Source organism: Taudactylus pleione, unplaced genomic scaffold (assembly GCF_031769625.1).
Source record: "Taudactylus pleione unplaced genomic scaffold, aTauple2 ptg000336l, whole genome shotgun sequence".
NCBI lineage: Eukaryota > Metazoa > Chordata > Amphibia > Anura > Myobatrachidae > Taudactylus > Taudactylus pleione.
In genome coordinates this window covers 8,075,250-8,147,338 of record NW_028284737.1, presented here as the reverse complement: position 1 = coordinate 8,147,338, position 72,089 = coordinate 8,075,250, and the positions used below count along the sequence as shown (strand labels likewise).

General features: G+C 42.7%; 1 protein-coding gene across 3 annotated transcripts; it reads right to left on the bottom strand.

The window, feature by feature from the left end:
• Positions 1-17,453: 17,453 nt before the first annotated feature.
• Positions 17,454-69,231, bottom strand: PIK3R1 (phosphoinositide-3-kinase regulatory subunit 1). 3 transcript variants are annotated; one of them, XM_088443938.1, is made up of 15 exons: positions 68,693-69,231; positions 38,167-38,259; positions 37,380-37,454; positions 34,877-35,008; positions 34,049-34,250; positions 33,323-33,402; positions 24,914-25,016; positions 24,198-24,296; positions 23,903-24,083; positions 23,664-23,789; positions 23,276-23,418; positions 22,365-22,541; positions 22,197-22,262; positions 21,479-21,646; positions 17,454-21,362 (listed from the first exon to the last, which is right to left on the bottom strand). In XM_088443938.1, the coding sequence occupies exons 1-15, from the start codon at positions 69,024-69,026 to the stop codon at positions 21,173-21,175; spliced, it is 2,169 nt and encodes a 722-aa protein (XP_088300064.1). In that variant the 5' UTR covers positions 69,027-69,231; the 3' UTR covers positions 17,454-21,172. The 3 variants fall into 3 exon arrangements, with proteins under 3 accessions (XP_088300064.1, XP_088300065.1, XP_088300066.1); XM_088443939.1 differs by lacking the exon at positions 68,693-69,231 and adding an exon at positions 42,287-42,373; XM_088443940.1 differs by lacking the exons at positions 33,323-33,402; positions 34,049-34,250; positions 34,877-35,008; ... (1 more) ...; positions 38,167-38,259; positions 68,693-69,231 and adding an exon at positions 25,801-26,018.
• Between the last annotated feature and the right edge of the window lie 2,858 nt (positions 69,232-72,089).

Here is a 72,089-nt window from a genome sequence, read left to right as displayed (position 1 = left end):
ATTATCTATTTAATTGCACATTGAAATTAGACTGGAACTGAGCCATCGTCAGGCAATTCAGAAGCATTAGAAATCTCATGATGCCACACCTGATTCACATTCTTCAGAGTCAATTCTGACTAATGACCGTGACCTTTTGAATTCTGATTCAAATCTTCCTTCAGCAATTGCTATCTTCACCTATATATTATGCTCAGCCGTGTGAGGGGATGGCTGTCTCTGCTCATTAGTACTGCAATCAGAACAAGACTTCTCTGAGAAACTGTCATGTAGTTTCTAATCACAAATGGCAAATATTCAGCATTTGAGGGGTCTATTTATTAACGGTAAAATCATTGTGGAAACAACAGTTTCTGCATAGTTAGGTATCCCTGACATTTGCTTGAAGGCTGAATGCAGGAGAGATGGCATATCTCTGGTATTAAGCTAAAGCTGGGTACACACTGGGCGATATATCGGACGTGCAATTCATCGGCCGAGATATCGCAAGCAAGTCGGCGGGTATATATCCCTGATATATCTGTGGATGATGTCGTTCACAGACATATTGCATCGGCCATGCAGCACAGCAGATGCTGTATATCGGTGCATCTGCTGGTGTAATGGACTACCTGCCGATCGCCCATACACATGCTGCAAGGACCTGCCGATGAGTGACAGTTCAACTGGGCGGGCAAATTTAAATGCCCGCCCAGTTGTGACATCAGGCCCGACGATTGGTAAGCGCATATGAATTTACCAATCGTCAGATGGGTCGGCCTAGTGTGTACCCAGCATAACTAAAGCTGCAGACTACAGTCCTCTTTATTTTCCATCGGGAATACAGTTTGGCCCAATTTACCAAGATTGATGGATATACATACATCTACATCAAGATTCCCCATGGGATCTGCCGATCAAAAATGCAGATCAGCAGACATCTATGATCGGCGATCCGTTGGGGAATTGGGGAAATTCTTCATGTTAAAAATCCCGGTGAAGCCCATTTCGTATTGGAATGGGCATATTAACAAATTGTACTGTTTAAATTGTATGTAATATCTATGTATTTTCTATAGGAAAAAAATATTTTCGAACAGTATGATAAATGGCCAGTCTGTAAGTAACTACTTGAGAGTCATGTGGCTGGATTGAACAGCCAATTGCATATGCCAAATTGCGTTTGTTCTGTTAGAGATGCTGGTCAAAGGCAAGGATGTTTCCTGCTGAGGGGCCCAAGTGTAAGCTGTTTAGCATAAGTGTCCTGGAGACAGCCGGTCTGAGTTACATCTTAGAGAAGTCCCAGCAACCCGTGTATACACCCTAGGGGCATCAAGGACATTTAAGGGAAATTCTCCGCACTTTGGTCTATGATATCAAAGTGTGGCAGTAGTCAGGATGCCATGGGTGATGTTCTTATCCTATAAAGGACATCAGGGACCACCACCGACCCACCCCCCCTAAAATGCTATTCTTCACCCCTTCTTCTAAAGCCGCATTTATGCACCTGCCACGGCTATTAAAAACCCTGACTTCCTTCAGCAGGCAAAAACGGGGGTACCAATAGTAATCCCCCATGTCTGGATATCTTTAGGGGGGTGCAGGAACATTTCCTGAAAATTCCCTGGATTTTTCTATACTGACCTTTCCGCCGGGTCCCATTTTCGCTGGATCCTAATTGAATACGGAGATAAAGCGGACACGTGCCCGATACTTTATCCCTGAAAAACCTGCGATGATGGCGAAAAGTCCGACCTCTGACTTTTCACCATCAAGTTGAATACGGAACTAAGTGAAAAAAAATAGAAAAAAGGCTGATTATTCTTTACCAGTTATTCCATTTTGCTGAAGTACTCTGTTAGAATTTACTTCTCGCTAAGCTCCTATACTTAGCCGGTTCTATGCCCACTACATGGGGAATATTAGGTAGCTCCTTCATCTAGTCTATGTCTTTGAGTGTCTCTTCAATTTTACCTTGAAACACATAAAATAGATGGACATTTTGTCGACTGCCATGGATTCATTGAAAAAAGTGGGCATTAAAAACACCCAAAGTGTAACGCCTGCTAGATATATGGATTACCCTCCCATATTTGGGTATATATAGCCATGTTTGGGTATATCCCACGCAAAGGCTGCTATGAAGGCATAAAGCGTTCATTACATTTAGTAAATGAACGATTTTAGTAAATGATTTTTCCCTTGAAAGAATGAACGGAAATCGTTTACTAAAATCGTTAATTTACAAATCGTTGTGTGTGTATGCAGCTTTACAGATAAGTAAAGACTGACACGGAGGACTGAAAAAGGAAAACAATTGCCCTTAATGTTAGTATACAATGCTGAAGCATAAGAGACTTTGAACCTCATGCCCCAGTAATACCACTCGATCCTAGTCAGGGCTGTCTTAACAGCAGTATGGGCCCTGGGCAAAGCAATGCACTGGGGCCCCTACCCACACATGATATGGTATAATTGCAGAAATAAGCCCCGTCATCATAGTGAGATTTTGTCCAGTTATAATTATAGGATTGCGCAGTGATTTGATTCATACTGCGCAGCTCAGCCCTTACCTTTGCTAGGGGCAAGCAGTACTGGGGGTAGGAAGGTAGTAAGGGTAGATGGTAGTACAGTGGGGGCAAGAAGGGAGTACTAGGGGCAGTGCTGGGGGTATGGAGGGGGGTCAGGGTAGCAGCTGGGGCAGTACTGGGGCTTAGGAGGGGGTCAGGATACAGCTGGGGCAGCACTGGGGGTAGGGAAGGGGTTAAGAGATAGCAGTTAGGACTGTTACCTCCTTCCTCTGGATGGCCTCCTGCATGTAGTGAGCTAGGATGGAGCGCAGGCGCCAATTTCGGGAAGGACTGAGTATGTTGGCGGGCAGAGAGGGAAGGAGGTGCTCTGAGGTGGTCTCTGGTCAGTGATTGATGATACATTGGCGGAGGCAATTGACTGAGAGCGCGGGCATGCAGGACGCGCTGTGTCTCCCAAACCAATCGCTGCTGCTGCTGTGGAAACAGAACCAGGGTTGCCATTAGTAATTTTGGGGCCCGGGACTGACAAAATAGGCGGGGCCCCTGGGACCCCCTCTCCCTTTCATGCTACCACTAAGTCTCAGGAGTCATGACTTACCTTATCGCCTTGAAGAATGCTCCTTCTGGCTTCTTCTCCTCCAGGTCTGGCTGGCTCTGCTCCTCGTGCATCATGGGTCCTCTTCCTTCCAGCAGTTTTGTATGAAGTCACGCGTGCCGATAGCAAAGACAAAAAAAAGGATTATTGAACAGGGGCAAACACAGGATTTTCTGGGGGAAGGGGGATTTTCTGTGTTTGTATATATATATATATACACACACACAGTATATACGCACATACATAAACACACACATATATATAGATATAATATATACATATAACATGTATATAATATATATAACACACATATATACACATTAACCCATACATACATACACACACATATATACATGCTAACACATATATACACACTAACATAAATATACAGGCTCGGTATGATAGCCTCAGGTTCAAATACCAATGCCAGAAGCCCAATCGTCTACAATCCTGACAGGGGCGGTAAGTACCCTAAAGGTGCCCACACATATACCGATGTGCTCACTATACGATTTTATGGGCAATTTCCCCATGAACTTTCACGGGAGCTCCCTTGCCGTCGTGATCACGATTTTGGAAAAAAGACACCCAATCTTTCTTACGATCTCACGATCTATCGGATCGTACGTATCGTGATATTTGCCATAACAAATCGTGAGTTGAAAAAAACAATAAAACAGGCTCTTGACTATTGGAGGGAAATTTAAATAGCCATAACAATGGGAGGGGCTAGCTAGGGAGTATAAAAAGCAGGCACCCTTTAAACTCTGTGTACATTCTGCTCTGCTACTAGATGAGGTTAGGTGTATTCCTGCTGAATCCTGTACATTGCTACTGTGCTCTTTGTATTTGGCTTGCCTTATACAAAGTTTATTCTACCTGCAAGTGTGTGCTACCTACCTGCATTCTATCCTGTTCCTGAATTCTGTACTGATGCGTTCCTATCAGTATAGAGTGTTGGTCGCTGAAGCTGTGGTCCGGGAGATTAGGAAGAAGGCCCAGCGAAGAAGGACGAGAGCATGCTGGACCAACGAGTGGCTGCTACAAAGGGATACCCGCTCTCACATGTCCCTGCTGATGGAGATCAAGGAGAACAACCCGGACGACTATCGGAACTACCTGCGCATGGATGACGCCAGCTTCCAAGAATTGCTGCATCTGGTGACCCCCCACATCAAGAGACAGGACACAAGGTGGCGGAGGGCAATCCCTGCTGAAGAGAGACTGGTGGCTACCCTGAGGTACCTGGCTACAGGAAGGTCACTGGAAGACCTGAAGTTTGGGACACTCATCTCACCTCAGTCCTTGGGCGTCATCATTCCGGAGACCTGCAAAGCCATCATAAAAGTGCTACAGTACCACTATTGCAAGGTAAGTTAAAAAAAACACCACACATTGGTTTCTTGTGCAAAGAAAAATTTTTATTTTTATTTTTTATTCAATATAAAGCAAAAAATTGCCTTCTTTTAGTACAATGTGCACTGACCTGCAGGCAACTGAAATTGTGCACTAAACTGTGTACAATATCCTTTTTTTATAACAATTTTACAAAAGAACATTATCACCAAATGTTATGAATCCCAATAGGTAGCCGGCTGTATGTGATAGGGTGGGTCAGACGCCAGTTTGAACAGGCCAATACACACATGGCACAAGTACACATTGTGGCCCCGGCTTCCAGCAATGTGTACTTGTGCCATGTGCGTAGTGACCTTGTCCAAATGGTGTCATCACCACCCTATCCCATGCAGCAAGCACCTATTAGAATTCATAAAATTTGGTGATATTAAAATCAAGAAAAAAATCTCTGTATATTGGGGCGACTCATCTGCTGCATCCAGCAGAGCATTATACAAGGTGGTGCTGGTGCTTTGTAGGGGAGTAATATCTAACTGGGTGGGTGGGGGGGGGGGGGGCGGACATACCTATTTGGGGCAGGGGAAAATAGCATTGGACCTGCAATGTATGTAGAATTTTAGATATTTTTGCTCATACAGCGAATCAAGAGGTCGTAGTTTAACCTTAAAAAGTTTCTTTGGATATCTGCATCCAGATTTCTCAATGTGCTGTTCACATGAGCTGTGAAATCATCTGTTGCATCTGGGGGTTTCTGCAGCAGCCGTTCTGCGTTTTGTAAAAAATGGTCCTCACGTTCTGTAAAATTCTCCTTTCTGCCTTTTTTTTTCTTTTTTTGGGGTTGTTGAGAAGATGAGGGTCCAGGTGGAACTTGAGTTTCCACTTGTGTGCTATTCTCCGGATCACTGTCGCCACCGAGCAGACTGAGGTCCGGTGTGGATGCTAAATCAGGGTCTTGGGTGGGAGTCTATATAGGGAAAAAAGATATAAAAAATATTATAGTCATGTTTTAACATCTTTTTTACTATTTTTACAGTTTCCTAACACCGTGGAGGAGTGGACCAGCATCGCGGAAGATTTTGAACAACAGTGGAATTGCCCCAACTGCGGAGGAGCCATCGATGGGAAACACATCCGCATCAACCCACCTGCCAACACCGGATCATATTACTACAACTACAAAGGATTCTTCAGCATCTTTCTCATGGCAGTGGTGAATGCCAACTACGAATTTCTGTTTGTGGATGTCGGCAAGAATGGGCGTGCTTCGGATGGTGGGTCTTTCAAAAAGACGGCTTTCTACCAGAGACTCGCCAACAAAACCCTCAACCTGCCCTCACTGGACCAGACAAAGCACGGCCTAAATTACGTTTTCGTTGCAGACGAGGCTTTTGCATTACATGAACATGTGATGAAGCCATTTGCACCCAGGGGCCTGACCAGAGAGAAAAGGATCTACAACTACCGTCTATCCCGGGCACGGCGCATTGTGGAAAATGCGTTTGGAATAATGAGCAACCGCTTCCGCATTTTCCACACCACCATCAATCTACATGTGGAGAAGATAGACTGGGTCGTGATGGCGTGCTGTGTGCTGCACAACTTTCTGCGAAGAAAATCTACTCAACGAGGACCAGTCCCAGCTAGACCAGAGGATGTAGGACCCCTGGAGGACATTGAACATTTGCCATCTGTGTCTGCACCACCAACTACAACAACATCCACCGCACGTGCCAAAGAAGTGAGGGAGGAGTACATGACCTATTTCAATGGACCAGGTGCTGTACCATGGCAGGAGGACTGTCTGTGAACTACTGACTAAATTGGACATTTGGGGACCTACTTCAATGGACCAGGTGCTGTACCATGGCAGAAGGACTGTCTGTGAACTACTGACTAAATTGGACATTTGGGATTTAACAACAAAAACATTAAGGATTTTGGTTTAAACTGTGTCACTACTTACCAAGACTTCTGCAACCTCCTCATCTCCCTCACGCTCAGACATCAAGGTGATTGATTCCCTTTGAGGCTCTTGTTCACTGATGAATGACATCATTTGGTAGTACCACAGCGCAGGAGTATATATTTCATCTGTAGCCGCTCCTGATTTTTTGGAGTCATCCACCTTCTTTTTTTCTTTGATGTACACTGTCCTGAGATTTGGAATCTTTTGCCGTACAGTTTTCAGGTCTGCATCAGATATGTATTTTTTCGTATACACCAACAGTTCCTCGAGGGCGGCCAACTTGTGCGACTTATTGTGGTACTTCCGAGAACTGATCTTCCACAGACAGTCTTTCGAGTGCAGGATTTCAATGAATCCTGTAACGAATTCACGTTCTGAATCCATGGACATTATCTATGAATAAGAAAAAAAAAAAGGACATTTAAATATTTGTGTATATAGTTTTGTTAAATGTAATGTTGTTATAGTTCACATTTTTTATGTTTTAATATTTTCTTTTTTACAGGTTTTTAAAGGTTTGTTATGGTATTCTAATCATGTTTTCTTTTACTGGAATGTTATGTGTTTATTGCTTGGTAATATGTTTTTCTTTGTTTGACAGTATGGGTTTTTCCACCTTTGGGCCCGTCGTTGTGGTAGAACTACAGATCCCAGGATGCCCTAAAAACAGTTTCAAAGGTGGGTGGCAGGTTATCCTGGGATCTGTAGTTCCACAACAGCTGGAGACCGAAAGGTAGAAGACCCCCAGCTTTAAATAATGTGTGTTTTAAATGTAATGTATGGTGATTTTTTTGTAAAATACGTGTTTATTTATTTATTTTTTTGATGTATTACACACATTGGTGGGCAGTGGGAGCTTAATGCATGACCCAGCCACCGCCCGTCTCAATACAGCGGGCGGTGGCTGGGTCACGCATTTATTACCTGGGGGCACACATTGGTGGGCAGTGGGAGCTCTTAATGCATGACCCAGCCACCGCCCGCCTCAATACGGCTGGCGGTGGCTGGGTCATGCATTTATTACCTGGGGGCACACATTGGTGGGCAGTGGGGAGCACATATTGGTGGTCAGTGTGGTTATATTTAAACTGTACCAATACTCACCAAAACTTGTCCAAAACAAGAATCCAGTGTGCAGGCTCCTCAATGTGCGACTGTCTTGCTCCATACACGATGCTGCACAAGATGGCAATGGGGCGTGTCCAAGCTTCTGTCAGTCAAATTCTACATTGTGTGATGAATCGTACGATTCATCGTGAGGAAAAAAACCCTCACGATCGGTTTCCATCGTGTTCATGGTTGGCTAATCTGCCCTACAGCACGGCAGATCAGAAGATGCGATATACGACGAGCAGGGACGCACATTGGCATCGTGCTCATGAGTATAAACTCACGATTTGTACTTTTTTTTAACCAATTCGTTACGATTCGTCAAAATCGGCCAAATCGTGTAAAATGTCGCTATGTGTGTGGGCACCTTTACACTCCCCCTCTCCTCCCTAACCCTCCCTTCGTGGTGCCTAACCCTAACCCCCCATTCCCACACCCTAAACCTAACCCCCCCTCCCCGTAGCCCAACCCTCCCCGGGGGGGGGGTGCTTAAACCTAACCCCCCCATCCAGGGCTGAGTATCATACTTACCCGTAAACTTACCTTTGGGATGGCGGGGTCGGGATGCTGACGCCAGTATCCTGATGTCTTCGGGATATCGTCGTTAGCATTATGCCGGGCGTTGGGAGTCCGGCGTCGGTATATCGCCTTCCGGGATCCTGTCCGCCGGCATATTAAATGTATACCACAAACACATATATACACACACTAACATACATACATACATACACGGTAACACATATAGACACACTAATGTACACATACATCCACACTAACTATATATATATATATATATATATATATATAGTTACACACACTAACATTCATACACATTACACTAACACATACATACACACTAACACAAGACACAAACATACACATGTAAAACATATACATATTATTTACACAACAGAAAGATGCACCTCGCATGATTAGGCTCCGCCCCCTCCATAATGCCACAATTCGCGGGTGTATGGGGAGGGGCTTGTCACATTGGCTCCGCCCTCATTGTGGTCAGCATCAGCAATTGAAGAGGAGAATCCTGGGGGGGGTTCCCTGGTTGGAGCAGGCACATTCCTCCTATTAGTGCGGGCCGGCAGGCAGCAGTGGTCGGAGCAGGCCTCCTTCCATTCTGCCAGTGTCCAGGCCCGTGACTCCAGTCCCGGCAGACGGCAGTCCCCCACCCTGATGGCAGCACTGCATAGAACACACACAAGGACCCGCTTTTGTTTTAAAAAACGGCTGCAGGGGGTCGGGTTGGCGGACCCCCAGAAGCATCGGGCCCTTGGGCAGGTGCCCATAAAGCCCAATGGAAGAGACGGCCCTGATCCTAGTGAATTCACAGCACTGAAGTATATTCGTATAGCTCATAAAATGGCTGCCTCCATTCTATGCAGGTGACAGGTTCACTTTAAAGATTGTGCTGCCTATTATAGGCTTCTAGTGTGCAAACAATACAGTTGTAGCTGTACTGCAGCTGACCAGGGTTTCATTACAGAAGGACGACGATTACATTGAACCCAGCACAGATATAAAATAGATGATGTAATATTTGTCTAGAATGAATCATTAGGTTTGTTTGCCTATTTCTCAGACTATAGATCTACTAAGCATGGTTAGTAAAATCTAAGAAGCTGTAAATCAGTGGTTTTTAACCTCCATCTTTTCCAAACAGGCCATGTTTTCAGGATTTGTGTTTGTGGATGAAGGTGGGATAAACACTGACCCAGCAAAATAGATGAACTCACCTGTGCATGGTTAAAGAAATCCACAAAACATGATCTGTGTGTGGTGCTTGAGTACTGGAGTTCAGAACCTCTGCTTTAAATCGTCATGGTAACTGACATATTGGGTTTCAAACTTAAAGCATAATCCCACTACTAGCTTATGCCCCAGAAAACAGGATTTTGGCTCTTACCAATAAATCTTTCTCCGATTCCACAGGGGACACTGGAGGCTTCATGACAGTGGAGTATAGATGTTTGCTAACTGGGAGCTAGTACTTCAAATCTATAAAGTGTGACTAGCTCATCCCCCTCTATACCCCCCCTACAAGCCAGTCTTAGGAAACTGTGCCAGAGGAGAGCTGGAAAGAAACTGCAGAGGAGGAGGTGAAGCAAGTACACATAATGACAAACACATAACGTGTAAAAAAGTTCTAAAAAAAAAACAAAAAACAGTAGAACAAAGAAAAACAACCAGTCATAAAATAGAATGATAACCAACCATGGCAGGAAGGAACAGCACCCTGTGGAATCGGAGAAAGGGATTTATCGGTAAGTACCAAAATCCTGTTTTCTCCTTAATCCACTAAGGGACACTGGAGGCTTCATGACAGTGGGGACGTCTCAGAGCTCCCGTCCCGGGCAAGAGAGCACTGAGAACCCTGCAAAACAGCATGGCCATATTGTGAGGCAGAAGCCGCAAGAACGTATCAAAATGATAAAACCGGATAAAGGTATGCCGGCCCGACCAAGTGGCCGCTTGACAAAGTTGAGTCATGGACACCCTGCAGGCAGCCACCCACAAGGGACCCACCGAGGCGTGGAATGCGATATGATGGAAGCCAAGGTTCCTTGGAGGAGGCCACATAGGCCTGTCTGATGGTCAGACGGATCCAGCATGCAATAGTCTGCTTGGAAGCCGGCCAACCAGGATGAGCGACATCATACCGGACAAACAGGGATTCTGTTTTCCGTAGAGATGCGGTCCTATCCACGTAGATCCTGAGGGCTCTAACGAAGTCCAGGGATCTGGAAGCTGGCAAGTCCTCTGGAAAAACCGGCACCACAATAGGCTGGTTTATGTGGAATGCAGAGACCACTTTAGGAAGTAATGCCATCTGCGTACAGAGTTCAGCCCTATCCGCATGGAATATCAAGTACAGAGGACGATAGGAAAGAGCCCCGAGCTCCTACACTCACCTGGCCGAAGCCAGGGCTAGGAGACTTACCAACTTCCATGAGAGGTACTTACACTCAACCATCTGTGATGGTTCAAACACTGAAGACTGCAAGAAAGAAAGGATGAGATCCAAATCCCACGGAGCCGCGGAAGGGACAAAGGGAGGTTGCAAACGTATAAGCACCTGCAAAAGGATCTGAACATCCGGGAGTAAGGCCAGTTTCTTCGGGAAGAAAGTGGACAGTGCTGACACCTGAACCTTCAGGGATCCAAGACATAGGCCCACTGAGAATCCTGCCTGCAGGAAAAGGAGGAGCCTGGACACCTTGAACGTTGTAAGGGGCGATCCCTGATGTTCACACCAGATCACATAAGCCTTCCAGATACAATAGTGTCTGGAAGTACCTTCCTTCCGGGCCCAGAGCATGGTAGGGATTACAGAAGACTGGATCCCCTTTCGCCTTAAAATTGCCCTTTCAACAGCCACGGAGTCAAACGTAGCCGCCTTAAGTCTGGATAGACAAAAGTACCTTGGTGCAGGAGATCCTCTCGCAGCGGTAGAGGCCACAGATCAGCAGTAGACGCAGGTTGGAATACCAAGCTCTGCGGGGCCAATCTGGAGCCACTAACAGAACCGTGGCCCTTTCCCTCTTGATGCGTTGCAGAAGCCGAGGCAGAAGAGGAATTGGCAGAAACAGATAGACTAATCGGAACAACCAGGGTGTTGTGAGTGCGTCCACTGCCACGGCCTCTGGGTCTTTTATCCAAGAGCAGTTGATCATTGGGTCTGGACGCCATAGGTCGACTTGCGGAAGACTCCACCTCTGAACAAGCTGTTGAAACACTTGGGGATGGAGTGCCCACTCCCAGGGATGTACGTCCTGATGACTGATGAGGTAGTCGGCCTCCCAATAGTCCATGCCACGGCGAATTTCTCCGCTTAGAGAAGAATGCGGCTTACCTCCCTCATTGCTACCCGACTTCTGGTGCAGTCTTATCGGTTTATGTACGCCACCACCGTGGAGATGTCCAACTGGACTCTGATGGCTTGACCCCGCAACAGGTGATGCGCTAGTTGAAGAGCATAAAACACTGCCCGTAATTCCAAGATGTTTATGGGCAGTCTCGCTTCCTGTGGAGTCCAGCGGTCCTGGAAATGGTTCTCCAGAGTCACTGCCCCCCTCTCCCTCAGACTCGAGTCTGTGATGAGGAGAATCCAATTCCACACTCTGAAGCTCTTGCTCTCCAACAGGTGAGATGAATTCAGCCACCAGAGCAGAGATATCCGAGTTCTGGGGGCCAGCTTTACTCGTCGGTGAAGGAATAGATGGGATCCCGACCACTGGGAGAGGCGGTCCAGTTGAAAAAGCCTGGAGTGGAAACAGCTGTATGGGATAGCTTCGATGGTCGCAACCATCTTCCCGAGGAGTTGTTTGCACAGGTGCACCGATACTAGTCGATGTTGTAAAATCAGCTGCCCCATCTCCTGAATGAAAGTTGCTTTTTCCTTAGGAAGGAAGACCTTCTGCCTTACCGTGTCCAGAATCATCCCCAGAAATTGTAGCCTCTGTGTTGGCTGCAGATTGGACTTTGGAAAGTTCAGGATCCACCCGTGTCGTATGAGGAGCCTGTAAGTCACCAGTATGTTTTGTAATAAATAGTTCCTGGAAGGAGCTTGCAGGAAGAGGTCGTCCAAGTAAGGGCTCTCCTTCGGACTCAGGGAGTCACGATTGTCCATCATTACTGCCAGTACCTTGGTGAATACCCTGGGAGCCAAAGACAGGCCTGGAATTGAAAATGTGAGTCCCGAATTGCAAATCATAGGAACGCTTGGTAAAGCGGCTAGATGGGAACATGTAGGTAGGCATCTTTTATGTTCAAAGACACCAGAAACTCATTTTCCTCGAGCCCCGCAATGACAGATTAAAGGGACTCATCTTAAACACTCTCAGATAGGGATTGAGATCCTTCAGGTTTAGAATAGGTCTGACCGAGCCGTCCGGCTTTGGAACCACTAACAAGCTGGAGTAGAACCCTTGTTTTAAATTGATGTTTGGGGACCTGTACCAACACTCGAGCATTCAGAAGTTTGTCTACAGTTTCCTGTATGATGACCAGTCTGTCGCTGGAAACTTGTGGTAAAAAACAGAGGAGGTGGTTGGAACTGAAAATTGAGTTTGTACCCCTGGGTGATGAGGTCCCGAACCCAGGCGTCCGGACAAGATTGTGCCCACACTGCCCTGAAATCTCAAAGACGAGCTCCCACCCTGGGGTCCCCCAGATGAGAGGGAAACCTGTCATGCACTGGGTTTGGTGGAGGGCTCACTGTCCTGGTATGTAGAGGCAGGCCTGGGTAACAGGGGGCGTGGCCTAATCGTGGGTGGCGTAGCCATGTCCCCTTCCCGAAAAAAAAAGTTTTGCAGCGCCGCTAAGCGGTGCTGCGTGCTGGGGAGGGGGGGCGCTCTGAGCCCCCTCAGCCCTGCTCAAAGCCAGGCGGGGCATGATCAGTGTGATCGCTCCCCCTACAGGCATAGGAAACTGCTGTGGCTGCTACTCAGCAGCCATGAGCAGTCTCCCACTGCAGCTCAGCACACGCTGTGTGCTGGGCTGCTGTGAGGGAGGGGGGGAACGCGCCGGGTCCCTGCGTAGAGGTTGCTGCGGCTCTACCCCTACCTCTGGAACCACGAGAAGTGGCAGGTCCTCCTCTGGAACGGCCTCTAAACCTTCCTGGGGCACGAAAGGACGGTCCTGAATAAGGCTTACGGGAAGCCGGAGCAGTTTAGGGGAGATAAGTAGATTTACCCCTCCGTAGCCTGGGAGATGTAAATGGATTTTAGGGTAAACTCCAAATTCCTGTCGGAAGTCTCTTTTAAGGAAATGGCCCCTGATACTGGCAGAACTGTCTATTTGGACAGACGAGACACTGAGGGATCTACAGAGGGAGGAGCCTCACATAGCTTCCTGCTTTCTGTAGGGAAAGGGTAGGACGACCAAAGTCGATGGGATACCTGGAATTTTTTATCCGGATGTTTCCAGGCAGTGATCAGGATAGAATTCAGCTCTTCAGATGCTGGAAAGGAGGCATGTGTTTGCATTTTACTAAATATAGATGGCAGAGCAGAACCCTGGTCCTCTTCCTCCACGTTTAATACCAGCTGTATGGCTAAAATCAGAGCTTCTATCCCCTGGCACAAAGGTTCCGGATTGTCCGGAACCTGTTCGTCCCCAAAATCGTGAAACTCGCCCTCCTCTAGTGGGGGCATATCCTCATCCTCAGTGTCATCTGACTTTAGGACTGAGGGTAACAGCCTCTTTTTGGGAACCTGTGGTGAAGTCCCCGCGGAAGGGGCAAGGGACGTGGTCATGGCTTTTGTGAGCCCCTCAACAGACTTAGCTAGGGAATGAGCTAAGGCTGGTTCAGGGGGTGAGAGCATAGAACTCTGAGATCTGGAACCTCTCTATCCTTACGAGAGGCCTCTAGCTCTGCAGACAGGTGTGACAGAACAGAAGTGAACTGCGCTGCCCAAGACGGCGGTTCCTGTGTCTGGGGTGATCCGTGAGCCTGGTGCGAATCACAATTGTCACACAACAGGGAGCTAGATGATTGTCCCTGTGTAAACATTTCTGCGCACTTTGTGAAAGAAAAAGTTTTCTGTGAAATTTTAGATCCTCTTCCAGCCATGGTACACAACACTGACATAGAAACAATACAGTAGTGTAGCGGACAGTGTAAGAGTAGAGACTCAGAATAGTAGGAGATAAGGGCAGAGAGGGAGGAGAGCCACACTCGCCCAAACAGCACTGTTAGCAATGCCAAAAGCGCTATGTATAAATCACAGCAATAATATAACACTATGCTCCTATAAAGCCTAACCCCACTGATCACTCACGAATCCTGGGGAGGCTGTCTCCGGAAGTGCCAGGGCAACTGGGAGCAAGGAGCAGACCTCAGCGTTAGGCTCCGGCCCCCATTTATATACTATATCTGGTGCCCGGGGACTGCCGCTGCTAGCACACACCACCTTTTTTGTGCCCGACAACCCCGCTAAGCGGGGAGCCAGGATAATACTCACAGTAACTGCCGAGGCTGCCAGTGAGGCTAATGGGGAACCGCAACGTGCGCTGCGTGCAGCGCATCCTGAGACTACCGCAGAGACAGTGGTCTCTGTAGCAGAGGACCCATGCACGAGCCGCAAGCACCTGCGATAGAGTCCCCCTGGCAGCTCCATCGTTGCAGACTGGCAGGGGCAGCCAGCTGCCTGTCATGTCCTGAATGCTTGTTTCAGCATCTTTTTTTTCCTATATATTAAACTATGCCCTGAGTAGAAGCCCAAAGTATGACCAGCTCCCTTGGGCACAATACTAAGACTGGGTTGTAGGGTGGTATAGAGGGGGAGGAGCTAGTCACACAAGTGCCAACTCCAGGTTAGCACACATCTATACCCCACTGTCATGAAGCCTCCAGTGTCCCCTAGTGGATGAAGGAGAAATTATAAAGGCCCTCTAGCTAGCTCTACTCCATGACCAATAAGGTATTCCATTGTCTCCAGGGATATTTCTTACATTAATAATAATGGAAATATGTTTCTAGAAAACCTCTCGCGCCAACTGTACCCACCAAAGGGGAGATATCTTAGACCAGAGGTTCCCAAACTCGGTCCTCAAGGCTCCCCAACAGTACAGGTTTTAGAGATATCCATGGTTGAGCACAAGTGATTAAATCAAATTGGCTGAGGTACTAATTAAGTCACCTGTGCTCACTCTAAAACCTGAACTGTTGGGGTGCCTTGAGGATCACGTTTGGGAACCTGTGTCTTAAACCTTCCATAGAGGACAAGTAACCAGTCAGATATTTCCCATTATTTTATAGAATGAACTAGACAAAGGAGCGTTAAAATACGATTGGTTGATAATTGAGAAGCTTTATATCTAGTAGCTATGCATGCACAGACCACAACGCAACATTATCCTCTATGACCCCACCGTAATCCAGAACGGTGTCCTCAAACTATAAAATAAAAAAAAAAGTTATGGTACACACTATGGGGTATATTTACTAAAGTGCGGGTTTTTAGAAGAGACGTTGCCCATAGCAACCAATCAGATTCTAGCTATCTTCTAGAAGGTATTAGATAAGTGATAAGTAGAATCTGATTGTTTGCTATGGGCAACTTCTCCACTTCTAAAAACCTGCACTTTAGTAAATTTGCCCCCATGTACATTACAATCCATGATTTTACCAGAAATTGTGGCAGACCTCCAGGCGACAGTGCTCCCTTCCATAGAGGGTGGCATAGGATTAGTTGCAAGCCAATCTCAAGCATTATATACAAATAAGATCGTCCTATCCTATAGCTTAGCTGCTGATTGCTGTGAAATGCAGGGAACGACATGAAGAGGTCTATTCAATTAGGTGCGCAATGTATTCCTGAACGAGATTCCACATCGCCGATTCTCTTTTGCTCTCCTAATGGTGTGCCCAAAAATCTGTGAATTTGCCGCAATATGAGAGAACCCTATATAGCAAATTTATTCACTTCCTTGCCATTACGCCACATAATTGAATCAACCCCCTTTGAGTGCTATATTAGCCCTTTAAGAATCTCTAATACAGATCCCTACTTTTCATATTACTATACATCCTTAATATTTGCATTTGAGCTAGTAATCCTGTTTTTTGTTGTATTTTATTTAAATTGTGGCTAAAATTTAACAGGTTGCAGGAACCTGAGTGACAAATGCAGTAATTAAAAATGCAAAATGAGCAATATAACCGCTTCCAACGTAGTGTATACTGTGTAAAGGCATTGCAAACTAGATCACAGAGACCAGCCTACCAATTGAGCACATTTTTGGAATGTCAGAACTTTTCCAAAAAGTTTTTTATTCAGACAGGAATCCTCCAAGGCAATCCCTTTTAATGACAAGAACAGTATGGGGTAATGATGGCCAGTATTGACAACCATGTAAATTTTCCAGCAGCTCTGGTATTAAAATATAGCAGACAGACCACCTTCAGATGACCCCTGCTGGGTGGAGGTGAGGGAGGGGATAGCTATGAGTTCTCTCTCCACACAAATTAAGGAAACTGTATTATAGGTTATTACACACCAGACAAAACGTTCCAAAATGTTCTCAGTCTCTGCTCCGGGCTGTTGGCAGAACTATGGCCACAGAGTTCTTCACCTCCACACTTGGTGGACATGCCCTTGTGCTGTTCCATTTTGGAATAAGGGTCTATCCCTTTCTGGCCTCTTGCTCGCCTTGGACCAATGGGTGTTCCTGCTCGCACGACCATTTCCAGATATAGACTCTCCACTGAACAAATTGTTCTCCCATAATTTAGCAACGGCTTCCGTTTTAATAGCTAGAAATAGGACATTCCCTGACCCTCCCGTTATTTCTGCTCTTATGAGTTACGTTTAATATATGGTATGGTTAGCATGGAAAAGATTACCTAACACCTACATGATTGCACTCACAAATTTGAACTGTATAGGGTCCCTGGTACTTGAGAGAGCAGTCGGTCCTCTCCCTCCTCTGGATTAGTGTGGCCTTTGTGCCTAGATAGTCTGCATGCCTTTCCGTCCTCGGGTCCTCCTCATCGGATTTTACACCTTGTGGCTTAGTAAAGCTGGGTACACATTTAACAATGTGTACCCAGCCGACCTGTCGCGCAACGGGACCCGGCATCGGCAAGTGCATACACACACCGATGTCAGCCATGCTGCATTCACCGACGATACCAGCGACATGTTATATTGTCTAGTGTGTACCGGCCTTAAGACTTGCACCATTGCTTATTTACTTTTTTGATGTGTATTGTTTGATATGTACCGGTTTTATCTCCCTTTCCTCACCTCCCGCTCCATGTTTTGGTCTTTATGTTTGCATAACTAGTTTAAAAAAAAAAAAAAAAACAGAAAAACCAAACTTTGTATCCTTAGTGATGTGGATTTCCGTTTCCTTGAATAAAGAGTTTTAAAAAAATATATATAGCAGACAGCAGTTCATTTTCAAAACAATCTTTATTCTGTTTGAAGGTCTAATACAATGTTTTAAAGCAACTTAAAAACGAGACACAGAGCTTTATCAAAGCTATAGCTCAAAAGTTTCAGAGGCACAACTTTATTAATTGCCTTGTAAAGGCAAATTACTACTAACCATCCTTTTCTCCCCCAACAAAAGACCAAAGTATTAATGGTGTTTAACAAGTCATTTTTTTTTTAAATGTTGTATAAACATTGAAGATAAATTTTGTTTTGATATTGGAAAAAAAAAAAAAAAACAAGACAAAATAGCAGCACATCGGGCAGCTAATGCAGTCGTATGGTGACGAATCATGTGTATTTACGGACATAGCATTAGCTGTAAGTGTATAAAATTTGGCATATTTCGCCTCTGCCAGGCAACGAGCACAAAGCTGCCCATTTTTTAGAGCTCCTGAACTTCACATGAAGAGATGTTTAGTCAGAATGGAATACCATGTATAACCAGGTCTATGTTACAGAACTGCAGACAATTGCCTAAATTCGAAGAGTAGATTGCGAACTGCGTGATGCAAACTAAACCTAAAATATAAGTGCCTTTATCTGTACGAGGGAGCGACAAGGAACATTCACGAACATATGCAAATGTTTGCAAAGCTGAAGATATCGGATACGTATTGAGTTCCACCAGAAAAAACTTTTTTTCTAAGCTCACCAAGTTCTCTGTGCCAGAGGCCATTGAGGGGAAAGTACAAGCACAAAAATGTAGCCCCTTGGAAACGTATGGCCGATAACAGGACAACAGCGCTTGCTCTACATTGCACACAATACTGATACCTTCAGTTCTTACTGAATTTTAATGTAACTTGTCTCTCCACCTAGGGGGGTAACTTGTGTTCTGCGTAAAGTGTATTTTAATTACCACTTACAGTAGGGAATAGGAAGCTTTGGCACTCCAATTGCTTATAACATGGTCAGTAGCTTTTCGTTCAGCACCTATGTAGGAAATGTAGTACAGCCGAAGGCTGACCTTAAATGTTTACAATTATTTGACAGGTTATAGGAGCACTACAAGATTTACAATACAAAATCTTGTATTTTAGGCTAAGTGGCCCTTTAACAACTTCCCTACTGCAATAAGGATGTTTGCACTGCCCAACACAAGTTAGCCCAATTATTACCTACGCTTTGCCAAATATCATATACCTTTAAGCTACAAAAACTCATTGTTGAACCCAGGATTAACATTGTTGTGCTTCAGAAATCTGCAGGGTGTACCTTAGATTGGATGAATAGTGCATGTGCATTTCATAAACATGTTTTTTTCTTAAAATTAAATCCTCTTACGTTCACCTATTAATGCAATATTAATGGTATGATATTAAAATAAACTACAACCAAGTTAAAGAAAAAAAAAAAATGGCTTAGATCGGGAAATTAATTATGCTTTTCCCGGAGTCTTGAGGAGGAAAACAAATGCATATGAAAAAATAATTGTCTTTAAACCTTAAATTACATTAATATAAAGTACCAAACAGCTGTGGAACGATGGGATAGAACAACATTTATCAGGGCGCATGATTTACAGTAAGTGTTTAGCACTTAAGATTTCTGACGCAATAAAAATTAGATGTTCAAAGTTTAACATGACGACATTGACACTACATTGATTACAGCCTGCAGAAGCAACAACGTTCGCTAGATTAGTACGAAAAGTCTGGAAACTCACAGGTCCAAAATGAAGTTTGGTTCTTAGAATATGCCTTGTACAGTATTAATAAAAAGCTGATCTCACAAGCATGACAATTTCAAGATATCTGTAGGCCAGAGAGACAGCTGACAATTCAACAAACCTGGATGAAGAACACAGACGACAATTCACCCTGCTCTAGGTGGTAAAGCAATGTACAGTGACTAATGTATGGTAATCATATAGTCAAAATGGATTATGTCTGCAAATATTACAAGGCAGGCAGTTGCAAATATTATAGAATACATAACTGCTGGCCAGGGCCAGTTACCAGCTTATAGTGATTGGCTTGTGTAAGAGCTGTGTAAAAAGTGCTAAAATAATAAAAACTATAAAAGGTACATACATGACAGCCGATAACACACAGTATCCAACTGTATTTCTAACTCCTCTACAGATTATTCCATAAACTCTTTTGGAAACAAGGTTGGATGCCAACATTTTGGATACTGGCTTTATAGTATGCAAAAACCAAATACGTACAATTTTTCATTTTGCCCCCTTGCCCCTCCCCCCCACGTGAACTTTAGTTTTCTTTGATTCTTAACACGTTTTAAAGTTTCTTTAAAAGCCATTGCAGCAATGTAATGGTGTTGTCATCATAAGTGGAGGCTAGGAAGTTTAGGCAAACTTTCTACCCAGTCAGAAGCAGTAAAAGGACAGAGGACGAGAATGCCCTAAGCACGTTACAAAGTACCGTAATTAGGAAAAAAAACAAACCAACAAACAAAACATAAAAAACACTGTCAAACTCTGATTCATTAGGTTTTATATATTTATAGATCTTAAAAGGTTTTTTTCCTTAAAAAAAAATAAAAAGCAGCTTTGCAGATCATTAGGCACTGCCCAACAATGCAATAATCAAATGTTTGTAATGAATTTCTCGTCTTCTTTAGTCTTGGGCTTAAAGCCAAGTACTCTCTATACAAGATTTATGGTAAAATAGCTCTAGTTTAGATTTCCATGTTACTCTGCGCCTCAGCTACCCCCCAGACATACTGCACATTGCATAAAACACAAAAACTATAACGAAAAAGTAACATTTCATGGATAGAAAGGTATGTTATTGGTACGTATAAAATGACAAAACAAAAACAGCTTAAAGAAAATGGATGTTGCATAGCATTAAGGATTCAGCAGTCAGCAAAATAAAAAGTAGACAGTTCGGTATTGGTAGGTTCCATTTTGATAGCTAGTCCCACATTGCTATGTACACATATATATTTATATATATATATACTGTTTATCGTTTTCCATCCTGTCATAGTCCACATTAAATAGGTTCTTATAACAGAATTAATTTTGTCCCATGGTTAGTCTTAGTAAAACACTTCCTGGCACTTTGCTGCATACACTTTGTGTGGCTGATACGACTCGCAAGATTCCTTTTTCCAAAAATCTTTTTTTTTTTTTTTTTTTTAGACATGATAAAAAAGTGCCATTCTGCTACATTTTATTTTCTTCTTTTACATTTTTGGGGAAAATGGTACAATCCGCAAGGCTGTGTGGGTAGTTCCTCTGAGCAATGTGCCACAAGTCCTCAAAGGGCCTTGTCAGATGGTCCACCCATCCCACCCCCAAAAAAAACTCAACACAGTACTGTACTAACAAAAAGACACCTTGGCTTCTTGGATCTGCGGTGACCAACATTCAAGCTGGTAAAGCTTCAATAGAACGTAAACAAGCACCATGGTGAAGGCCTCAGGGTACCGTAGGCCGGAGATAGGCTTATAATAGCATATCTTTCTGTTGCTGTGCTTCTCGTTCTTACAAAGCGAGCACGATAGCTTAGAAACATACATTCACAGCTTAACACTCATCTCCTGCTTCCATGGCGAAAGATAGCTCTTATCTCATCTGAAGGTAGCTTTGATACTGCAGCTCAATCTTGTGAAGTAGGCGGACGAGGGAGCTTTAGGATTTATTCCTTTGCCGAAACCGGCATCAACCGTGTCGATGTAGGAATAGACGCCAGAGTTTATCAGGTGTTCATCGCCTCTGCTGTGCATATATTGGGTATGCTAGTGTGACATTGAGAGAGTCATTGTGCTGTACGAGAGACGTGTGTTGGTAATGTAGCACCAGTTCTTTCAGAGAGTTATACAAGTTGTAGGGTTCTGCAAAGCCGTAGCCGGTAAGGGTTTTGTTTATGACGCAATGCTTGACCTCCCCATCCGCTCTGCAACACACACACAAAAAGGAAAAAAAAAAGTGTCATTATGAAATAATGAAGATGTAGGAGACATGAAAGGCATACTTCATTAGTGGGCTTGTGCGATAAATAATAATACGTACAACACAGAGCAGGCGTAGCACCCTTGCTTGCTGCTCTCCCGCACAAGGAATGTTCCGTCTCGTTTTCCACGTAACAGGTTCTCTGCTTGGATTCTGTTAATATTTCCTACATTCCATGATCTTTCATCGTGATGAGGCAAATCCTCATCTTCCACCGTGGAGTACTGACTAGAAAAGACAAAAATAAAACATTTAATTATGCAGCACATGAAAAAGGTATTTCTTTTCTTTCTGATAGGGCTGTTGCTATATGAGTCTCTCTGGATAATTAAAGACACTAAACCACAGCTGTAACAAGCCATTGTTGAAGACTGAGTTTCATTTCTATGTCAAGCTGAGACTTTTAGTTCCCCCAGAATAGCCCCAAATTGCCTATCCACTAAACTGGGGGATTATATGAACTGCTGCCCCCCACCGAGACCTTTGCAACGTAATCAGACAGGTGCAAGGTTATGAACCCCAGAGTAATTTAAAAGCCAGGTTAAATGCATTTCAACCTCATTCAGACTAGGCAGGGGATTTCAGTCCATCCCTTGTTAACATAGCCCTGATATGGCTGTAATCTAAATACCCAGGGCATCTGTTTGGTAATCACGAAGCACATTTAAAAGAGATCATAGGGAGGTAACAATACGAGAAGCCAGCTGATAATGTGCTTTGGAGATGGACATTGCAGCTGTAACTAGCAGCCTAGTAACTGTGACTAAAGTAGACTTACTCTTCTTTCTCACTGCCCAGCCATTCGTTTAACTTCTTTTGTCGTACTCCTTTTTGCGTCAACCACCTAATGACCAAATAAAAAGATGATAAATAAAAGATAATCGTGCTCACTTTCATATCAAACAACATTTTAAAACTACTGAGCATAGGATGGCGTGAGCCTTACATCAAGTACTGGTCTCTGGTCTTCCTCAGCTGTATCAGGTCTGGTTTAATACTATTCATACGCTTGTCAATCTCACGGTATTCAGTGGCCTGCTTCTTTAGGTCTTCCTCCAGTCTACGCTTACTGTCCACAATTTCACTGATTCGGGACTTCAGCTTTTCATAATTGTGTAAGATCCTAAGATAGAGGAAAATATATTTAATCACCAAGCGCGCATCACAGAGGCATTGTTTCCTACAAAATGAATTGACAGGCAGCCCTTATAAGCAATACAGAAACATATATACCATAAGCAGATGACAGAGGATTTCAATAACTCTACCAAGACAGGACTATACGTCCAAGAACAAAAAGGTGGCTTTAGTTAAGAAAAAAAACAAAAACTTATTTTAAACTGACCGTTTGATAGCTATAAAGTCAAGTCGTTTGGCCTACATCAAACTCAGAAAGCGATTGGATCACCTCTTTTTGGAATGCAATAGAAAACCAATTCTTATTGAATGGAAAGTCTGGTTCAATAGCAAGTGTGGAGTTGCTGAGCGTTAAACTTGTTGCTAATTAATGGACTACAGTGGGGGTGTTTTTTGTGGTAGAAAACAAACTGTAAGCTTTATAGGATTAGGGACCAATATGGACTACTTATCCTCTGCAAAGCGCTGTGTAATATGGTGGTGCTATCTAAATGGCAATAAATATAGTGCCCAAACAGCAAACAAACTGCTCTGCTGGGATAGGCTAACTTGTACTGGATGCGGTCCTCAATGAGTCATTATAATACTTATACTTTGCTATAACAAGAGTGTTAGAATGAGACCTTCTGCCACATAACACCATTGAAAAAAACCATGCAGCATTTACATACATGACCTTATGCAGAGTGTTATTGTGGTGGGTGTTGGTGCCATGCTTACCTCTGAATTTCCTTCTCATTCCCCTCACGCCTAAACTTCTCTATGTACTCCTTGCTGTACTTCTCCTGTGTCTGACACTGTTCTTCAAATATTTTAATGGTTTCATTAAATGCTTCAATGGCTGTTCTTTTCATTTGAATTTCCTGCAAAGATTAAATAAATGAAAAAAGGTTAAATTTCCAATCGAAATGTCACTTTATTGGTATAAACACCTAAAAATTATTAAACAAACAATCAGGTGACTGGATAGAGGACACGTAGCTACTACACATCAGATAACATTGGCTTTCCCATAGACAGAAGCCAAGGTAAAGAGGGTCTATGTGTCAAAACTACTGACAATGCTACACCTAAATGAGCTCCTGCAGATGGCCTCCTGAGGCAGTACCTGAGAGGTCCTAGTGTAGTCTTCATACAGTCTATCGTACTCCATATTTTTTTCCTGGAACTGGAGATTATACTCGTGCAACTTCTTCCCGACAGCTTCGATGCTGTCTTCTTTCACTACTTGATCCTTAAGTGGAACAAAAAAGGCAATTAAAACTACAGATACAACAACTTGTTATTTTACATAACCAGAATAGAATCGGAAAAGGCCATCAATTAATAACTGCAAGTTGAATTTACCTGTTGTAACTTAGACACCGGGTACAGGAGCTTAACGTCTAGTTTTGAGTTGTACTGGGCCAGGGACTCATTTCGGTAGTGGATGATAAGTTCGACCACTGAGTTGAAAGTCAAAGGATCAGAAAAGCCATATTTTCCATCTCGGTGAAAGATTTTTATTAGTTTGTTATTTCCCCCTTTCCTGCGATAGAAAAAAAACACAAGACATCAGGGTTAGCAATATACAAGTGGAGACCTATGCAGGAACCAAAAGCCTGTACTGATGATGACGTCTCACACGCAACAAACTCCTCACCTTAGTGTAAGCGTATAGTCCCCATGCATTTTAGTAGATGCATCTCGTACCAAAAAGGTACCATCAGTGGTATCACGAAGTTTCTCATTTACCTCCTCCCTGTAGGGAAAGAACATTTAGCAAATCAGAAATGTGGATAAACAATTAACAGGTGAGCAATTCAATGGAAATCGAAAATAAACTGTAATCGCAATATTGCGTCCTGAACTAGGTATATAAATACTGCAGAAGGTGTAGAACTTAAACACACAAGGCTCGACAGTGGCTGGCATGTTGCAATAGGATATAGCCTTTTGCTGGCTAATCTGCCTCACACTCAACTATTTCTGACTAATCATTTGATCTCCATGTATGTAGAGCTTGAGACAGTCAAGTGCGCTCACACTTAGCTCACAAGTTGTGTTAGGTGGAATCTTCAGAGCAGTAACAGTAAGCTGCTAGATGCAATTTTCTAACATGACATCATTTGTTGCAAACTCTGGCCGTTTGTGTCCAGACTAGCCAAACAACGTGTGCACATGTCCATTGCCATACACTAAATATAGTTACTCCGAAAGATGGTATTTAACGGTGCTCAAAATACAAGCATCTAAAAACCATCACCTTACTATATAGCTACACTGTGCAGCATTTCCTTCCAAAGGAGCCCTTACTCTGTCGCGAATGCTACGTACAGTACTGCACACTCAGTCTGCAAACAATGGGATTAGCATTACCTTGATATATCGCCCCAGTACCATTCGGCATCTTGCAGAGACATATTGTGATTAGTACCGTTGTTGGTTACAGCAGTGGATTTGGGAGGCTTCGGTGGCAGTGCTGAAACGATAAAAAAATAATAATAATGATGAAACGTGTTCATACTAAAACATCAAACTATGTTACAAGCTGTCAGGAGGAAGGAAAAAAAAACCTGCAGAGACTAAATGAATGAAGCATCGATACAATGCACCATGTTGCTAGGCAGAGAGAGTCAACCTTCATTAAATTGCAAAAATAGGTGACAGAACAACGCTCCAAGAGTACTTTGTGGACAAAATAAAACGAATACATGTGCTCATACATCAGTGCATGAAACCTGCTAAAAGCATCAATCTGTGACCCAGATAGGTCTGCCACTAATCTCCCCGGAAGAGATGACATTTTAATCTGGCTCAATATTATCACAGCAGCTGCCTTAGTGCCAATGAATCACCAACCAGGGAAAAACAATAAGCACTAACCCCAAAAATCACGTTAGTTATTTTTTTATCCTCCGCTTAATGCAGAGAAGCGTCTGCTGAACAATAGGCTCCCACAGAGATCAGTGAATTGCTGACATGCTGAAAGCAATAAAAGTATCTTGAACGCTAACAAAAGAACCTTGGTGCAGAGAAAAATGTGCACGGCTATTCAGGCATAAACCTATACAGCATGCATAAAATAAGCCAAAAATGCAAAAACTGCAAGCAAAGAACGTAGAATGGTAATACTGTACAAAAAAAAAATAAACTGCTCATCAAATGATCTTACAATAAAAAAAATAAAGCATAAAACATATATATGTAAGCATATGACATGATCAAATTTCAGAATCCTGATTTAATTCAGCAAAAATTGTTACCTGGTGCATCCAGCTCTATATAAAACATCAAATCTCCCCCATAGTGTAGATCAGGCTTGTCATGTTCTGGCACCCCTTCATCTACACTCCACATAATGTTGCACATAGTCCAGCTATAAAGAAGTAATACAACCAAGACCTTCTTTGAAAATGATGTCTTGGAATCATTTGAAAACCTTTAAGGGGCTGCACGGTAACCTATTACATCATCCCAGCTATCCAATCGTATGCACTACCGACGGGCTACTCCTGTCTCTTCATCTCTTTTCCACACGAACCTTAAATTCACATTTGCACTGGAGGCAGATGATTTGCATTTGACAGAACCATAAAAACACCATGCATCATAAAAAGGCTTTTCATTTGGCTGCTCTGCAGCTGATAAACGTTACTTGCACAGTGCAATTCCCCTTTTTATGACTGTGCAGGATGGTACGTTCCTCTGCTGGCAGCCTGATGAGCTGAGCAGCAACAGCACGTACCATTGACACTGTCCTTTCTTCCCTACAGGGCAGGCAGGGCTGCATCTAGCAATCTGGGGACTGCTGCTCACTAACTCCATTCACAAGAAATGCCTACACTGCTGATCTCACGAGACGGGCATAGTGCAAGGAAAGACACAAATCACTTAGCCTAAAAGTCATTCATATTTACAGATAACAAGGAGCGAGTCCGCCCGCACAAGTCACCACTTTCTGAATGGACCCCAACCACTGACTAATAAAAATTCCCACGCTAATTGACTGCATGGGCCTCGGTCTGTGGGTATACATTTCAGTGACACAAGCTATATTAAAAAGACTGCAATCCTGTTGGGTTACAAAACTTGCAGTTGCCTCTTGGCCTTTCTACATGAATTTTGGGAATATTACTCGCTTTTCCCCATAACATTACTGTGTACGGTAACAGTTATATAGTATTATTACGGATATATAAACGGTGCTTACAAAGCGAGTCCAATATATAAATTGCTCTTTACGCTTTCCATAAAAAGGAGACAGTTTTCCTTAAAGAAAAGCGTGATGAGAATCGCATTGTCCAAAACGGCTAAAAAAAAACGTAGCTCAAAAACTTCACATTACACACGAGGCCATGACAAAAATATAAGAGAGGCATAAACCAAACGAAAAGGGGATTAAGAGAGTATTTGGACAAAAAAAAATGGGTGGGAAGGTGCAGGTTATAGGAATAGAGGCGATGTGCACTCTACAGTCACTGCTAGGTGAAGTGTGTATAGTGCTTCAACTCTGTCATTATTACAGGAGCAGGGGAGCATGCAAGCCAAACCAGTCTAGCCTGCTAAGTGCCTACTTTAAGCAGCATGAGTTGGGGCAGCGACGGGTTTATTTCCACGGTCTCTGTATACTCCTCTCACCGTAGTGGGATACAAGACTACAATTTAATTCCTCTTTTTATACTACTCAGGATCCGAAGCAGAGAGAGAACAAGCTGCTGAGTACCGGCACCAACAAAAGCATTAACTAGCCAGGTGTGCCAGCCATAAGCCCATAGATACAAGAGACAAGTAAAATGAATCACTCAAAATTAGCCTAAAAATTACTTACTTAGAATATCGTGCATTGCCTTCAGTTTTAAATGTAAAAAATCCAGAACAAAAAAAAAAAAAAAAATACTTAAAAAAATAAATTAAAAAATTAAAAAAAGAGAAACAATCTGGTATGTCCACAATCAAATCCCCCTATATTAGTTGCCAGGATAGCCAAAACTCAAGCAAGTAAGATCCCGTAAGCGAAATTTTGACACCAGCAACCGAAGCCACTACTTTGTTCAAGTAATCAAGCCACAGAGGTAGTGCGGTGGAATCTAGTCTTTCATTTCAGGTTAATGATTAAAAAGTGAAGGCGATTTCAGTACTGTACTGAGAGCAGGGGAGGAGAGAGAGACTCAGGCTTGCACGTCGCTCTGAGATAAAGATCTCAGTTTCATGATTAACTCAAGCAGGTTCAAATATTTGCTGAGCTAGGGATTTTGTGTGTGGGGGGGGGGGAGGGTATGGAAGAGGCTGTCAATCAAGGTGGAAGCTGTCATCAGCTAACAAGTGGCTGCTGCGGGGAGCGTACTGGTTTTAGCTCAGTAACTGAGACGACCATTGTGCGGGGGGACTTAAAATAGCCTCTGTAACTGGCTGCTGGGAGCAGTGTTCAAGTGGAAGGTAGACAGGCCGAGTTCTGACAGCAACTAAATTCAGGAAGTGGCTCATCTAACGTGCAGAAAATAGAAGCAGCAAAGAACTGGCGTGCAGAAAAGGTTTGTACCTCCAAGAAAAAGACTGACGTGTCTGCACACGTCCTTCCCCCACCAACCCTGTCTGCCACATAGCTGCTCTTAACCCCCAGACAATGGCGGGGCAGAATGTGGCTGTTTAACCTCTGCACTGCCGAGCCTGTAAATCTCTCGTCTACAGCCAGTGACGATTTCCACGTTACAGCGGCTCCATGACTAATCGTTTTACTGCAGGAGGGGAGAAGTGCATTGTTCTGCACGTATTCCCATATCACACGGCAGCCAAGCTGAGAACATGCTGCAGATCTGAGATCATTAGGACTCCTGGCTGCAAGACAATGCTGCTCCCAACCATCTCCTACCGCACATCTGTGGACAGGACATGGGCAGCCGCTAGCTATATGAAGGCAGTGATATTGTATCTGTGTAATGTGACAGTCTCTGTGGTGAGATTATTGGTAGCTCTTGCCTGCAGGTATTTAAGGGCATATGTATCAAAGCTTGATGTGAGATAAAATTGTGATTATATATATATATATATATATATAGATAGATAGATATCACATCACCAACCAATCAGCTTCTAACTTACATTTTTGCAGACTGTGTTTAAGAAATGATAGTTTGGACTCGCTCATTGGTTGGTGATATATTTTTCACAATTATATCTCACATCAAGCTTTGATACATATGCCCCTTAATGTTCCATAAGTACATACACTAATATGTTAAATGGTGCGCACACATTATTCCATTCGCTTTTTTTTCTAAATTGTGACAAAAAAAAAAAAAACACACCACTATAGGGTCATATTCAATTGAGGATATCTAAAGTGGTCGGGAGCTAGTCCAACTCTTTGCGCAAACCAGCCCTGTGCTGGCCGCGATGGCAGCATTCTCGCACCCAAGGGGACGGGATGAGCAGCGTTAAGCGGCTTCTTAGGTGCCAAGTGCCGGACAGTTGCCGCCAGCCCCAAAACACCTTCATGTGAATTTCTAGTTGCACTACAGGAGGAAATCGGTGATAAGTGCAGCCTCGGGTCTGATCGCCCAACACAACTCAATTAATTCCCAACCACTTTAGATAGGAGTAAATTCACTCAAACAATTGAATATGCTCGTGACTGAAACAAGGAGAAGATGCACACAGAGAAGTGTCCTGCAATACTGCAGGAACGTTTGCCAGCAGATGGCATAATTACAATTCTATGGACACACTGTGCCCATTCTTATTCATGACAAACGTTTCCTCCAAGACTGGTTGCACGAAAGCAGAGTTCTGCGGGGGCATAACCCATCTATTCTAATAGCAGGCTCTCCATTTTGTTCAAATCACCTACTCAATGGTGTTAGACGGCATACACTAGAGTCATCAACACAAATCAGGAGGGACAACCCTCTCTGTGCCCATTTACACATTGGCCACAAAATCACACTTATTGCCAACAGACCTAGATCATCACCGCTCTCCATTTTGTGAGACTTAACCACCAATACAAAATGACAGCATGACACACATCAAGAGCACAGATGACAGATTATGGGGCAGATACAACAACAATCACCCAAATCCATTCACTGAACATTTGTAACAGGAAAAAAATATAAAAATTCTCAAGGGTGAAGGATTACACACAGTAGGTGGTTATTATTTCCAATTCTAATTTAGACATTGGCAGCCAAGTCACAGAATGCCACTAGAACTATAGGGGGGGAGGTGATCCAGTTCTTAGCGATGTCCGAAAAGAGCAGTCGGGACTTCCGGAATGCCGGCACCCAACACAATCGTCCAGATGCTGTGCTACCTCATTTCTCAGGGATATGCGCAGCCAACTTTTGCGGTGGAATATCGCCAAGAACTGGATTCCTCCAATAGAATCAACCCATCCCCTACGAGCAACTTTACAACCAATAGAATATCTAGCAAGACATACAATATAGCATTGAGATTGCACTGTGTCGACGCTATACATTTTAAGAAATCGCAACACAATGGGAGACATTTATGACAGAATAATAATAATACTAATAATAATAACTTGCATTTGAGAATTTTATTTATGAACTCAAATAAGAAACATATGCATGACCCCTAAATGGAGAGAACTATAAATTGTATCACAAAAAGTGTAAGAAACACAAAGTGAAAACGTGTAAGTAACACAAGTTAATTCGGAGTTGGAGATTTTGCAGAAGGAAAGCCATATTCAGTTTTTGTGTGGCCAAAGTAAGAAAAACATGCTAAAGAGGGACCTCTGGTGGCGAAAGCAAGTATGAGCAAAAAACATTCTAGTCTAACGTATTTAAGGTGCCCATAAGTCCCTGGGATTTGGCAGTCTCCTGACTGAAAACCGAATAATGCAGAGGTTCCTAAACTACGCCATTACAGTCCACGCTTTAAGGATATCCATGTTAGGAGGCAGGTGACTTAGAATTAGTACCGCAGACAATTTGCGTTAACTATCCGGACTCAAGCATGAAGATCCTTAAAACCTGGACTGTAACGTTGGAGTTTGGGAACCTGGAATAATGACTACTAAAGATCTGAAATGTATCATTCTTATCAGTTGTCCTGGAAATTCCCGAGTTACCCCAGCACAGCTCAAAAATAAAACAGGAATAAAAACATCATATCTAAAAAGGATCTCTAAAATTCAGTTCTAAAACAAAACAAAAAAAAAACCAACATAATTACAGACTACAGAGAGTGATGACTGTGGCCATTTCTGTTCAGCGAGTGCACACAAGGACAGACGTATAGATAGTATGCACAGCCGTACAGCTCGTCTCTGGGTCACCCGGATAAAATATGTACAGACAGTTCTCAGTTTACAGCTCAATTATACATGTAAATGATATGGAAGAATATATAATAGCAACTGTTGGCTAGGCTTGACGTAGGAAGGCCTGTGTTATCAAACAGTAAAACAAAAACAGACACACCCCACAGTAAACTTTCCGACGACCAATAATTCATGTCGTCCGAAGGTCTCTAAACAGTGAGAAGATAGATCTAAAGCAGCAGAGCTTTTACGGGGCCAATACCATAGCAGCAAAGACGTCTTACGTTTACTAGGGAAGACATTCCATGTTCTCATGTATTGCCTTCCGGACATATGGTCCTATGGAATCTGCGTTACGGTTTATGGACAATTACTTAGTTTACCTCAAAGCATGCAGGAATTCTTACGTCTGGTACACACTGGAACGATGGCCAAACCGGAATGACAAATCGTGCATATTGTGCAGTATGTATGAACGATACATCGCACGCGGCGCCATGCATGTTAACGGAGGATGGAATGAGTAATCGCTCCAGTATGTACCGGCAACCAAGCGATGTCCTGGGAGACCCTGGACATCGGCATAATTGCCTGTCGCCCAAGTACGTATCCAGCCTTAAGTTCCACAACAGCTGGTGAGCCACAGGTTGCTTAAGCCAACAGGCAGCCTACTCTATATAACAGGTCCATGTCTAGTAGTACATTGGCTGGAGGATATGCAGCAGACACTTGCTTTGGTAAGCGTTAATCAATAATGCTGCATCTGAATCAAATTAGTATAAGGCTCTATAGAAATGTGGGATATGTACTGCAAGTTTTTCTAGCCATTCACGGTCTTCTTTTGGTCATTGGAGAATATTAATGAGCCACAAGTTTGCAGTACATTTTGTTTCTTTTGCAAGTTATTTCACCTAGATCTAATACAGTGGCGGGAGAGTAGGAGTTTAAAGCAACATCTCCTTGTCTGAATGGCCCTATCGTGCATCAGTGAGATGGTGATTTCTCCACCCGGCTTCCTCCATCTGACAAGCTAACTCCAGTATCCTCTCCTACACTCACTAATCTGTTGGAGCGCACTTCAATGTTACTGGTCCAGACTATGGTAAGGGACTGTGTGATCAGATATTGGACAGGATCACAAAACACATTATACAATAAGGAGACCGTCACAACACTAGTAGTACACTTTATGTTGACATATTAATAGATAATGCACAAAAGAAAACACAAAAGGGAAAAAAAAACAAAACAAAAGTAGATTGGGGCAAGTTCTCAATCTCTGCAAAAGGCCCATAAAAGACTCTACAAATGTGTCCTTACACATCTTTGCTGCAGTCGCACTAAAAAGCCCTTCTCGGCGCACCAGGTCCCGTGAGACTCTGCTAGCGCTGGGTGTCTTTTGCGTCTAGGACTAGTGTTCATGCTAGGGCCAGAAAGGGGCAGGGCACCCTGTGTGAAAATGGACACTATTACATGCACCGGAAATAGGGGCGTAGATACTTGGAAAGGAGGCATCCCTTAAGGTCATTGCTGTAGGAGGCGTGCCTAGCACTCACTGAGATGTTAGGCAGCCCCAAAGCTCTCCCTGTAGAGTGCAACTATTCAGTGGGCAGGTGCACAAAATCTATTCACTCAAAGGCAACTTTTGCCGTAACTTTTCGCACCCGCGGGACACTGCACCTGGCAGGCTGTCTCAGCAGGGTGCCACCATAAAAGCAGAGTGCATTTTACACAGTTTGAAGTTAGGCTGTTTTAGATGGGCACCGTGCCCTGCCTAACAGGAACACTATGGGACTCATCAGGAGACAGTGCGAATTCAATATGCAACACTTGTATGTGTGTATGTGACAGAGTCTCTGAATCTGTATACGAAGTGCTACAATGTAGCGGCTGCAGTTTTTGTCATTCCAAGTTAAGTTGTGCTTCATATATAGACTCCGGTGCACAGAAACCCGCATCCTAGTCACATCATATTGCGACTTCGATGCATTTTCAACAAGAAAAAGAAAAAAAAAAAAAAAAAGACACCCAACGCTAGCACAGGACCTGACGGGTCACTCACGCCAGGCAAGTCGCGCTGCGTGGCGTACTGAGGCTACATGTATGAGGACACATCTGTATAACAGATACTAAAACAGCAAGCATGTGCTTCCAACAGCTATACCAACGCATTTTACATTGCTTCCAGGATTACCCTCTACCCAACTGGTACATTTACATCTGTTTTAATCTGAGGTGGAAATATAAAAGTAATTTTAGATTTTTCCATTTCCATTCAATTTTCCAAGGCTATATATCCGAGGTTTCTGCTCAATAAATAGCAATATCTGAACAAACTTTTGGCTCTAGGTTTTGGTTAATTGAACTTTTAAGTTATGCAAACTACACAAGTAGATAATAATGCTGTGGCTGCAGTCAAGGGATTTGGAGCTATCTTCAAGTACACTAATAAAGATAACAATGCAATAATGTAGAAGATAAAAGAGTGCTTGTACCTGGTGCTGCTTGCTGCTCATTCCATTCACTGGCGATTAGGATCTCCAGAATCTGGGTGCTGTACTCTGGGCTGTCCGAGCTGTGAACATAAAGAACAAAATGTTGCATTAGCAAGTAGAGGGAATACAATATAAAACAGAAAAGTGAGGTCTAGAAAAATAAGTGAGGAGGGCGCATTCCCATATTCATTATGTAAAGTTACAAAATAAAAAATGAATAAATTATACAGGTTGAGTCTCCCATATCCAAAATGCTTGGGACCAGAGGTATTTTGGAATAATTGCATATCATAATGAAATATCTTGGGAATGGGACCCAAATATACACGCAGAATGCATTTATGTGTTATATACACCTTATACACACAGCCTGCAGGTCATATTATACAATATTTTCAATAATTTTGTGGGCTCAAGCAAAGTTTGTGTACAGAAATGAAATTCATTTATGTTTCATATACACCTTATACACACAGCCTGAAGGCGATTTTATACAATATTTTTAATAATTTGTGCCTTAGACAAAGTTAGTGTACATTGAACCATCAAAAATCAAAGGTTTCATTATCTCGGTCATGCCAAAATAATTCCGTGTTTCGGAATATTTGGATATGGGAGACTCAACATATACACATTATTTTTATATAGATTTGTATTTTTTTTTCATAATAGATATAAAATATGTAGATTCAGTATGACACAGGATTTCTGTGCTTGAGTACATACCTTAATAGCTGGGTTCTGAAGAGAAGTGGGCTAAAGATTTCTGCCAGTAACTTTGCAGTCAGTAAGTTTTTGTTGGAACTCTGACAAAGTTGAAAGAAATGTTTCAGCAGGTACTGGAGTGTGAGCCAGTACTGGTGAGGCACATTTGCAGATTGGATTATTTTCCTCAGCAGTTGTGCATGGTCGTTAGAGTTTAAGGGTTCTGCAGACAGAGGAAGACAAAATGTTTTTCTTTTTTAAACAGTCATAAAAACTCCCGACTGTGCTTTCATAAAGTGAGAAATTGCACAATTGTGTAGCGTAACCCCCGTATGATGAAGTAGCAGACAATGTTGAGCTGAAGCTGTATTGTGGTATAGACCACACGATTTAGCAGGTGTGATTAGCATTATAGTCACAGGCCATTGGTTATGAAACACCCACAGGTCTTGTGTGAAGGTTATCAGATCAATATCCTGTTTCTGCGGCATGTGACACAGCGTCAGGTTTGTGGGTTAACACCAAGACGTCCTACTCTCGTTCTGGGTGGACTTTGTGAAAAGATAAGCCTCATATACAGAGCAGCAGGTGCTGGAGTCTGCTGAACCTAGGAACACCATGTCCTCCCTAAATACTCTGCTCTTGCCAGCACTGATAAAAAGGTTAACAATTACCTCTTCTATGCACACAGATGCAGAGTCCTTCATATTGCTAAACATTACACATCTAATTCTACTAAAAAAGTTAAATTAAAGGGGATATGTGCTAACATCATTCACCCGATATAAAATGATACACAAATATAAATCTGCAAAATACCACGTCAGCATAATACACTTCCGTCCATACCTCTTACAGCACAGAGCATCTCATTGTATGTGACTGCTGGAATGACGGGGTTTGGGAGATCCGAAAGGTATCTCTGTAGTGCATCATTTAAAGTTGGTAAGTCCAGATGCTCTAGATCGGCTGCAGCAGAATCTAATAAAAAAAAAACAACCAAATAGAAGGCGGCTTAATCAGCAGCTGACTTCCACTGAGTACACCCCATACAGCCGATCAAATGTGCTGAAGGATTCAGTTTGAAAACATTCCTTAGTAAAGCATAATGTATAAAATGAAACATACACCACTATTTTCTCACATCGAAGCATTTTCAAATGTGAAACAGTAACAGGTTATACAAAATGTAAAACTAACTGCAGAAGACTGACCAACAAGGTTATAAAAGCCGATTTTAACAAGTCTGTGTTTTGCCTGTAAATATTATGTATAAACAGACGTAATGAGGATCTTTTTCAAGGGTGGGGAAAGCCGGGTGTTCAGCAATGCCTAACCCATGACACAAACAAACGGTGATTTGAAGGCTGCAAAAACGTTAGTGGAACATAGCAGGAATATAATAAAATTCAGAGATTAAGTTTTGTGCCTTATAGTGTAATTGCAATTTAAGCAACATTTCAGTGGCTTTTGACACGGACTTTAAAAGGAAAGGTATACAAATAATTTGCTGAATTAGTTACTATTTTTACAATGTTACACAAAACAGTTCTGACATATTAGCAATTTTCTCATTATGAACTCCTAGAAATCCTCAAATTTTATAACATATGACACTTTGTAAAGGTTGTGTGGAAGGTTTTGTTCACTACTCATTCGAGTGAATATTCATTCATGGTGTATGCTGACATCTACTGGGTGGAATGTCAACTGCAAACTCCAACTATATTGCATTTTAAAATCATGGAATGTATAATACTAGATACTTGGGGGGCAGCATCGTGTAGGTTGAGCCCAGTGGATCGAAGCAGTACTATTATTGGTACACGAGAGGGGGAAAGGTGCCTCATACTTCAGTGATATCAATAGTATTTTTGGGATTTGATGAATTGCATTCCCATCGATATTGGTTCAGATTACAAATGTCTGTCTCTAGTTACACATTTAATTTATCTACTGTATTAAGTATACACTCTTAAGCCCATATTCAATTGCGCTTGCCGGACTTTCTGCCTATATCGCGTGTTTTTGGAGAAAACACTTTGCATTTGCGGGTCCGCTTTTCGCCCTATTCAATTCCAAAGGACGCGAAAACGCATCCTTGACAAAACTCAAACAGGTGAAAAATGCTGTCAGATTTGGGGAAATCAGCCTGTCACCCCCCGAATGATGCACTGACATGGGGTACCCCCGGATAGCCCTACTGAAGCTATTTGGGGTGCTTAAATGCTCTCAATTGCTGCTAATTAGCGTCTTTGCACAAGTGGTGAAGAATAACATTTAGCAGGTTTTTTTTGCGGAAAAAAGTAGTCCCAGCTAATTTGGGGTACTTGAAAATGGGTGCAAGCATGGTTTAAAATTGCTAAAGTGAGGTTTAAAAAAAAAAAAAAAAAAAAACAACAAACAAAACAAAACCGCAAGCACCTGCAATCAAAAAAACACCTGGGGCATACTTGGGGGACCCCCTGTAGTCTATTTCACTAGTTTTTAAGTTTGTCCCCCAACTTTGTGTTTTTTCGCCCCCAAAACAAAAGTACTTTTTTGGGTGATCTAAAGTATTTTTTTTTTACGTTTTTTTTACGCAGTTTACCTTTGGGGGACTGTCCCAAGGCTGCAGGTGTGTTCCTGCAACTTTGCACCCCAAACCCCCAACACTGCATTTTTTTTTGCCTCCACCATGAGGCGAATCTTTTCCGCTGGTTACAAGGCGCAGACTTTTCACACCAACGAAAAAAAGACTTTGCAATTGAATATGACGGAAAGTTTCCGACAGGCGAAAACTTTTCGCCGAGTATGGCTTTTCGCCTGCAAATAAATACGGCCCTTAGTCTGACCGTCCACCTACCCTCTCTCCCAGGGCTCTCCCTCCTGTTTCCTTCTCCCTTAAAGACTGTAAGGCCTCAAAGGCCGAGCCCACTTCCCTCATCTGCTCCTCCCTGCACTAACCCTGTCAACAGTGTGCATCTGTTAAGGTCTCTATTCTTCTGCCCGATGACTCAATTGCCGGTGAAGGGTGCAAATTGCTGCTGCCGCGGCGTTTAAATGCCGGCAATGGTAGCCCATGTCACATCCTTCTCCTGGCCAAATGCCCGATTTGCACAAAAGTGCTAGCTACTCAACAGGATAGCAAACACTTCTGACTGAGATACCGCTACCGTACAGATTCGGCTGGGCAAATTGCTTCGCCCTTAATTGAATACCCCCTTAGTCTCTAACCTACCACCAGTGTCGTGGGTGTATTTGTACTATGGTTTGTATTTTTTAAATATTTATGTAATTTTGACTCAACTGCACGGCGCAGCAGACACTTTGTGACTCCCTATAAATAAAAGTGATTACTACTAACACATACCATATTCAAGGATTTGCCGAAGGTCAGGCACGCTGCTGGTACCCTGGGATCTGTACAAGATTGGGGAATCCAAGCCTGAAAGAGAAATCTTGCTGAGTATCCGAAAGGAAATCTGGGCGGAAGTGAAATTGTTTCGATAAGATATGTATAAGCCGGAACGCAGCAGTGCTTCGCTTCACAATGTCAACAACGCCCTTGCTTCAAATGCACTCTTAGGGGGCAATTCAATTAGCATTGCGGGGATGTAGTTCTCTGCTTAAGTGCCCGGAGCTATTCAATTGACTGCATTGTGCCTGGTACTTAACCCAGGAGGAAGCTAAGCAGTTACCGCACGCAGATTCTTGCAACTATCCCTGAGAAACCAGTTAAGGTGGATTCCTGCTCGCACCCTCAGGTCTAGTCCTGGGCTTCATGCAGGAGTAACTGAAAGTCTCCAGGCGCTAAATCCGGGAGCTACATGCAATAATTAGATCTGCAGCTGCACGGTGGTGGGAAACCTACGGAATTGATGAGATATTAACCCTTCGTTGGAGCGTGAAAATATCCAAGCAGCAGCAACGTCAAAATGGGCATTGCTATTTTTAGTTGTCAAGAGAAGCTGATCGGACAATGGCTTATTCACCGTTAAAAATGACCCCATAGCTTGCCCTTTTCCTTTTAACTTCAAAAGGACTTATTGCAATGAAACGGGTCACAAAAAGATTTTTATTTTTGAAAGCCGTATATGCCAGGGTAGAGAAACGTTGCTATCTAGTTGAGGTGGTAGCGGTATATTAAAAGTTTGTACCTTTTCTTTCAATAGTCTCTACCAGCTTGACAAGGACTGGTGGGGCCGTCTCTGGCGGTGAGAACTGCTCAGTAAGATCGGGAAGCGTGAAAGCTACAAGAGAAGAGAGAAAGAAAAAAAATTATTAGTTTCCAGCTTAAAAAGAAAACCTTGTTACAAAGCTCACAGTGTGGAAGTTAAAGTTTAAACTCAAAACAAACACTTTATATTTGACAAGTCTGCGTAAATGTTGAATTCATCACTGTATACAGAAGAGACTTCCATCCTTCGTGTGGTCAAAAAGCAAAAAAAAAAAATATACAACTATTTGAACTGAAACAGGCCAGAAATAAATATCTAGCTATATGGAACAGCACATACAACCATCTACAGGTAGAGGGAGCCAGAGACAAGGCGATGGTGCCGGCTTGGGGCGGTAAATCCTTCATACGTCTACGCTTCAGCACTTTAATAATCTTCAACTCAACCGTAGCAAGCTTACATGGAGCGATGAACAAAAAGCAGAGCCAATTAGCCAAATCCAGAAGCGAGCTGAACCTTTAAAAAGGAGGAACTTCAAAATTTAAATCCCAGTCATTCATGATTTAAAAGCCATGACTGCCTGACTCAGGAGTTACTCTGCTCTGGCCTATGGGAACACAATGCACTATGGAAAATCTGTAAATATGCACCGTTCATCAAGAATCGGACGCTTTTCTTGTTGGTTTCACAGATTGCATTTATTTTTGTTTCAAAAAATGGAGAGGAAGACAAAAAATAAATAAATAAACCTACATAGGGCTTCTATTCGGTTTAAAAACAAACACTGTTGTGAGGGGGGAAATTCAATTGTTATTTGCATGCCAGTTAGTGGTAGGTGCCCGACTGAGCAACTCAATTGTCGATTCGATCGGGCATGAGTGCCCAGATTTCTGCTCGCACCATCCTGATGTGGCAAACAGAAATCCACGAACAGTCGGGCTTTTGGGCCCCTATACTGCCGTTTTATGCGGCTAAACCAGGTGCATTTGGGCGCGATAAGTAACATAGTCTTGAATTGCTGCATCAGGTGCCCTAAAAACTATTGAATTCCCTCCTACTGATTTCTGCTGACTAAATTCAGGTAATAAGAGTTCTACCTCCGCTTTGTAAGCCTTTCCAGAAAGACTGGACAGTAAGCCTTCCCAGAGAGCCACACATTTCAAATATTTACATTAAAAGCAGACTGGGTAGGAGATTTACCATTTTCTTTATGGGTATACAAATCGTGAGCAGTTACACGACAGAAGAGGATGTTTAGAAGAACCGGTGACTGTTCAGCGGCTACCAGACATCTGCTTCCTTACAGCTCCCACATTCACTGCAACATTGTAACAAACTGCCCAGATTACTAATGTCCTAGCAGTCGCTACATTCTGCCGAAAATTACATTTGCCGATTTTACAAGCGTTCACTAACTGGAACCAACTTAAAAACATAATGTAAAAAGGTGCGTACACACTGGGCGATTAAAGTGGACGACTGAACGATAACGTTCACTTTATCATCCATTTTTTTACCTAAATGATGAACGATAACCGACAAACGATGTGTTCTCGCAGGTTGTTCGTCTTTATCGTTCATCGGGCAAACATGCAGGCCAACCTGGCAATATTGTCAGGTGGCTGCAGGTTGGGGGATGGGGGAGATATCCCGGCGCTGAACGATATTGTTAATGATATCGTTCAGCGGGTGTGCTCAATGTCATGAACGACATTGAGCACACCCTGCCAGGGACACACTAGACGATATCACTCAGGGAGCATACAGTCTAGTGTATATGCTCCTTAAGCTGGAAAAAGCAGATACACAAGCAGTTTTTTTAGGTTGAAAAAGGTGCATTATATCCAATGCACAGCTGTAGCAACAAGAACTGGGGAGGTAGATCCTAGGATTACCCGGCAAGTATTGCGAAACCCTCAGCAGTGCTATGCTGAATATATACACAACTTGTGCTACTCAGGGCATTCTGGAAATCACTGCAGCTGGGGAGTACCACAGTTTGTCTGCTACAGAATGCGATATGTCTGCACCTCTTCGTTTCACTGTGTGGTGTCTGTGTAACTGAAACGTACAACACTACAAAAATAGATCTTTCAAATGTGCAGTGGAGGGTAATGAGGAATCTGTGCTCTCTGGTTCAGGAGACAAAATAAGGAACCTCAAATGCAAACATACATTTTGGAACAACCGAAAGAGCTCAGATCGGAAAGGTTACTACGCTACAAAGACGCACACAAAACAAAAAAACACAAGACATATAAAGCTCAGACTGTGCAAGGCCCCCTAACAAGTCTGCATTATTAAGACTTCCAAGTTTGCAGTCATTTGAAGACATTTTTAAAAGGACTCTCCTTTTGTGCTGTAACCCATATAATAACTGGGGCATCCAAATGAAACACAACTACAGCCCCATAAAAGCATTCATTAAACTGACAAGAGAACAATTAATCCGCTTCTCACAGGAATTAAACTATAATCCCAATTAATCCTCTGCAATTTACAGCCAAGCAGCTACCTCGGACCGTATTGCAAAGTTTAGGGCCCACTCAAATCTATAGTCTGCTTAATGCGCCAGAAAAGTACATTCTAAAGTTTTAAAGCAGTGTTATAAACTGGTGCCAGTTCGTTCTCATATGCTTTTACCCACTTCCCAGCTCACTTGTGTGAACAAGCCCTTAAAACTTTCTGCTCCTGAAGGATTGCTAGCCTTGCATAATCAGCACTGGAGTGAAGGTCAAAGTGCACAGAGAACTCTGCTAGATGGATTCCTTGAGAAGAGGGCGCATGCAGAGATATTAAGTACTCCCCTGTGATTGAACGATAATCCTAGAGGTGGGTATTTAATGACTTTCCAGGAGACTGCAAAATGAAAAGTATTCAGCTTTGAAGTTTGCCAAGAGTAAAAGCCACATTGTATGTTCAAACTTTATATATCCAGACTTCTGAAGTGCTATGGGACACTAGAAGCAGCTCTGTGACTGCCTATCCCCTGCCACAAGACATTACAGGCTTTAATGAGAGCATACTGTACTAACATTTCTATAAAAATCGATTTGTCAGCATTAGCTGGCTCATGGCACAAAGAAGCACTGATCCCCACAATACATTTTTCACTCTGAATTAATCTGACAGCAGTTTAAGTCGCCAAATTACGACTATGCGCGCCTCAAAATACTATAAACCTTGAAGTTAGGATTCAACAGAAATAGGATGTCTGTACCCAGTAAAGACGCATCAAGAAACCACCAGACGGATGAGCAGATAAGATACAGCTGCTGATTAGGGAGAATACATTTACTATAAATGTATATATTGTTACAGCTAGCAGACTCAAGGGAATCACTGCTGGAGTGAACGAGACTTCCCTGCTACATGTAAACTAAATGCGATCATACAACCGATGGAACAGAAATACAAATATTGGACTTCCTAAAAAGATTTTAAAATCGAGAGAAAGGCACAAAGCTAATGTCGCCGGTTACCCTCACAAAAATATAAAAGGTACAATATACATACAAGGGCCGTAAATCTAATTAAAACAAAAAAAAACTTCATGCTTCCCCTTCAGGAATAACATGGGAGTTTTCATGAAACAGCCCATTTAAAAAAAAAAAAAAAAAAAAAAAAAAAAGCAGCTTACTGAAGGAATGCAAGCTGTTAAAATAACCCCTCTGCTTCATTCTTTGCTGTAAATGCTAGTGCTGGACTCTGGAAAGGGAATGTGAATAGCGCCTTTTCATTTTAGGAAAGCAGACAGGAAATGATAGTCGCTGAATTGTGGGGTGTGGGAAATGGGGGGGAGAGATAGAAAAAAAAAAAAATACATACATTTTGGCTAGTCAAAGGCTGAATGAAGTTTAAAAGCTTGGGGAGAGGGGGAGAGGAAGGACATTAAAATGCAGAATATGTCCACAGAGCAGGAACAGGAAGCCAGAACAGTGTCTACTTGTATTTTTTTTAAGCCATTCTGTAGATTCCTTAAACATGAAGGCAGGCCAGTGAGCGTCAGCTCTCGGGGAGCACTCCATAATCAGCACGGTGCACCCTGGGCTGGAAGACAAGCCTGAAATAAAAACTAAGTAGTCCATGCCTTTTATACCTGCCAGCAAAATTCTCGCTTGCTTGGAGCTGTTCTGGAAGACGGACTGAAGCTTGGGGACACCGAATCCCCCCTTCAGGAACTTTGCAACCTTGTTAATCCCTTTGCTACAGTCCTCAATCAGTTTTTCGCTAAGTGCAATCATTTTCTGTTCTCAGAGGGTTTTTTTTTTTTGCGACAAAGGGAAATAGACCCGCTGCCTGAGCACAGTTAGAAGCTCCTTACTCGGTGGATGGCCAAGTGCGAGCTGTAGGACCTCCTGCAGGTAGTACAAAAAGGCTGCTGATGACATGTCATCCACGCAAGCATTTTCCACTAAGTCTATTTTTACTTCCATACAGTGGCAGCAAATCAGCCGGCTTCATATCTCAAGATGCCCTCCAATCCCCTGGCTCTTGTCTCCTGGTAACAGTGACTGGCCTGAACAGAGACCCCGAGACCGGCAGCATACCTGACATTGAGAGCCCTGCCAACATTGCTGCACAGTGCAAGATGAAACCAGCTCGCAGCTGCACCTTTTGAAGAGGTTCTCAGCAGAAAGATATTATAAAACTAATACCTGGCAGAGTCAAGTGGAAAGTTAAAGCTTCTATATTTGTTCCAGACACACATAACGGAGCCAAATTACTGAACATCAAATCATGAAAAGATTTCAAAGAATAAGTGTGTATGTGCATGATCTGTAGGTGAAGGGCTGGAGACTTCTAGGTACAGCAAAGAAAAAGATTTGAACTTTGCACAATTATTTGCATAAATAAACCATAATAAAATTATATTTGAGACACACACACACACACACACAGCGCTGTACACTGAGGGGGATCTGAAACAGAAGATAAAAAGATGGCCCTGAACATGCAAGTTTACAATCCAAGAGGTGCATTAATTTTAGGGGGCAATTCAATTGTTTGTGGCTTCTGTCTAAACGGCACAGGAGCTATTCCCCTTTTTTTGTATGAGAATACATGGGAGTAGCTGTATTACGCCAAGTGCTGGGCGCGCTGTCGCTAAGTGCAACCTGCCCTAAAGCCCTACTTTACGCGGATTTCTGCACGCAACTCAGGAGCGTGCAAGCAGAAAGCCACGATAAGTGCAGCCTCGTAGCTGGTCGCGCAAACAACTGGCTAGCGCCCGTGCAGTTTGGAGGGGAGCTAGCCAATTAGATTCCTCATGGAGGGTCCGATATGAGAAGTACAAAGTCCCTTAAAATTATTAATTAGAAAGTGTGAGTGGTCATGACCTATTTTATAAACTCACACAGGGTTGTGAAACTTCAACAACCTACATGCCACAGGGCAGGATGGTATATAATGCCTTATCAGACGCTATGGGGGCAATTCAAAAAGCCGATTTCAGGACGACACCATCGCAAAGGTATATAGCAGCTAGCAACATCCCCCATAGAGGTGCGTGAAACTATCGATGTTCCTCATACCATAACGGGCAAATGTGTGCAGCCGAACATCGCCCCTACATGAATCGGACCCTATGAAAACCTCTTAACATGCAGGCATGTTGTAATGACAGTATTAGTTGTACATCTCTCCTTTTCTGAACAGTTCTCATTTCACCTTTAAAGCTAAGAAGTCTGACCAGTACGGTTTTCCTAATTAGTACCCAGTCTAAAAGAGTAAGTGCAGGTGAATAGTCTGTGAGGTGTTGTACATCATGTCCTGACAAGTCAAGCCTCAGTAAAAGTATGAATTATGACCAGTCACTTACTTTTTATTTGCTATAGAGTATGCTTCTTAGAAATAGGAGCTATAAATAAGAGAACAGATGGCTTTTGTTGGCTCCAATCAAAGCAGAGACACTTTCTGGAAGTAAGCCCCGGGGAATTAAAGCTGGATTGAGTTCTGCTGCCCCCTACATGCCTCTTATGCATTAAGAAGCTCACAGCACTTTAGCTGAAGAGTCATTTAATAAAAATATATATAATCCCAAGACAAAGTCTGCCCAAATCTGCATCTCCCTCTCAGATAGGCTCATTACTTTTTAAGACTGTGGCCCGTATTCAAAACGCCGCCATCAGCGAAAGGTTTTCGCCTCTGCGCTGTTTTCGCCTGTATCCGATGTATTGACCTATTCAATTCCAGGACGTTTTCGCCTTGGCGAAAACTCCATAGGCAAAAGCAGGCGAAAAAAAGTTTCTACACCCAAAGGCAGGAGAAAAGATGTGCAAAATCCCTATTTTTAAGTAAAAATGTGGGGACTTGGTTCAGAACCCTTTTGGCACCCCCCTAATTACTAATTAGGCAAAAAAAAAATTTAAATGATCTTAATATCCCCTAAAAAAGGCATGTCATTTTTGGGGTGAAAATGTAAAGTGTTTGAAAATGGGTTTTAAGTATTGGGTCGGGTATTTTAGGGTGCTGTACAGATGGGACAGGTGTTTTTAGGATTGCAGGGGGCGGCAACAGCTGTTTTTTATAAAAATTTTAAAAATGCACTTTATTAACTCCAAAATATACTATTACCCATTTAAATGTACACCCAATTTAACTACAGCAATTATTTTTCACCAAAGAACTTGCTTTCTATAATTTTTTTTCACACTAATGCAAAAGTGCATATAACAGCCATTTGACCCAATTTAGGCACCCAAAATATTTTTATTACAGCTATTAATACACATCTATATTGATTACCAGGGTCACTTATGCTTTTTTGGAGGACAGACCGATTCCAGCCCAAAAAAATAAGTCCTTTTTGCTAGTTTCGCCATTGGCAAGTCCTCGTTTTCGCCTGTTTTGCAATTGAATAGGACGAAAAGCGGGAGCGCGCAATGTTGAAAATGGTCTCAAAACAGGCGAATGAGGCAAAATCATTGCACTTCCCGTGGATCTCGGCATTTCGCATTCTAATTGACTCCAGCCCCGTGTTGTATAACTTCGGTATCTACTTGAGAGCACTAGATTTCATTTGAGATAGCAATAGTTTTCCTCCTATGCCCAGCAGACTCATTGGGGGAAAGAAATTCCCCAACATCGACATGATATGCCGTTTCAGAACAGTCTATCGTGCCCGCTGGCATTGCAAGTTTTCCATTGAACCCCATAGAGGTGTGTTCGGGAAAACTTACAATGTCGGCATTACAGTAACTGGCAGATATGTGCCGCCCGGCATCGTTGCAGCACACTGCATAGACTTTAATTACCCCAATTGTCTGTAGCCCTAGTAAAGGGCACAACAACCAGACTGAGTACTAGATGAGCTTCGCTGCATCACAAATGTACAAATTTATATTTCACAGAGTTGATTAACTTTTAAAATATTCAGATTTTACATTTATTTGACATTATAAGCTTCAATTCGTATTGGATAAATCAATATTGTATGTTTAGTGGTCTTTTAAAACAGCCACAAATACCATAGTTTTCAACATACCCTATGGGGAGAATTCAATTACCACAGGCTTTAAGCTCCTGGGTTAAGAGCTGAGAGCTATTCAATTACCTCAGAAGGGTGCAAACAGAAATACACATTAAGTGTACCCTCTGGGCTTACCGCGTGCGGTACTTGCATAACTCGGGAAACTTAACCCACAATCCATGCATTAGCAGCGGGTCTTACTGTGGCATATAATTAAATAGCTCCGGACACTTCACCCGGTGGCTAAGAGCCCACGGTAAATCCCTCAGCTTATTGAATTCCCCCCAATGTGCGGTCTGGATGATTTATAATCTACACTTTCCAGCAATACCCATTTTCAACACAATGAACATTTGCATAATGGCGGATGAAACCAGAATAAGGCAATAAATAAAAGTATATACAGACTTCTCATATATATTGCAATTTTTTCCCTTGCCGTACATCTTTCTTGCCTACAGCCATTTTATTAACTAAAGCAATATTGTTGACTAAGTCCTAGTAAACCAGTTGGAGACACATGGATTATATAAACTATGAACACGCAAATAAAATTGACTAATCTCTGTACGCTCCAATTTCCATTAATGCAACATGAAAGTGTACTGTACAAAACTCCCATTAATATTACTGATCTAATCAAAGCCACTGAATATCTGAACTTTGGAGGGGCATCACCAAATCAGTCACCTACACTCACACAGTGAATCAGCCATTTTGTGTAGTGAGACCAACAACTAGGAACGAACAACTTCGTCAAGACACAAAGCCACTAGTTGCAGGTGTACAAAATGTATGCCTCTAATACAGAAGTTCCCAAATGCGGTCCTCAAGGCTCCCCAACAGTTCAGGTTTTAGAGATAACCATGGTTGAGCACAGGTGACTTAATTAGTACCTCAGTGAATTTTAATCTCTGCTCTAATTTAACCTCTGCTCTAATATATGTTGGTGATGGGTGTACTAATAGGGTGGGGTTACAAAGATTAAAAAATATGTATTTATTTCATATATCCCACACATTATTGGAATGATCCTTTACCTGGTACTAATTTGGTTGCGTGGGTGCCAAACTTATGCTCCTATAGGCAATGACAGATCTGCTCTCTGAATTGCTGAAACTGTAACACAGTACTGTAGCCATGGACAGGAGAAGGTGACCTGACTGAGTGCAGGGTAGAGCCCAATAAATAGAACTGGCTGGCAGACAAATTCTTACAGGTCAAGCCAGGCTTTCTAGCCAATGTATTTTTACCCAGGTAAATATCTAACTAGACATCTATATTTACACTCACTATATAGACATCTATACACAACATATGGTATTTAGCGTATAGACAGGGACTATAGTGTACACTAGTATACCCTGCATACACACCAGGGGATTGTGACAAGTAGCCATCTCATTTAGTGGTAGGTGCAAGGCAAAAAGCACAGACCAAGTGTCCCTCTAATAAACCAAAATTATATACAGTGATTCAATCCCTAATATGGTTGGTAAAGGCAATGATGAAATGATGTTACCTGCTGTCTGTGTTGATATTCCCATAGTCTCGCTGACTGAGCTACATTAAGTTGTGCAGTGCCTCTATACAGGGCTATGACTATCCATCACGCTGGCTGCAGAGGAGCAAGATGACAAACTGTAGGTCACACTACAACAATGCAAGGTGCAGGGAAAACATGGATGCCCAGTGCATCTACATGGGGACAACACGCAGTTTCTGTAGGGAAAGCATTAGGACTAAGCATTTTGTTTATTGCTGACCCACCTGTTACAGATGGCAAGTACATATCACCATTGGCGGTTGAAGTCAAGGTTAAGAGCCATGTCAACCAAACCAGATTTATGTCTCAGCTATGAATAACTTAACACAAAGAGGGCAGGCAACCATCTGGATGGGTGCATTCACTCCCTCCGATAGCTTAGATATATAAAGGTCAGCCTAACTGGGTGGTAAATGGCCACTGAGCACTCGCTCCAAAAGGCAACCACCCAGGCCTGAATAATTGTCTGGATCAGTCAAGCTCTCGACTTTGTAATAAAATACTCTGAAACACCACAAAATCTTGATAAGTTTACTTATCTCTGCAACACATGAATTTAAATCCACTAAACAGTCTAATATATCTATACACACATGCAATAAAGTTCCAGCATGTGAGTGACTAATATGCTCTATAAAGTGCTATGCAATATGTGCAAGCTATATAAATAATAATAAAAAAAAGACATGGCAGCAAGCGTTCGGTATAATAAGCAAACATTACAATGCACTTTGCCTGTCTTGCTATACCAATGGTTTACATCACCATGTAACAGGCGTATAATCTACCATTTAGACGAACTTCCATTAAAGTCTATGGCGAGGATACATTTGTTCTTTGGGCGCCCTGCATCCGACTGAACATTCCACTTGTTGCTCCGTTCGGGCACGAATACCACGGGCACCGATTATTTTTGCTCAACCGCTCCCGAGGTTCCCAGCAGAAGTGTGCGCACAGTCCAGCTTTTCCTTGTTGCGCCCAATAGATGGCTTTAGCCACTTTCTGCGACTAAACCTGGTCTGTTTGGGCGCAAACACAGTGAGCGCCCAGTGCAGAAACAAACAATTTAACATCTCCCCATATATAGTGAAAGCTAAATCGGGCACACACGCTAAAAACATTTCAATTGCCCCCCAAGAAAAATGTTGCGAGTTAAATAGCAGTAATGAAAGTCCCTGCTATCACGTTCACCAACCTCAGGCTACACCTTTACATACTGTACAATAATATAGCATAAGGTACTCAGAGATGTTACATCACTGTCAGCATTACTATAATCTGACTTGACATATCAATGCTAGATTCATGTCTTACAGTAAGATTACAGAAATGCCTGAGGCAGATCAGGTTCATGCTTTTCAATATCTTTTATTAGTCAAATACCATTGTCAGAGCAAACTGTAACTTTACATATAGGTCTGTCTGCTGGAGATAAGGGTTTACACAGTTTACACAAATGCCTGTATCTACTGTGTAGTGTAGATGGTTTGGGGAAAAAAAAAAAAAGTTATGTAAACTGCCCCTGTGGAGGGAAGCGGTGTGGGGTCATTGACCTGCTGTGTAATAAAACAGTGGTGTGCTTCTAAATTTCACCCTAAGGTATGCAGAGTATTGGATTCCAAGCTTACTCACACCATATAGGAGGTGAAATCATATTAGCCATTAAGAGATTGCCAAGAAAACTAACGGTGACCACTTGATTTTCCACCATCATTGAATCTGGAAATAAACTCTGTACATATTTTACTACTGAAACACCATCATCTCTGGCCCAAAACAACAAATTGAAACCACATTTTGACTCTAGTTTTCCCTGTGAATTTTACAGTCCACCCTCACCCACCCCACAGAATATTGCCCCTTCCCTCCTTATAGGAAAACAGTCCATTTTATCTGACCTTTAGTCAAATTCTCTGGCGTTCAGTAGTCTTGCCAACAAGACTTTTTTTCAAGAAAAAAAAGCTTATTGCCAACTTAAACAGCAGTCTCCTCGGGCGATCAAATAATGAAACGCACATGTACTCGCTTGCACGAACCTGACAAATGAGAACGTCTTTAACTCGGCTAAACTGTTGCACAATCCCTGCGCTCGGGGTGGGGGGGGACGGGAACATTCGCTCAGTGTTGTACATACTAAAAGTAACACTGACATGCAAAGAGTAAACATTAGGGAGGAGAGAATATTCTGAAATGCACTTTATTTATACTGGAATACCAGACTGTCCTCTTGCCTCTCTGCTGACTGATTTGTTAAACCCTTTCCATGAAGGTTAATCCTACAGGCTTAGCATTTTATATGGCAGTTGTTAAACTGGATGTGAGCAGTGTACACCCCTGCCATGCTCTTACATTGCAATCTAGGATAACCTTGCTAACACAAAGGGTAGTGAATCAAACTGAATCAGCAATGTTATGGGGGCACATCCACTACCACACCAAAAAACGACTGCATGATTATGACATTGTAATCATTGTAATTGTAACATTGTAATCGTGCAGTCGTCACGGTTTGTGCTGTTCCTACACTGAACGTTCAGTCGTTCAGTGTAGGCACATCAATCGTCCCCTAACATGCTCAACCCGTACAGCATGTTCGGCCGATGATTAATGCTGGAAACGACCAGTGGGAGCGTACATAGCTGGTAATTTCTGACATTAATGTGCCCGATTCATCGATATCATTATCGTTCAATCGCACTTAGAAATCGGCAAGTAGATGTGCGCCCTAACCTCGTCTTACAGGTCAAGACGTTTTTAGAAATGTATAATAACTACTGAGAAGAACTGCACATGGAATAATTGATAGAACTTGCTTTTCAAGATAAAAGATCCCATTAGGAATGGTGATGGTACATGCCCAGGGTTAATTATACTGTCCGGTTGGAGCCTACAGTGTGATAGTAAAGTGCAATACTCAATCGCTAATATGAATATTACACTGTTGGCCAAAGACTCTGTACTGTCAGCTATTCAAGTCTCTCTCTTATGGTGGGTACACACTGGGCGATATTACTGAGCGACTGCACAATTACGACATCGTAATCGTGCAAATCGCTCAGTAATCGTGCACTTTTATGTCGGAAACGACCAGCGATGCGCACTCCCGCTGGTCGTTTCCGAAAATTGTCCATCGCCTGAACATGCAGCACAATCTGACAACCTCGTCAAGTTGCTGCATGTTGGGGAATGGGGGAGAGAGCCCGGCGCTGAACGATATCGTTACTAATATCGTTCAGCGGCTGTGCTCAATGTCATGAACGACACTGAGCACAGCCTGCCGGGGACACACTACACGATATAGCTCAGGGAACATATCGTGTAGTGTGTACGCACCTTATCACACAGAAGAGGTAGCCCATAGTATGGACTGAGCCATTACTACTATCAATTCAACAACTAGTGGGATCACTGGCACGAAGCCTCTGGTGCCTTAGTGATGTCAAACGTTCAGAGTAAACTGATCGGATGTATTCTCAAACACGAGATTGACCCAAAAATGCCTGTCTCAACTGTATAGCCAATGGGTACGGATTTGGTACGTGATTCAGACGGTCAGGATGTCGATGGTCGGCTTCCCGACAGATAGTACTATAACCCTTAGCCTTTTTGAAAAATCCTTTTTCGACCTCTCCATAGAGGGGATTCTAATCAAAGCGATGTGCCGCTGGCCATTGCTGCGCCTATATTGGCCGTTTACAGCAGTGGCGACATAGCAAGTTTTCCACCTCAGCTCCATTGGGCGCGAACGGAAGATTGCGATCCCGGCGTGTGCGATTTGCTGCTCCAGAATGGCACATTGCATCCTTCGCTTTGAACCGAATTCCTTCTATGAAATGGGATCTGAATACACAAGGGGCTAGGCAACAATTCACTCGAATGAGGAACAACGTCCGACATAGGAGAAAATGTAGCGTTAATGATTCAATAATAATAAAAAGTCTGCGAGAAAGTGTACTTCCTACAATATTTCATACAGCAGCATCTAAAGTAACTTTGATGTTCACAGAAGGTTTAAAATTTGCCATGGAAAATAAAAATAGAGGCAACTGGGATCAGTTCCAGGAAATGAGATAACGTCCTGCGATAATATCGGTCTTGCTGAAATATTTTCAACAAACGCGGGTAATTTACAGAAGCAAAATAGCAGCTAAAGATCTTATTATAGGAATATTCAGTTGTATTTATGAAAAACAAATGGGAATATAGGGGGGGGGGGTGTGGTTAGGCTAACTCAATCAGGTTAGGAGGTGAATGGAAAAAACAACAACTTGCAAAACACAGTTTATGGGACGAGTAGCTTCTTATAAATACACATTTAGGGGCCGATTCAAAGTTATGAGCCGTGCAAAAAAGAAATAAATCAAGCACCTAGTCAAGATAAACCAGGTTGCACTGCAGGTGGGGAATATGCAAGTTGGGAGGAGTGAGTGAATTGCAGTGTAAAAATAACAGCTGTACTAGATCGGTGGGCTACACACAAAAGCAGCCAGTATCTATCCTGCATGTAAAAAAATAAAATGCACTAAGTTGCTTCCTTTTTGGCTTCGCTCAGACCATATGCCATCAAATAGCTGTTATCACCAAGAGGACAATCTCTCCCCCCCCCCCACCCCACAAAAAAGATGTTAATAATCCTGCTCTGCTCCACAATTTTGTCTCTACACAGCCTCATACATTAAAAGCTCCATTACGCCTAAAGCAAACACTTTCGGTGGGGCCAATCAACAGCCACAAATAATAGCAGCTTCCCATTGGTTCTCCTGTTTACACCCCCTCTTCACAGTGTCACAGCCTGGCTGAAGTACTAACCAAAGAGAGGGAGAAGAGCTAATAAGGTACAGCTGGTAGGGCAACTTTAAGAGTATTTACACACTGCCTGAAGAAAGGAGAGAGTTGTTCTCATGTCTCTGGTAATACCCAAGGCTGTGTTTGAGTACAAAAGACTGGTTTGAGCAAGTCAATTTTATAGAAAAAAGTAAAAATGACTATTAAAAATAAAATTCTAGAGTTCAGTATTGTGCATTCTTAGCTTCCACTTGTGTGGGCTAGCCGCAAGACACGAGAGGTTTGTGGCTTTACAACCAGACCACACAACGTAAAGGAGGCTTCTAGAAAATGGCATTTTACCTGGTAGCCATGTGAGTCAAAGGGCTCGATTCAATTGAATGCAAATTAAAAAATGCCGGGAGGAAGCTCCTGGAGCTATGCGATTCAGCGAGCTGTTAGGTTGGAAAATGCCAGTTCTCCCGCCCCTCACGCCTTACACGCTGTTCAGTCACGAGAACGGGTATTCGCCGACTGAACTGTCTGGCGCAATGCTGTTCCCGCGGCGCTAAGGGCAGAAAACAGCAGCGCGCCTGAACTTTTGTCGGATTTCTGTTCGCACCACTGGAGGGGTGCGGGAAGAGATCCTTTACAGCGCGCCGAATTGAATAGCTGCGGGAGCTCCCTCCCGGCACTATTTCATTTGCGTTCAATTGAATCGAGCCCATGTACCAGACTAGACCTTTAGGAAGCAGTTTGCCTTTTTAGGGTGTGCAAATTAATGGGCGCCCAGTGTTGCAATTCAATTGTTTATGGGCGCCCAATTAGACCAGGTTTAGCAACGTAGAATTAGGACTCATTTCACATTTTGACTCACTACCTCAGGAGGGTGCGAGCAAAGACAACAGCAAAAATGTAATTTCCACCTTCGGGAACTACATAAGTTTTCCAAAAACCATCCACCTACCGACAGACTCAGTTTGCCTTGGACCCAATAGTGCTTAGCAAGTAATTAGTAGAGCTCATTCTAGCACCCTGCACCTGTCACACTCTGGTCTGTATCTCAGAAGTTTGTTGTATTAGCTGAGTGTGCTAGAAGCACCAGAGCGACTGTGATACCCAAGACAGGAAAGAGTAACTGCACGGGTTGTGACAAGTGCAGCGTGCTAGAATGAACGTCATCTTCATCAAGAGCCACACTGACTGGCTCAGTAGGACAAGGTGTAGGAATAGGTAAACTACAGCAATACTTCATGGGGGATGGGGGGGGGACAAAGGGGCAGATTAAATTCAAAGCAAGGAGCCACTGGGCATAGTGCACATATTGACTATTTACAGTGTGCTCAAGTTCTCTCGAGCACCACTATGGGGAGCACTTACGAATCTTGGGAACGCAATGTGCCAATCCAAAATGGCACATTGCATCCTTCACGCAAAATCAAATTCACCCCCCGACAAAAAAAAATACAATAACATTTGAATAAGCTTCACGTTAGGGGGGGCAATTCAATTAAACATGTGAATTGTGAATAGTGCCAAGAAGGAGTTCACAGAGCTATTCAAGTATTGCACTGGCACTTAGTCGAGAGATGTTGGTTAGCGCGCCTCAAGCCGGGTGTTTAGGCACACTAACCAGCATTTTCCAATTAAACAGCATCGCGGCCAGCACTATAGTCAGATTTCTGTATGCACCCTCAGGAGAGTGCGAGAAGAAAAGTATTTAGATCGGGCCAACAGCATGGTGAATTGAATAGCTATGGCAACTCCTTTCTGGTGCTATTCACATTTAATTGAATCGCCCAAGAGTCTTCTGAAAAATGGCATTTCTCAGGTCAGTGGGTGAATACAGTGCGTGATGGAATTTTAAACAATGATACCGGTCAGACATCCTACTGACCACAAACGTTTCTGCACTGATGAGACCAAAGTAGGTGGAAATTGATAACGTCTACAGGTGGTTGTCAGTCAGCAATAGCCTGTGTCATGCTAGAACAGTGTTGGCTAACCTTGACACTCCAGCTGTTGTGGAACTATATATTCCAGCATGCCCTGCCACAGTTTTAGCATGCCCTAATAGCAAAACTGTAGCAGTGCATGCTGGGTTATGTAGTTCCATAACAGCTGGAGTGTCAAGGTTAGCCGACACTGTGCTAGAACAACTCAGTGGGTGGGTTGCACTTTCCAGAAATCACAGCAGGACTAGAGGCAATTGAAAGTTATAATAAAATATAGCATTCCCTTTATTACCAAATTATATTGTATCCGTATAGAGAGATTTATTTTTAAAGAGGACACTCGGGAGAATGCAATTGTTTTTTTTTGCTTGCCAATTACTTATGGGCGCCTGCCGAAGCAATGCAATTGTTGCTCTGACCTGGCGCGCGTGTCGCGGATGTGCAGTTTTCTGCTTGCACGCTCCTGAGGTGGAGAGCAGAAATTTGTGAAGAGTCAGGTTTCTGAACAGCCAAATTCACATTCTGCAGTGCTAACCAGGACTTTGCATGTGTTTAGCCTCTTTGTAAGTCACAAACCAGGTGAATTTGGGCGGGATATGCGCTAAAAGTAATGGGTGCCCAAAACAATGGAATATCGCCACCCCAATCTCCCATCACTTTAGACGGGAAATCGGGTGTGAAAAAGCAATTGAATTCCCCCTATAAATGGAAATGACAAATACCAATGCAAGTTTGTTTTTAGGGTATATCTTACAATACAGTGAAAAAGAGTAGGAATATAAAAATGCAGCTCAGTATAAGAAATTACGACGGTTAAGCAAACAAAAAGGTTGCATCTATAAGTGCATTGAGGTCACAGACCATTGGATCCATTAACTCACTGATGCAACAATTATTGTCATGACCAATCAGAAGCGAAGAGTCATTTTAGCATCCAGCCAAAATAATCCCAGCAGCTGAAATAGCAAGTGTTTTCAGGGCACGTTGGGCCTTCTGCAGCCGAACCTAAACAACTACTTCCAAAATGTAACTCGTATCTTACGCATGCAGAAAATCTGGATCTTATCATGATTGCCATGTTCCATAACAATAAAACGTCCTACAGGATATGTGCAGGAATCATCCCCAATCCGTCAGGGCTACATCTTGTAAATATTCTCTCTCTAAAATCCAAGGTTATTTATATACATAGTAAAAGAGCTGTGACCGCTTTCAGTGGTCAAGCGTCATAAGCGAGCACGGCCGCTGAACCAGTCAAAACAGTGATTCCTGCACATCTTTCAGACGTCTAAAAGTTTATCTTCCATTAACTGGTGATGGGCGAGCTCCCTCTATTATTATCTATTTTCCATAACTTTAAATAGCAGAGGCTTCGTAGGTTAACAGGGCTTAGCTGACAAAGATATTCACAGCCCACAAAAGAAACAAAAATATATTTATCTAGGCATTCAAAAGTAACCAACGGTATTTACCAAATGCCAAGTACAACGAGACAATTATACAAAAGAAAGAACTGCTATCCTTAATACACCATTAGTATTATCAAATCTTGGAGAAAGATAAAGAACTTGCCCATACCAACCAATCCGCTACTGTCATTTTTTTAGGCTGCGCTAGCTAAATGACAGAAGCCGGTTGGTTGCCATGAGCAATTTCTCCACACTCACTCTCTCCAAGGGAGCGATTAAATTCAGCGCGATGATAAACAGCCCCGGGAAGGAGTTTCGGGAGCTATTCAATTCAGCGTGCTGTTAAGTCCGACTAGAACCACTTAAGTCGGAGAATGCAGGTTACCGTGCCTTAAGCAGGGTGTTTAGTCGCGAGGACCGGCATTCAGACTAAAGTGGCGGTCGCAAAGCTGCTAGCGCTGCACTAAGCCGGAAAACAGTATCACGGCCGGCACTAAAGTCTGATTTCTGCTCGTACCTTTACTATTCATATCTTCAATTAATGCACATATGTTGAGTATAAAGGTGTAAGGCTAAAATGTGATTCAGTAGGTCGATAGCAGAAAGTAAATGGTTCACAGTGCAGAATAAAACCAACAGAAGATGAACCATTACCATGTTAAACACCAATGAAAGAAAGTTGAATAGCAAACACTTCAAGGGACAATCCAATCCGGTACGAGTAGGGTCCGGTGAGCAGCTCTTGCGGTGAACTCACCCTGCCAATTACAGGGTGACTAGGTAGGGAAAATCTTTCATATTTAAAGGTAAAATGTCAGGACACAGTCCTCTGGTACACCCCTCCTAGTGAATGATCATGCACCTGGATGGGTTTAGATAGCATAATTTTGCCAATAAAGACCTGTCCATTTTCATGTGCATTTCTCCAAAATGTTCAATAAAGTGTTAAACAACATGGAGGTGTAAATGATGCAGAACAGGTACGTGGCGGTGTAAATGATGCAGAACAGGTACGTGGCGGTGTAAATGATGCAGAACAGGTACGTGGCGGTGTAAATGATGCAGAACAGGTACGTGGCGGTGTAAATGATGCAGAACAGGTACGTGGCGGTGTAAATGATGCAGAACAGGTACGTGGCGGTGTAAATGATGCAGAACAGGTACGTGGCGGTGTAAATGATGCAGAATAGGTACGTGGCGGTGTAAATGATGCAGAATAGGTACGTGGAGGTGTAAATGATGCAGAACAGGTACGTGGCGGTGTAAATGATGCAGAACAGGTACGTGGCGGTGTAAATGATGCAGAACAGGTACGTGGAGGTGTAAATGATGCAGAACAGGTACGTGGAGGTGTAAATGATGCAGAACAGGTACATGGAGGTGTTTGATGGGAAAGCAGTTTTAGAACTTGCTCCTTTACAAACTTGTATAAAAGCACAAAAAAAAAAAAAAAAAAACACACTACATTTGTCTGTACCCCATGTAGGACAGACTGCAATTTGCTGAAAAACACTTGCTTGCAATATTGTTTCCATTAATAGAAAGTGCTAAAATCTGCAATTTCACAGTACTTTCCTTATGGCGACTAACAGTCTTCTATATGGCCCTGCTATCTCAGTTGTCACTTTTTGGGGTCCAGGATAGTTTCTTCACTTTTATACACTTCTCCTAGGTCGCATTTTGTAGAGAAGTTGTGCACCCTCGCAGTGATTACCGTGAATTGGATACCATACTACAGATAGCATTGCAGGGAACATTAAACACTGCTATAGTAAACAAATATGCTATATAGTACTTTCCTTAGTCAGGACACCAAGGAGTTGCTTAGAAGGCCCCCGCTTGAAACCATAACCTACACTGTATCAAATGGGCTAAACAGTCCTGTTGTAGGTGGAAATGCCCTTGTTCTGGACAGGCTCCGGCATAAAGAAAGCCCAATACCTGAACGGCGTTCTTAGGGGGATATTGAATTGTTTTCTAGTTGCCAATAATTAATGAGAGTCCGATGAAGCAATTCAGTTGTTTTGGGCGCCCATTAATTATCATGCTTATCGCGCCTGGAAGTGTGGGGGCACCTATGGCATTCATGCCCCATCGACACAATTTAATTGCTCCATCAGGCGTCTATTACTTAGAGCGTCTAAAAACAATTGAATTTTTTTAAATAGCACGTGCAATTGACATGGTTATGTGGCAGCAAAGAGTAGTGAATAAACCTGACCTGTTTATTTTATAGCTTCAACACACCCTCCCCGCAATCTGTTTATGCCATAGACCTGCAGTCAACGCTACTCTTGCTTCATTACTAGGCATGTCAAAGGTTAGCCGTGTTACACTATCAGGAGGGTAATAATCCAAACGGTTTACCTAGTATCCTATACACCTTTCCCTCATTAGGCTCCATGATCTTCGGCCCTACAATACCCAAGATGAGAAGCAAATTTGGAAAGATCAAAGTCAATAAATGGAAGGATAAACAGACTGATAAGTTGTTTAAACATTTACCAAAATGAAATATTATACCTTCATGTAGGAAGCACACATTTCATTGCCCCTTTCGGAGAGAAGATGCAAGGTCTTTAAAAAACATGTCAAACTTGAGCACATATTCTTTTAGTAATTTACTACTTATCCAATTTATAGACATACTGGGAACTGTAATGATTTTAAGTGATTTTTGCTGCAGAATTTAAAGGGGCTTTTTTTTATTAAAGGCAAACCAGCCTGGCCTGTAGGAGAAGATCACCCTCTTTATATCCCATTGCAAAAACTGCACAAAGCTGTTGATTTTGCCTAAATGTCTGTGGCACTTTATAATCAACTTTTGGTCCTCCCTCACGTTTGGTTGACAAAACTGCATCTTGGTCGTCAACGTTAATACTTTATTTTTAAAGTACTTTTTTTCCCCAAAGCAAATCGCATGAACTACGCATTCAGAGGATGGCTACTTCTAGAAATGTTGCAGATTTGATACAATTACATCACACAATGGGGCAATCCATCTAACCACGAGGGGTGCATATCGGGTGCGTTTTGCCATTGCCATGGCGTTCAAATGCCGGCAACGACACCGGATCTCGCACCCCTCTTTCAGGCTGAAGTCGCTCAATTTTGTACGCAGCACAGTTTTGATCGAATTCAGGCTGTCGTCAAGTCCGGCCGTTGTCGCGATGATTCGCACCTGCGAGTGCATCATGTATACGTGGATTGGCCCCAATTTGTTGTTTGCTCTACTTTAGCCCACAGTAAGTGATTTTAAAACAATTACACTTGCCTGGACCCTATGTTTTACCCCCAATCCCACGCCTTTCGTTTATAATAGTAATGGTCCCCTTAAGATCTATAAAGACTTGTTTCATCCCTGCCGAAGATTACATTTTTATCGATTGACATAGGGTACAGAGTATGAAAAAACAAAAAAGGGGCAGGATCAAACCTCTGCAGATTGTAAATATAAAAGGAGAACCAGATGGCAGGTATTGCCTGGGACACCTGAGCAATTAACGTCAGACACTTTTGGTTCCTCTGCCAGCGAGGCTACGTTACGGGATATCTTTGACTCAGGAGTTGAGACCAGTGATCCAAGCAGATCATCGCTCAGGTCTGCTAGCATCATTAAACAAAAAGTAGCCAACATCTAGAAAAATCCAAGCAAAGCATAAAAAGTCAGAGGACCAATGCTTGATTCTTTTTTTTTTTTTTTTAAAGAAAAAAAAAAATTCCAAAAGGGGAAGCGCAGTACAATTTCGCCTGCACACAAAGATATCTGGCAATAGCATTCCCAATGTGCATTGGCTCCTACTAACCTTACAAATGGGAGCTGTAAATCAGGTCTCTCCACAGAGAAGAACACAAGAGTTTATTTTCCCTGTAGACATCTGGTTTTAGAATTCACCAGCGGTTAAAATGTCTACAGTGGGGGGGGGGGGGGGGGGAAACAAAGTAATTACTTTTATACTTTTTTTTTTTCTTTATAATTTATACTTTATATTAACATGGCATAAAAGTTTAATGGGGAGCAGGTTGACAAACCAGACTGGGGTCAACACCACACTGAATAGGTAGCCCGAAGTTCTCACTTGCTTTCATAAATTACAAAGAAAAGAAAAAAAAAAAAAATCCATCAAGAAAAATGACTAATCAAAGGTTTAAAAGTTAAAAAAATAATTAAATAAAAAAAAAAAAAAAAAAACACCTATCATGTTAAAAATGGACATAAGTTTACATCTTTCTACATTTTGAACCAGATTTCCTATAGGACTCGCACATGTATACTGGTGACATGTGTTTCCAAAAAAAAAAAAAAAAACACATGAAAATGTGCAATTTAACCATGGATTTTTAATGTGTTCTCCCTGTGTTGTAATGTAGTGTAATGTGCACTGATGGCTAATTAAAATATCAGGAATGGGGTGTAGAGTGTTCTGGAAATGTAAATAGAGCATTAAAAATTTAGAACATTGAATTGATTCTTATTTGTCCATTATGCACTTTTCATGGATTTATAAACACATGAAAAGCTAAACGATAGCAGGTAGGCATGAGCAAGCCATGAATACTTCACCGATTGTATTGTGCGTTACCCATGTCAAATAAAATAAAAAGGGGACTGTGGACTCTGGGCGGGATACACAGGGAAAGAGTCTACCCCTACCATAATCAACATGCTGCCCTCCAGCCGCTTGGAACTACACATCCCAGCATACCCTAAACAAGTTTTGCTATTAGGGCATGCTGGGATGTGTAGTTCAACAAAAGCCTGGGGGCCACATGTTGAATACCAAAGATCTATGAGAGCTTCCAAACATACATTGGTTAAAAGGAGCATTTCTGCACTTACAGGAAGTGATCCTTCAAAAGAAACGTTAAACACTGATTTATTCAATTGGCTCTGTGTAAACCCACTTAAGTAGAGAGATGGAGATTACTGCGACCAATGCCCATGGCTTAGTCTCTGTAAACTGCATTTTCCTACTTAAGTGCCAGGCGCGATGTAACACCGCAGCTAGCCCAGAGGTACTCGTTAGCGAGTTTACAGCAATTTAATGGCCCCATGCACTCATCCCGGGATCTTAAACCTGCGATAAATCGAATTCCCTGTCATCTAATACAAATAGTGCATACCAAGGCTGTAGTGAGTAGGCAAGAATAGACAGCAACTACAAAAGTGGTAAACATGTCAACACATCTAGCAGTATGTACAAGTCATTTCTTCTTGAAGCCCCTATTATAGTGTTTTATACTGTAAATTAGATATTAGGAACTGGGGCAAACCACAGACATAAAATGACCCTCTCTAAAGAGGTTTCATAGCTTTATTCTATGGACTCCTGCTAACACCAGATATCCATATGCGATTGATTCTTTGACCACCAGAGTCATTAACATATGTTTGTTTTACAGGGAAGGTCAATGTGAAGGTAACATCGTTACAAACTCTAGAAGCAGGTTTGAGGTTGGAACATTAATGTTCCAAAGTAAATAGATTTTAAGTCTATTTATTGGCTCTCTATCAGGCCACTATCAATTCACCATCAGCTCCAGATTAACAAATATTTTAAGAAAAAAAAAACAAGGCTTAATCTGCTGTATCAATAAAGCACTGCATTGCTTAATGTTCATTTATTCAATGGAATACTATCATATTTATAAATAATTGAGAAATAATTTGCATGCACAATTGTTGCAAAAATCAACCAATTATATAAGTACCCTTTATGCATGTATAAACTCATTCCATATGAATTTGGTGAATATTGGCTTTTGCATGGAACAAAACAACTATGAACCAATGCATCTCAGGTCAAATTCCATTTTCGCTCTACAGAACCAGTCAGTGCAGCCAGTAATGTACCGACACAATTCCAGCTGTCTGTCTGGAAAACATAGGGAAATATTTAGTGCAATAATTTAGATAGCCAGAAACAGAACTGTTACACTGCCAAGTGTTTGTCCTAAAAAAAAAAAAAAAAAAAAAAAAAAAAAAAAAAAATGTTGCCATGTTGAAGTCATCTTGCATTATTCTCCCAGCAAGTTAAGCTATCCATTTCCTGACCGTCTCGATCAGGACAGTACCAGCTCAGACAGGCTCCCTCTGGTATCCGATTACAACGCAGCCTGTAGCTTAACCCTAGAACAGTGGAAGGAATTGAAACACAATGCTATAGCATTCAGCAGAGATCCTCTGCACATGGTGTCACACTAACTACTCACACACATGTATATTATTATTATGCATGCTTAAAATCTGATAATCACGGTCTAAACAATGACAGTCCAAAAGATAATGTAAGCATATTTGACATGTAGGCATACACACTTTCTGACACGCAATCACCAGCATGAATGCTTGGCACAATGTCATGAAGTTCAACAGGCGCAGTCATTAGACACACTTCGGGGGGTAGCCAATCAACTATGTGCGGTAGAGTTCATCCCCGATAACCATGGCAAAGTATTGTCACAGATTCCTGTGCACCATTTTGGGGTGAAAGGAAAAATTGGTGATGTTGGTGTTCACATGGCGTCTGAACGACGTCAGCAATCACCGAGTTGAATATCCATCTTTGAATGCCGTAATAAAAAGCAAGGAAAGGTTTTTAACTGACATATTTCAACACCCAACTGTAAAACTGAGTACACCCTATACTATGTATTGTGCGATATATATCGCTCCATCGCAGATCGCAACGATATACCATACACATTGTGTATGCACGATCCATCGGGCATCGTATTGGCAGATGGGGCGATACAATGAACAAAGCAGTGTTGTTACATTGGCGTCATCGTACTCCAGATCGTGCAGGCTGTACGGAATGCCCAATACACCATTACATCACTTTCCGCGTTGACGTTCAGGTGTGTGTATCCAGCCTAACTGAAGTTATGGTTGTCAATGTTCTAAAAAGTCACATGACTTATTGAGCTAGCCACCAAGTCGCTAGTCTATGACAAGACCATGTTCTTTTCAAGTGCTGTAAAACATTGGAAAAGCAGCATCAATTAAAGAAATCAAAGTAAGACTTCTTCCATTAAAGTCGATCTTTATCAACAAATGGAGAAATACTAATGAGATACTGTGTAGGAAACGGGTCTCTAGAGGTAATTCACAAGTTGTCAATTCAGTCTTAAGAAACCTCATAGTGAAAAGAAAAAGTATTAAAAACAATTAGATTGAACTAAAGCCTTTTATCACTAGGGGAAAACCCAGCCTGCTGAAGGCCTGGTAATGACACATGGTTGGCAATAAAGCTACTAGATTTGAGCTGAAGTACTCTTAAGTGCTCATGTGACAGGGGAACAGCGTTCCCCATTGAACTTGTGCTTTAGAATTTCAAGTGCTTATATCAGATCTCCAATGACACAAACTTGGCCCTGCCTGACTACTGGTTAGGTTAGATTTGTAACATTTGGCCCCGGGTAATTTTGCAACTAGGTCACAACTGGAGAGTAGGCGACTAAAAGAGGACCAATCTTTATTGCAATTGAGATGCAAACCACAGAAATCGAAGCACAAGACTCAAAGCCTGGTGAATTTGTCAGCAGGTGGCAGAACTCATTAGCATAGTACTTCATCCATAAGATGAGCAGTGGTCAGCAAAAAAAATTCGTCCTATTGAGTTATATTTTTTCTCTATCTATTCATCCTCTTAACTTCTAACTAGACTGGTTTCACAGAATTGCAGTCGAAGACCTTGGTGTTCTGCAGACTCAGACATTGGACGGCATAGTTCCTTTTCATATCCAATAAACCAATTATCAAACTAATTGGGTTCCATTTAGTATGTGTTATTTAGCGTGAAGAGATTAATTTGAATACACGTTTTTAATGAAACAATAGTGGTAAAATGTAAAGCATGCCAGTCATCACCAGATGACCGTATCAGAGATGGCATTCATTTTTCCCCTCACAATAAGGCAGACGTTAAAATCCGCCATTACAGTCCAGGTTTTAAGGATATCCATGCTTGACTTATTTAATACCTCTATCTGGACAAGCGTAGATATCCTTAAAACGTGGTCTGTAATGGTAGAGTTGTAAGGTTTAGTAAACTGAATTCTGCAGAGCATTAATACATACAACAGATAATGGGGTTTCACAGTGGTCCTGTTGGACGTTTTACATCCTAACCCCATAATCTGAATTCTACAGCACAAAAATATATACAACAGATAATCGGGTTTCTCAGGGTTCTTGTTGGGTGTTTTACACCCCAAGGGCAGTAGTCAATTGTTATAGCGCGCCCGATCTCCCGCCTAAAGTGACGGGAGATCACTGGGCCCTATTCAATTGTTGCAGATTTTCGCACTGATCGTGCCCATAGTGGTCAGGTTTAGCCGTGTAAAATTGCTATCCCCGACCAAAGTGCTAGGCGCGACCGCGAAAAGTGCCGTTTGGGCATTAAAAACGGGTCACTTTTTGCCCATATCAGCTCGCACACTCCTGGGGCTGCGAGCTGAAATGGTGCACCGGCAGCTGATCGCGCCCGTCAGGAGCAACAATTGAGTAGCTCCTGTAGGGGAGGCGATACAATTGAATTCCGCCCTAACTGCATAATATAAGTCCTACAGTAAATTACATACAGCAAGACAGTATGGAATATCTTGGGGTATTTGTGGGATGCTTTAGTCTTCATCCAGATGGGCTGCTATTGGAGCATACATGAATTGCTTTGATGCTACATATACGCTCCTAAAAACCTAATTCAATTAACAACCATCAAGGTTTGAAAACACTCACTTCTAGAAGAACGCTATGTGTTGTGAACAGCTGTATTGTTGACTTCATCGTCTTTCCATAGCACAGTGCATGTCAGTACCCAAACCCCCATAATCCTCCCCACGCTGAGGGCGAGTTAATTTGCAGGATTTGCGACTATACTGTCAGTTGGACAGTCATTCACAGTCACATCCTTACATCATCAGTTCCTCATTTTCATGAGGAAATTTGCCACTAGCCTTTCATGATAAAATGTAATAATGATTTTGAAAACAAACTAGCAGTGGAGACTACAGAAGTGACATTTTAATACTTATTAGATGATAGATGATGGATAGATAGATTTTACACAGATCAATAGCTGACAGTGTGCTGGAAATTATAGTTCACTGAACACAGAAGCAAAGGCTGCATTATGCAATCAGAGGCTCTTCAGCTATTGTTGACATAAAAGCTCACATGCTCTTCAGTACACCTTTTTGTTAGCCTAACTAAACATCTCTGCAATGAGACTTCAGTTTGCCAAGTATGAGATCAGTCTGTATGGACAGATCACTGAAGTGTTAGAACACCATCAAGTAAAGTAAAATACAGGTGAGGTATGCATGTTTTGACTAGTTCGTGAAGGGAGAACTTGATATAAAGTGAATACTTAATATCTGCTTACAAAGTGAAAGGGGATATTCACTGAGGAACATATGAATACAAACGTAATATATACGCAAGTATCCATTGATTAAAATATTTAACATCTGTATGGATTATAAGCATTTAAACACCTGTCCTGTTAGGTCTTATCCTCAACGTCAGTGAAGAGCTCATCCTGAGATTTAGCACAGCAAGTAAGTAGTGTTTGAGGAGGAGAGATACCATCCATGTCTTACTGCAAGTAACAAGTATTTATTTATTTTATTTATTAACAGTTTCTTATATAGCGCAGCATATTCCGTTGCGCTTTACAATTGGAATCATTGATAGAACAAAACAGGGTAATAACAGACAGACATAGAGGTAAGAGGGCCCTGCTTGCAAGCTTACAATCTATAGGGAAACAGGCATTGATACACAAGGATAGGTGCTATATATATTGCAATTTGGTCTGGTCAGAATGCAGAGTTTCTTGGTGGGCTGCATGATCCAGTCACACATGAATGTCGGCAAAATGTCAGGAGTATGTGAAAGAAAGACAATATGTGAGGTTATGTGTGGACTGTGAGAGGGGATGTGATAAGACATGGAAGCTATGAAGGTTATGTGGTAAAAGACAAGATTAACTTGCAGGGGAAATTATTTGTGATCTGATGCAAAACATATTAGGACTTGTCCAAATGGACATTCTGGGCGGAATTCAATTGTTTACGTGGTCCGGATCTCCCGTCTAAAGTGACGGGAGATCGCGGGCTGCTATTCAATTGCTGCCATTTTTCACGCTAGTCACGCCCAAAGTGGTCGGGTTAAACCAAGTAAAGCAGCTACCCCCGACCAAAGTGCTGGGCGCGACCGCGAAAAGTGATGTTTGGGCGCCAAACAGGTCACTTTTCGCACATTTCAGCTCTCGCCCCCCTGGGGCTGCGAGCTGACATGGAGCGCTGATAGCTGATCGCGCCCGATAGGAGCAACAATTGATTAGCTCCGTCGGGCGCGATGGGGGCAGGAAACAATTGAATTCCGCCCACTGAACAAATAATTGGAAGCTTCTCTAGCATATAGTGGTGCTCCTGGTAGAGCAACTAATCTATTTTGGGGCATGACAAATGAGCATTTTATGAAGGCCACAGCTTTCTGAGAAAAAAAAAAAAATAGGCAACTTTCCAAATTCAAAATGCATCACCAAAGTTAAACATTGCTTTCAATAGAGAACATTGTTCCACCAGTAATGAGGAGAGCTTTCCGCAAGCTCAGCTGTCAAAGCACTGCCTGCTGTATACCATGGATTTTGCAAAGACATTTATATGCATACAATACACCCTCATCCTCCCAACTACCAAAATGCAGGGGTTCCCATGACACCAGCAGTTCAGAGGCCCAAAGATTAGAGCATGGAACTTCAATGTAAAGCCCTGCAGACACTTGTCACTCAGCAGGACAAATGGGAATGTTGCATTCATAAGCAGCATATGCTGGAATTTACATGCAAACTTCATGTTGTGAGCAATGGGGCCTCAGCTAGCTGATGCTGTGGATACGTTTTTCAAAGCCCACGGAACCCTGGCCCTTCAGGTTGGGGTGTATATTGCAGTTTAGGTGGAATTCCTCTTTAAAACAAGTTAAGCTTAAACACTTTTACTTGCAGTACTACTTTCAAGGCTTACTCACGACTTCACCATACAAACAGTATTTCGTTTTAAAAGTTATTTTATTTTTTTTTAATATGAAAACAAGAAGTTGCAGCTATTCATCACATCTTTGATACCACGATTTGCACAACTGTAGACGACAGATTATAAATAGGGTGAGAAAAGAAAAATAGGACATGCTATCTCCACAGAACGCAAAACCATATCGAACTCTTTGAAGGCTTTAAATAAGTTTGTACTAAAGTATTGTGAAACAGGCTACATGTAGAGTGCACACCAATAGATGGTCCATGTTACGGGGGAGGGAGGGAGAGACTGACAATATTTCTACAAGGGTTTGTATACAAGGACACTGGGAAAATGGTAAAAAATGCATAAAGACTATTACCAACACAATCTGTTCTACACATGGGCCAAGCTGAAGTCTTGAATTTTTAACAGATAATTACTATTTTAGAATTCCATAGAGGGAATGAGCACATAAGAAACCAGTGATCCTGTTTTATGCGCTTTTCAAGTCCTTCAAGAACATTAATAGTAGATGTGTGAGCAATATATGTATTTATATTTGTTCAACTGACAGGATTCACTGTTGTAAAGGCTAGAGGACTGAAACAGATTACGGAGCTTGAATGTTATATTAAAGATTTTCGCATGTTGTGTCAGACCAGTAGATGGCACTTTTACATCAAAAAACAAGTTCCCTGTCATTTTCTTCTGAAAGTATTATAAAAAAATAAAAAAAAATAAACTACTAAATATTTAAATAACCCACACAAAAAAAAAAAATTATATATATATATATATACACACACACACACACACTAAAAACAAAACACTGATTTGATACCTTACTAATAAATGATTTCATGCAGATATGTTGCAAAGTGCTATAACACCAAATACATTGTACCATACACAAAACTATTCCTACATTAGAAATAAATCCTAAAAAAAAAAATCTAACATTTATGCGTAAGAATATGGCCAGAACACTTGAAAATAAAGACAAACAAATATTTATAATCAAACATCACTAAGTAAAAGCCTAGTAAACATACCGTAGTACTGCAATGCTAATCTTAGTAAAGTACAGACTGTTGCATAAGAACCTCTTCCTCAGATGCGCCCCTTTGGTCTGACAATGCAGACAGATTTTCTCCAGCTAAATTAAGTTATCCCTCCTCATATAGCAAATGGTGTCTCTATCCACAGCCCCAAAATGCAATGATTCCAGTTAGCTTGGACGTGAGTTGATTCCGTTCCTTCAAGCTAGGTTAATGCAACGTCAATCTAGGTAGAACATGCCAAATATGCAATAAGGAACAGGTATGTTACCATCAGCACTTTTGCACCCTTCCAAACATTAAGACATGCAGCCGCCGGCATTACATACCGATTCCGCACAGTTATCTCCCATTGTCTCCCACACAAAGCTTACAGAGCTACATGCAGAACAGGAGCGGATGAAAAATCAATACTTAATGACAGGAACTAGGCTTCTTTGTGCAAAACCAGCACATTCCGCAGCTTCACAGTTGACTTAGGCTCAAGAATGTCTAAGAACAATGCCTATGTAAATACAGCTCAGACAAAAGTTTACACTGAATCCTAATTAAAATAAAGTTAATTCATTAAGGTAGCGACTAGGGGTATGGAGAAAATACAGAACATGCAGCCCGTAGAATTGGAGTCATACATCTATATTAACATTTTCCATTTACAGGGGGGGTTAATGGGAAAATAAATAAAAAGGGGGGGGGGGGCATATGGGTGGCTATAATGGAGAGTTGCAAATGGCTAAACCGACAGGTCATGTGTCAGAGCCATTAGCATCAAGTCAAGTTCAGTTCCCCTGTAATAAGAGCTGCCCTGCTGAGATTGGCACTGGGCAAAGAAGCCATGTGAATTGTAACCATTGTTGCTATTTTTTGGTCCAAATAGTGTTTCTGTGACAATGGGCACAGCAGCCAAACCCCCTACCTGTACCACCAGTGTTATTGTTCTTGCAAGTGCAATGCAAACTGTTCTTGCAAGTGGAAAGCAATACTATATATAAACCATACTAACATGTATAACACAGCACAGCAGGATGGATGCAGCAAGCTATATGCAAACTGATATATATATATATATATATATATATACACACACACACACACAACATGGATAATACACCCATGGGATGGGGTGTATAAGGGAGAAAGCAGAATCTCCATCTGGTGCGTGACTACAAGTCCCAGCATGCCGGTGGCCCATCCTGGCCGTTGGGGGGTATGGGGGGGTACCGTTGGGGTGCAGGGTTGATATGTTAGAGCCTGACAGGACTGCAACAACTTACCCTGCGATTCCGGCCCAGCCTCCCCGCGGCTAGCCCCAGGGGCCACAGGCAGGGGTCTCGGGGGCCGCGGCTTAGGGGTCGGCGGGCTGATCTTCTTCCGCCCGATATATTCCACGTAGGTTCCGGGGAAGTCGCCCCTCTCGCCCGTGCCCTCGTTGATGCCGTTGAGCCAGCCGATCTGCTCGGGCCGGACCTCGCCGCCTTCCCCGCAGCCCAAGGCCAGCAGCGTGCCACGGCTGACGGTCAGGATGTCGCCCACCCGCAGGTCAATGTCCTCCTCCCGCTCCTTCTTGTAGGGGAAGAGAGCCCGGTACTGGTATCCCTCCGCGGTCATCCTGCTGCAGGGGACAGGCCGCGGCGATGCTGTGTGTGCAGTGGCGGGCGGTGCAAGCGCTCACACTGTTCCCGGGGACTGCCTGGAGTCGGAGGCGCCGGGGCTAGCTGTCATGTCTCTCCCTGTCCCTCCGTCTCTCCCTTCCTTCCTCACTCACACAGCGGCAGCGCAGGGAGACGGGGGGAGGAGGGGCACGCACTGCGCATGCTCCCAGCCCGGCTGTCACTCAGCATCCCACAGCCACCTTCCGATTGGATGGCGCTGGGGACACGTCACGCCGCGGGCGGGGTGTTCAGAGGCCATCTTTCAGATGGGCAACAGGCTTGTTGCCATGTGCGTGTGAGTTTGTCAGGGAAGACTTCGCTGCTGCAGCCTGGCCCCTGCCTGCCAGCCAATGCTGCTGTCTGCCTGACTTACTGTTGTCATGCATTTCACACGGTCTCTGGTTAGCCTGCAAAGTGCACAGGGTGTCATTTTGTTGCTAATAAAGTAGCTGCAAAGAAATAAAAAATAAAGCTAATGAGACTGTGATGTGGTGGGTGTATAGACCAGCGAGAGCGTTCCTTATAAATGTAAAGGTGTGTACACGCTAGATGATTTTTTGATTGATATTGTGGATAACGACACATCGTTATGACAATTTTATTTAATCGTCTAGATAATTCTGTTAACGGACTATGCCCATGTCTTCTGGTGTGCCCATTGTGCCGCACAACTGTTTTCTGTCGGCTGTGGCCGTCGTCACTAGTGTCGGCACTTACACCTACTACATGCAGGGTGTAACAGGACCATCTGTAACAGGTCGACAGAATGAGACACATCACGTACTGAAAGAAGCGGGCATAGGGCCTGATTCAGAGACAGCCGCCATGGCGATATTTACGCAGATCGAGTGATTGTAGTGCGCATGCGTATAAGTCACGATCAATCGTTTTGCTATTTATTCGCATGGGATCCATTCGCAAAGTGAGGGACAAGTAATCAGAGTTTGGGGGTGGTAACGGAGGTGGTCAGAAAAACACAGGTGTGTCTGACCGTATGAACGCCGTTTCATGGGCATAAATAAATTTGCTGTTACGATTGCATTCGCAGCCTGCAAGCTCTCTGCGTGTCAGGAGAGCTGCAGTGTTGGGTCAGGCTTGCCTTACATGCTTGGCGACCGGCCGTTATGCGTCGATGTTATCGATGTTTACACAGGAGTGCGACATTGGACAGATATGAGAAAGTAGCGCTAATATCTATGTCATCTGACCTAAAATGGCAAAAAGACTTGTACTTAGCTTAGAGTAAGATGATGGAATTCCTTTGCTTTTATTCAAACAGAAAACCTCAATGGTGATGGAATTTTATATTCAAAGAGGGGAGAGACTCCTATATTGGTTTCTTTGGGCGGAGATTTGCTATTAAGAAATAGCCCTCTCCTGCCTAGAAAAAGAGACTCATCTCGAAACGCGTTGGATCAGAGGAGTTGCTGTCTGGTTGGGGTGTCCTTTTTGCTCACATGCACAGAATTTAGGTATGATCGTTTTTTTTAACTTTCTCTGTTTTACAGAATATTTTTTTATAGCATGTGATCACCGCTCCTTCTGTGGTTTGTTAGCCCTCCTCCTCAGAGAGAAATACCAACCCTAATATTGAATTCTTTGTTTGATACGTTTACTTTTGGATAAATATACCTTTTAAAGTTTTTTGCTTGTAGAAACTTTTTAACTGGAAGCCATAAAGAAACATTTACAAGATTCACCATGTGACTGATGTGAGTATTGGTACGCACCATTACCGCTTTAAAGATACCTTTATGGACTTCTTAATATTACTCATGAATGTAAGTGAGGTACGACACCTCCGCTTTTAAACCTCTGGATATAGGAGAAACTATCCTAGGCAGGAGAGGGCTATTTCATAGTAACAAATCTTCGCCAAAAGAAACCAATATAGGAGTCTCTCCCCTCTGAATATAAAATTCCATCACCATTGAGGTTTTCCGTTTGAATAAAAGCAAAGGAATTCCATCATCTTAAGGTGCATACACACGTAACGATTTTGTAACCAATGATTTTTTGTCAGATTTCCCCTTGAAAAAGTGAACGAGTTTTTGAAGTGTAATGAACGATTTTTTGAACGATGAACGAATAATGTTCCTTCCCTTAATGAAAATCGTCATGTTGGACAGTTTGAAATGGACGATGAACGATAACTACAAACTACAAAAGGGAGTGTGCATTTGTGATTATCGTTCATCGTTATAACTCATAAACTGAACAATTTTTTTTAATGATTTAACGATAACGACGTCGTTATCGACAAATCGTTCCAAAAATCGTTACGTGTGTATGCACCTTTACTCTAAGCTAAGTATAAAAGTGCATACACGTAATGATTTTGTAACCAACGATTTTCTGTCAGACTTTCCCTTGAAAAAGTTAACGATTTTTTGAAGTGTAATGAATGATTTTTTGAACGATGAACGAATAATGGGCCTGATTCAGACCTGGTCGCAAGCGCATAGCGCTCGCAAGCAGGTCGATGGTGGCCCAGGGCGCACGTGAGGCGTGCGCAAGCCCCGGAGCGAGCGCAAAAAGCACTCGCTCGGTGGCTCACTACATTTTGTAGGCGTGACGGGGGGTGGCTTCACAAACGGAGGCGTTCCCATGCGAACACCTGCCGTTTGCGGGCAGCCCCACTGACATCGCCAGTGATATCAGTGGGAGAGCTTCCGGCTCTATTAGAGCCAGAAGCTCTCTGGGGCTTGCGGCCACAAGACCCTACTACAAGGGTCTCGTCGCAAGCCCGATGATCGCGACCATCATCCTGGCCGCTTGCAATAGCTGTGGGTGGTGATCCACAGCTATGCGAGCGGCCAGGAGGCCGCTTAAAAAAAAACGCCCTGATTCAGAGCGAGCGCTCTTTTCAGAGCGTCCGTCTCTGAATCAGGCCCAATGTTCCTTCCCTTAATGAAAATCGTCATGTTGGAAAGTCTAAAATGGACGATGAACGATAACTACAAACTACAAACGGGAGTGCGCATTTGTGATTATCGTTCATTGTTATAATGACGTCGTT

What these genes read in the sequence shown, in the direction of transcription:
- PIK3R1 (XM_088443938.1), bottom strand. Translation starts at nt 69,026, where the DNA reads ATGACCGCGGAGGGATACCAGTACCGGGCTCTCTTCCCCTACAAGAAG. An exon ending in GGCTGGGCCGGAATCGCAGG is followed by an intron (nt 38,260 to 68,692) that starts GTAAGTTGTTGC and finishes CTTCTCTTGTAG; the next exon opens with CTTTCACGCTTCCCGATCTT. An exon ending in TCGGCAAATCCTTGAATATG is followed by an intron (nt 35,009 to 37,379) that starts GTATGTGTTAGT and finishes TTTTTTTATTAG; the next exon opens with ATTCTGCTGCAGCCGATCTA.